General features: G+C 39.1%; 1 pseudogene; it reads right to left on the bottom strand.

The window, feature by feature from the left end:
* Nucleotides 1–17499: 17499 nt before the first annotated feature.
* Nucleotides 17500–60495, bottom strand: LOC147341591 (pyridoxal kinase-like; annotated as a pseudogene).
* Nucleotides 60496–72089: the final 11594 nt, after the last annotated feature.

The following is a 72089-nucleotide window of genomic DNA, read 5'->3' as shown; positions in this document are numbered from 1 at the left end:
GTGGTAAAGGATACGCTTGCCAATGTAGAAGACACAGGAGGTATGGGTTGGGAAGATCTCCTGGAGAAGGAAATGGCAACCCACTCCAGTATTCTTGCCTGGAAAATCCCATGGGCAGAGGAGCCTGGCAGGCTAGAGTCCACAGGGTTGCAAAGTGTACTTGAGAGTGAAGAAACCTATCAGAGTGGTTTCTAGGAGCAGAGGATAGCAGGGTGGGGGAAAATGAGTAAAAATGGTCAAAAGGTACAAATATCCTGTTATAAGATGAACACATTCTGGGAATGTAATGTGTGGTATGGTGACTATGGTTATTTGAAAGCTGATAAGAAAGTAGATTTTTAAACTTCTTACCACAAAAAAATCTAGGAAAAAAAATATTGGTTGTTTAAAAAGTAAGTTAAAATGACTCCAAGTATACCTAAATGTATTTAGCAGAAAAATATCTTAAAGTATTATTAATATCATTCTAACAATTCTAAGACTAATGCTGTGTCTAAAATACACTAAACAGAATTTGGTAGAAGTTTAAAAAGACAATCTATGACTAGAAGCAGAATTTTAACATCCATATCTCAATAACTTACAGAACACAGTAGATAGAAAATCAGTAAGGCTATAGAGGACCTGAACATTATAACCAACCAACATGATCTGATGTCTATAAATCACACCCAACAACACCCCAATACACATACTTTTCAAGTGCACCTGGAACATTTTCCAAGATAGACCATATTCTAAAACAAGAATCAAAATTTCTTAAATAATTTGAATCACACAAAATTAATTATATGACCACAAATGAATGAAAATAGAAGCAAGTGACAGCAACTTTTTTTTTTTTTGTGGTTTTGTTGTTGTTGTGGCTGCTGAGGTGCATGCACAGTTCAGTCCACAACAGATGGATAATAACAAAATAAAAATGAATGAGAGAATGGCACCAAAAAGGGCACAGTAGGGGCATGTCCTACTCCAGAGCTTCATCATTACCAAGACAACAGCAATAGCTAAAATGATAGTAAAAACTGTCAAAACCAACTTTTACAGAATCTGTAATCTAGTCTAATGCTTACAACCACCAAGGGAAACCTTAGTGAAGAAAGAATCTGCTGCACTGTGGTAAGAAAGTGTCGTGACATTTTAAGTAGCCTACCTAAAATGCTAAGGCCATAAAGATGGGAACCTGCATGCCTGGGGCAGATTGTTGGTGCAGTGGCAATGAGGACCACATTCTCAAATAATTGTGGTTGGGTGTCTCTATCTCATGGCTCTTTGAGGACCCAGAACATGGACTTGCCTTTTTCTTTTTTTCTTCTCTCATCTCTCTCTTTTGTCTTTAAACAAATAAACAGGATTCCTAGGACTGGGGTGGCTTCCCAGGTGGTGTTTGCTGTCAGGTGATGTCTGCTAAAAGCATTTAAAGCAAAATATTGACCATGACAACTTGGAGCAAGGGAATAAAATCCAGGCTAAGCAAGAGAGACTAGAAGGTCTGAGAGGAAAGAGTCAGCAAGAAGATACATGGGGGAATAAGGTTGTTAAAAGGTCTCACATATATTGCGGGGGATAGAGAAGGTCAACAGCATGCCCAGTACTGGATGCATGCACAGAAAAGCCTGAGAAGATCCTGAGTTTTCACCTCCAGCTGACCTCTAGCATCCAACAGCATAAAGTGAAGGCCAAGGCAGAGTTATAAACAGCCTGATTAACCACTGAAGGAGCACCCTCAAGCACAGCCAATCAACAATGCTTGGAAAAATACTTCCATTTATTTTGTTTCTCGTTTATCCTTTATGGTTCTTTTCAGTTGCTTTGTGTTTTGTTTGATCCAGGAACTTAAGAAAACTTTGTTAAAATGCTCGCTGACCAATAGGTAATATAAAGTAGACTCCAATGACATATAGGACAAACAATGAAGATTTTACAAAAATGATTTAAGAAAGTCATTAAGCAAATAACAGAAACCTTCAACAAAGATAGGGAATTGCAAATGACCCCAAATAACCAAAACAATCTTGAAAAAGTTGTAGGACTCACAGTTTCATATTTTCAAACTTATTACAAGCCTACTATATAGTACTAGCATACAGATAGATATGTAGATAAGTGGAATAGAACTGAGTCCAGAAATAAACTCATACATCTATGGTCAACTGATTTTTTACAAAGGTTCCAAAACCAATTAATGGGGGAAAGGATAGACTCTTCAACAATGATGCTGGATATCCACATGCAAAAGTATGAGAGGCTGGGCCATACCATATACCATATACAAAAATTAACTCAAAATGAATCAAATACCTAAACTGAAGAGCTAATCTATATAAACCTCTTAGAAAGAAACATACCAAGAAATCTTTATGCTGTTAGACTTAGCAACCATTAAATATGACCAAAAAAGAACAAGAAAAATATAAATGAACTGCACTTCATCAAAACTTTTATGTATCAAAAGATGCTATCAAGGCGTGAAAATATTCACTAATTATATATCTGGTAAGGACCAGTACCCAAAATGTTAATACATACTGAACTCTTACAAGTCAATAACTCTTACAAGTCAATAACACAAAAGCAAACATCCCAACTGTAAAAATGAACAATAAATTTGAATATACATTTGTCCAAAGGAGATATGCAAGTGATCAATGATATATGAAAAGATATTCAAAACATCATTAGGCATTAAAGACACACAGATCATTAGAGACACAAGATATTGCCTCTTACCCACTAAGATGGCTATAATAATATTTTTTTAGTGGAAAACAACAAAGATTAACAAAGGTGGTGCAGATACTGGACTCATATTAGTGACAGGAATATAAAATGTACGTAATTAGTGGTGGAAATGTAAAACAGAACAGCAAATGTGAAAAAGAGTTTGACTGTTCCTAAAAAAGTTAAAGAGAATTCTATGACCCAGAAATTCCATTCCTAGTATATACCAAAAAAAAAAAAATTGAAAATGAGTATTCAAAATTTGTACACGAATGTTAATAGCAGCACTAGTCATGGTAGCCAATAGATGGATGGGAACCAAATGTTCACGAATGAATGGATAGACAGTTTATATTATATCTGTGGGAGGAGGCAATGGCACCCCACTCCAGTACTCTAGCCTGGAAAATCCCATGGACTGAGGAGCCTGGTGGGCTGCAGTCCATGGGGTCACTAGAGTAGGACACGACTGAGCGACTTCACTTTCACTTTTCACTTTCATGCTTTGGAGAAGGAAATGGCAACCCACTCCAGTGTTCTTGCCTGGAGAATCCCAGGGACGGTGGAGCCTGGTGGGCTGCCGTCTATGGGGTCGCACAGAGTCAGACACGACTGAAGTGACTTAGCAGCGGCAGCAGTGGAATGGAATATTTTTCTGTTATAAAAAAGAATAAAATACTGATACATGCTACAATATGGAGGCAGCTGGAAAACATTATGCTAAGAGAAGAAGCCAAACACAAAGTCACAGATTGCATAATTATACCTGCATGAAATTTCCATAATAGGCAAAACCATAGAAACAGAAAGATTAGTGGTTTTCAGGGGCTGGGGCAGGGTAAAACAGGGAATGACTGCTTCATGGGTATGGGAATTCCCTTTGGGGTGATGAAAATGATTTGGAATCATTTAGAGGTGATGGTTGCTCAACACTGCAAATGTACAGAATGCCACTAAACTGTGCATTTTATTATTTTTTTTAATTTATTTATTTTTAAAGGATAATTGCTTTATAGAATTTTGTTTTCTGTCAAAACTCAACATGAATTAGCCATAGGTATCCATATGTCCTCTCCCTCTCGAACGTCCCTCCCATCTCCCTCCCCATCCCACACCTCTAGGTTGATACAGAGCCCCTGTTTGAGTTCCCTGAGACATAAAGCAAATTTCCATGGCTATCTATTTTACATACAGTAATGTAAGTTTCCATGTTACTCTCTCCATACATCTCACCCTCTCTTCCCATCTCCCAGTGTCCTCTAGTCTGTTGTCTATGTCTGTTTCTTCATTACTGCCCTACAAATAAATTCTTCAGTACCATCTTTCTAGACTCCATATATATGCATCAGTATATGATATCTATCTTTCTCTTTCTGACTTACTTCACTCTGTATAATAGGCTCTAGTTTCAGCCACCTCAATAGAACTGACTCAAATACGTTCCTTTTAAGGCTAATATTCTATTGTGTATATGTACCACAACTTCTTTATCTATTCATCTGTCAATGGACATCTAGGTTCCTTCCATGTTCTGGCTATTGTAAGTAGTGTTGCAATGAACATTGGGGTACATGTCTCTTTTTCAATTTTGGTTTCCTCAGGGTATATGCCTAGGAGTGGGATTTCTGGGTCATATGGTGGTTTTATTCCTAGTTTTTAAAGGAATCTCCATACTGTCTTCCATAGTGGTTGTATCATCAATTTATAGTCCTACCAACACTGCAAGAGGGTTCCCTTTTCTCCACATCCTCTCCAGAATTTATTGTTTGTAGACTTTTTGATGATGGCCATTCTGATCGGTGTGCGGTGATATCTCATCGTAGTTTTGATTTGCATTTCTCTAATAATGAGCAATATTGAGTATCTTTTCGTGTGTTTGTTAGCCATCTGTATGTCTTCTTTGGAGAAATATCTGCTTAGGTCTTTTCCCCACTTTTTGATTGGGTTGTTTGTTTTTCCGGTATTGAGTTGTATGAGCTACTTGTATATTTTGGAAATTAATCCTTTGTCATTTGTTTCATTAGCTATTATTTTCTCCCATTCTGAGGGTTGTCTTTTCACCTTGTTCATAGTTTCCTTTACTGTGCAAAGCTTTTAAGTTTAATCAGGTCCCACTTGTTTACCTTTGTTTTTAATTCCATTACTCTAGGAGGTGGGTCATAGAGGATCTTGCTTTGATTTGTGTCATTGAGTGTTCTGCCTATGTCTTCCTCTAAGAGTTTTATAGTTTCTAGTCTTACATTTAGGTCTTTAATCCATTTTGAGTTTATCTTTGTGTATGGTGGTAGGAAGTGTTCTAATTTCATTTGTTTACATGTAGCTGTCCAGTTTTCCCAGCACTACTCATTGAAGAGGCTGTCTTTGCCCCCATTGTATATTCTTGCCTCCTTTGTCAAAACTAAGGTACCCATAGGTGTGTGGGTTCATTTCTGGGCTTTCTATCTTGTTCCATTGGTCTGTGTTTCTGTTTTTGTGCCAGTACCATACTGTCTAGTTGGCTGTAGCTTTGTAGTGTAATCTGAAGACCGGAAGGTTGATTTCTCCAGCTCCATTCTTCTTTCTCAAGACTCCTTTGGCTATTCAGGGTCTTTTGTGCTTCCATATGAATTGTGAAATTTTTTAATCTTAGTTCTGTGAAAAATGCCATTGGTAATTTGATAGGGATCACAATGAATCTGTATATTGCATTTGGTAGTATAGTCATTTACACAATATTGATTCTTCCTACCCAGGAACATGAAATATCTCTCCATCTGTTTATGTTATCTTTGATTTCTTTCATCAGTGTCTTGTAATTTTCTGTACAGTCCTTTCATCTCCTTAGGTAGATTTATTCCTAGATATTAAAAATGAACTCACTATTTCTCCAAAATAGTGCAACCACTTTATAGGGCCATTTAACTCTTTACCTGTTTCAAAGCTAAGCATATACTTGTCCTGTGATCTATCAATTTCACCCCTATGTATTTATCCAAAGGAAAGTAAAACATAAGCACTCTAAAAAATTTGAACAATATATTTCATTGTGTCTTTAGTCATAAAAGCAAGATATTGAAAGCATTGCACATGTCTATCAATAGGAGAACCATTTTAAAATGGTGTTATATTCATATAACAAGCAACAACAGCATCCATTTCATAGATATAATGAGCAAAATAAACCAGTCATAAAGGAGTATAGACTGTATTATTCTAAGTATGTTGTTGTTGTCTAATCACTCAGTATGTCTGACTCTTTGCAACCCTGTGTACTGTAGCCTGTCAGGCTCTGTGCATGGGATTTCCCAGGCAAGAACCAACCCAAGAGTGGGTTGTCATTTCCTACTCCAAGGGATCTTTCAGACCCAGGGATTGAACTCATGTCTCCTGCACTGTCAGCCAAATTCTTTCCCACTGAGCCACCTGGGAAGTTTAACATAAGTCTCTTAGAATTCAGGTATATAATGCAAAGTTGGATATAGAAACGGCAGACAAACCAGAGATCAAATTGCCAACATCCGTTGGATCATCGAAAAAGCAAGAGAGTTCCAGAAAAACATCTACTTCTGCTTTATTGACTATGCCAAAGCCTTTGACTGTGTGGATCACAATAAACTGTGGAAAATTCTGAAAGAGGTGGGAGTACCAGACCACCTGAACTGCTTCCTGAGAAATCTGTATGCAAGTCAGGAAGCAACAGTTAGAACTGGATATGGAACAACAGACTGGTTCCAAATCGGGAAAGAAGTACATCGAGGCTGTATATTGTCACCCTGCTTATTTAACTTATATGCAGAGTACATCATGAGAAACGCTGGGCTGGAAGAAGCACAAGCTGGTATTAAGATTGCTGGGAGAAATATCAAGAACCTCAGATATGCAGATGACACCACCCTTATGGCAGAAAGTGAAGAACTAAAGAGCCTATTGATGAAAGTGAAAGAGGAGAATGAAAAAGTTGGCTTAAAACTCAACATTCAGAAAACTAAGATCATGGCAACTGGTCCCATCACTTCATGACAAATAAAAGGGGAAACAATGCAAAATGTCAGACTTTCTTTTCTTGGGCTCCAAAATAACTGCAGATGGTGACTGCAGCCATGAAATTAAGATGCTTACTCCTTTGAAGGAAAGTTATGAACAACCTAGACAGCATATTAAAACGCAGAAACATTACTTTGTCTGTCTAGTCAAAGCTATGGTTTTTCCAGTAGTCACGTATGGATGTGAGAGTTGGACTATAAAGAAAACTGAGTGCTAAAGAACTGATGCTTTTGAACTGCGGTGTTGGAGAAGACTCTTGAGAGTCCCTTGGACTGCAAGGACATCCAATCAGTCCATTCTAAAGAAAATCAGTCCTGAATATCCATTGGAAGGACTGATGCTGAAGCTGAAATGCCAATACCTTGGCCACCTGGTGCCAAGAACTCATTAGAAAAGACCCTGATGCTGAGAAAGATTGAAGGTGGGAGGAGAAGGGGATGACAGAGGATGAGATGGTTAGATGGCATCCCCAACTCATTGGACTTGAGTTTGAGTAAACTCTGGGGGTTGATGATGGACAGAGAAGTCTGGCGTGCTGCAGTCCATGGGGTCACAAAGAGTTGGACGCGACTGAGAAACTGAACTGAACTGAACAGAAAGTAAGGAAAATTGCTCTTTGAAATAAGAAAAATAATTCCTTTATCTCCCCATCACCACAAAAATGTTAAGGATATTTCATGTGTTGAAACCATATTTGTACCTACATGTACTCTCTACTGAGGATTTCCAGTCTATACTGGATACAAACACCAACACTGGTGAAAAAAGATTAAAGAGAACTTAACATTTTATTGTTACTGAATTAGATGAGCAGCACCCCTCTTTGGGCCCTAGCTGAAATGAAGCTCTGGGCTCTGTCATTGGGTTCTTTCCCTTTTACGTTCTTGTTGCCAATAAGGAAAATGAATTGGGTGCAAGAAAGACAGGGTTGGGCTTCCCTGGTGGCTCAGTGATAAAGAATCCACCTGCCAATGCAGAAGACAAGAATTCAATCCCTGACCCGAGAAGATCCCACATGCTGCAGAGCAACTAAGCCCATAAGCTACAACTACTGAGCCTGTGCCTGGGAACCGCAACTACTGAGCTCATGTGCCCCAACTACTGAAGCCTGCACACCCTAAAGCCTGTGATCAGCAACAAGAGAAACCACCATAATGAGAAACCAGTGCATCCCAACTAGAGAGTAAGCCCCGCTCGCTGCAAGTAGAGGAAAGCCCACGCAGCAACGAAGACCCAGCACAGCCAAAAATAAATTAAAAAATTTAAAAAATAAGAATTCAGAGAACTTACTTCTTAAAAGAAAGACAGGCTTTTATTCAATGGCCAGAGAATTGAGAAGGGGAGCGCTTGCTCTGAAAGCATCTTCTCCCTGGCCTAAAGTCAGGAGAAAGTTTCTACAGGGAAGGGGCAAAGGGGAGGGATCTGAGTGAAGTCCAACATCTTCTAAATTCTTATAAAAGGCAGAGAGTTTCAAGAATTGAGTCCACACTGTCTATCTCTCCTTGTGTGGTCAAGACCATCCAGTACTGGTGCATGTGGAGAGGAGATCTTAGCATGATAATGTATTCTAATGTGTATATAACGAGAAAAGCCTACTTTGTCAACCATTTTGGATCTAGCCAGTTTAGTCCAGTTTTCCCCATTTGTGGCTTCCTGTTTTCCTGTTGATAAAGCACATCTCAGTTCAGTTCAGTCGCTCAGTCATGTCCAACTCTTTGCGAACCCATGAATCGCAGCACGCCAGGACTCCCTGTCCATCATCAACTCCCGGAGTTCACTCAGACTCACGTCCATTGAGTCAGTGATGCCATCAAGGCATCTCATCCTCTGTCATCCCCTTCTGCTCCTGCACCCAGTCCCTCCCAGCATTAGAGTCTTTTCCAAAGAGTCAACTCTTCGCATGAGGTGGCCAAAGTACAGGAGTTTCAGCTTTAGCATCATTCCTTCCAAAGGAATCCCAGGGCTGATCTTCAGAATGGACTGGTTGGATCTCCTTGCAGTCCAAGGGACTCTCAAGAGTCTTCTCCAACACCACAGTTCAAAAGCATCAATTCTTCAGTGCTCAGCTTTCTTCACACTCCAACTCTCACATCCGTACATGACCACTGGAAAGACCATAGCCTTGAATAGACGGACCTTTGTTGGTAAAGTAATGTCTTTGCTTTTCAATGTGCTATGTAGGTTTGTCATAACTTTCCTTCCAAGGAGTAAGCGTCTTTTAATTTCATGGCTGCAGTCACCATCTGCAGTAATTTTGAAGCCCCCCAAAATACAGTCTGACACTGTTTCCACTGTTTCCCTATCTATTTCCCATGAAGTGATGGGACCAGATGCCATGATCTTCGTTTTCTGAATGTTGAGTTTTAAGCCAACTGTTTCACTCTCCTCTTTCACCTTCATCAAGAAGCTTTTTAGTTCCTCTTCACTTTCTGCCATAAGGGTGGTGTCATCTGTATATCTGAGGTGAGGTTATTGATATTTCTCCCGGCAATTTTTATTTCAGCTTGTGCTTCTTCCAGCACAGCGTTTCTCATGATGTACTCTGCATAGAAGTTAAATAAGCAAGGTGACAATACACAGCCTTCACGTACTCCTTTTCCTATTTGGAGCCAGTCTGCTGTTCCATGTCCAGTTCTAACTGTTGCTTCCTGACCTGCATACAGGTTTTTCAAGAGGCAGGTCAAGTGGTCTGGTATTCCCATCTCTTTCAGAATTTTCCACAATTTATTGTTATCCACACAGTTAAAGGCTTTGGCATAGTCAATAAAGCAGAAATAGATGTTTGTTTGTTTGTTTGTTTGTTTGTTTCTGGAATTCTCTTGCTTTTTCCATGATCCAGTGGATGTTGGCAATTTGATCTCTGGTTCCTCTGCCTTTTCTAAAACCAGCTTGAACATCAGAAGTTCACGGTTCACATATTGCTGAAGCCTGGCTTGGAGAATTTTGAGCATTACTTTACTAGCATGTGAGATGAGTGCAATTGTGTGGTAGTCTGAGCATTCTTTGGAATTGCCTTTCTTTGGGATTGGAATGAAAACAGACCTTTTCCAGTCCTGTGGCCACTGCTGAGTTTTCCAAATTTGCTGGCATATTGAGTGTAGCACTTTCACAGCATCATCTTTCAGGATTTGAAATAGCTCAACTGGAATTCCATCACCTCCACCAGCTTTGTTCGTAGTGATGCTAAGGCCCACTTGACTTCACATTCCAGGATATCTGGCTCTAGGTGAGTGATCACACCATCGTGATTATCTGGTTCGTGAAGATTTTTTTTGTACAGTTCTTCTGTGTATTCTTGCCACCTCTTCTTAATATCTTCTGCTTCTGTTAGGTCCATACCATTTCTGTCCTTTATCGAGCCCACCTTTGCAGGAAATATTCCCTTCGTATCTCTAATTTTCTTGAAGAGATCTCTAGTCTTTACCATTCTGTTGTTTGCCTCTGTTTCTTTGCATTGATCTCTGAGGAAGGCTTTCTTATCTCTTCTTGCTATTCTGTGGAACTCTGCATTCAGATGCTTATATCTTTCCTTTTCTCCTTTGCTTTTGGCTTCTCTTCTTTTCACAGCTATTTGTAAGGCCACCCCAGACAGCCATTTTGCTCTTTTGCATTTCTTTTCCATGGGGATGGTCTTGATCCCTGTCTCCTGTACAATGTCATTAACCTCAGTCCATAGTTCATCAGGCACTCTATCTATCAGATCTAGTCCCTTAAATCAATTTCTCACTTCTACTGTATAATCATAAGGGATTTGATTTAGGTCATACCTGAATGGTCTAGTGGTTTTCTCTACTTTCTTCAAATTCAGTCTGAATTTGGCAATAAGGAGTTCATGATTGGAGTCACAGTCAGCTCCTGGTCTTGTTTTTGTTGACTGTATAGACCTTCTCCATCCTTGGCTGCAAAGAATACAATCAATCTGATTTCAGTGTTGATCATCTGCTGATGTCCATGTGTAGAGTCTTCTCTTGTGTTGGTGGAAGAGGGTGTTTGCTACGACCAGTGCATTTTCTTGACAAAACTCTATTAGTCTTTGCCCTGCTTCATTTTGTATTCCAAGGCCAAATTTGCCTGTTACTCCAGGTGTTTCTTGACTTCTTACTTTTGCACTCCAATCCCCTATAATGAAAAGGATATCTTTTTTGGGTGTTAGTTCTAGAAGGTCTTGAAGGTCTTCATAGAACCATTCAACTTCAGCTTCTTCAGTGTTACTGGTTGGGGATAGACTTGGATCACTGTGATATTGAATGGTTTGCCTTGGAAACGAACAGAGATCATTCCTTCGTTTTTGAGATTGCATCCAAGTACTGCATTTCAGACTCTTTTGTTGACCATGATGGCTACTCCATTTCTTCTGAGGGATTCCTGCCCACAGTCATAGATATAACAGTCATCTGAGTTAAATTCACCCATTCCAGTCCATTTCAGTTCGCTGATTCCTAGAATGTCGACATTCACTCTTGTCATCTCTTGTTTGACCACTTCCAATTTGCCTTGATTCATGGACCTGACATTCCAGGTTCCTATGCAATATTGCTCTTTACAGCATCAGACCTTGCTTCTATCACCAGTCACATCCACAGCTGGGTATTCTTTTTGCTTTGGCTCCATCCCTTCATTCTTTCTGGAGTTATTTCTGCACTGATCCCCAGTAGCATATTGGGCACCTGATATGGGTACTGACCTGGGGAGTTCCTCTTTCAGTATCCTATCATTTTGCCTTTTCATACTGTTCATGGGGTTCTCAAGGCAAGAATACTGAAGTGGTTTGCCATTCCCTTCTCCAGTGGACCACATTCTGTCAGACCTCTCCACCATGACCCGCCCGTCTTAGGTTCCCCCACGGGCATGGCTTAGTTTCATTGAATTAGACAAGGCTGTGGTCCTAGTGTAATTAGATTGCCTAGTTTTCTGTGAGTACGGTTTCAGTGTGTCTGTCCTCGGATGCCCTCTTGCAACACCTACCGTCTTACTTGGGTTTCTCTTACCTTGGACATGGGGTATCTTTTCACGGCTGCTCCAGCAAAGTGCATCTAGGTTATACCATTAAAGATACTTTCTGCATCTGGGCCAGGGGCTGTATAGCATGGGTGACTTTATGAATTTGGATGCTTTGGGTAAAAAATGACAAAATCATAAAGGTCAGGATGTATATTTTCAAATGGTTGTTGAAGGTGCAGTTAAAACTAGTTGATCAATCCATTCTGTTAAGCAATAGACTTAAATAATTTTTATTTAATGCATATTGTTTAGTTTGTGTATATGTGAGTACAAGCTTAGGTTATTTTAAATGAATGAACTGATTATTATGGTGTTATGCTAGACATGCATTTATTTCCATGATTAAAGACATAATAAAACACTGTAGTTGTATTCTGCAACAGAAGATGTGTTAGTTAATAAAAATATTCACTTGAGTAGGTTTTCACTTGATTAACAATGGATGTTTAAGGATCAATCGTTTTCTTTTTTATGTTGTCTTCTTGAAATGATTTGAAACAACAAGCAGACTATAACATATTCCCTCAGAGATCCTTTGTCCTCCAGCCAGACTGCTAAGGAACACACCTATAGATCAACAAGTTGTATTCACTACTCACTGTACTGATGGGGGATGCACACCCTGGGGAATCATGGTGCATCTCAGTAAGAGAGTGTTAGAAAGAACTTACTATGGGATTTCAGTTTTGATTAGGTGATTTGGAAGACTGTGTGTGCTCAGTCGCTCTGTCGTGTCTGATTCTTTGCAACCCTGTAGACTGTAGCCAGCCAGGGTCCTCTGTCCATGCGATTCCCCAGGCAAGAATACTGGAGTGGGTTGCCATGCCCTCCTCCAGGATATGTTCCTGACCCAGGGACTGAATCCACATCTCTTGCGTCTCCTGCATTGGCAGGCGGACTCTTTACTGCTGAGCCACCTGGGAAGCCTGATTTGGGAAATTGGGTGTTATCAAAAATCAGGGGCAATCTTATGATTGTGTGTCCCAATAAATTTTCTTTAAAGGGAGAGCAAGGATAAAACTTCTCTTCCCAGGTGGCACAGTGGTAAAAAATCTGCCTGCAGTGCAGGAGACATGGGTTCAATCCCTGGATCGGGAAGATCCCCTGGAGAAGGAAATGGCAACCCACTCCTACTCTTGCCTGGAGAATCTCATGGACAGAGGAACCTGGCGGGATACAGTCCATGGAGTCGCAAAGAGTCGGACATGACTGACTAAGCACAGCACAGCATATATATTTATGTACATATATATGTGTGTGTGTGTGTGTATATATATATATATATATATATATATATATATATATATTTGTGTATAATAAACAGAAACCTAAATTAAATAGATGCAAGAGACCAGAAGGGGGAGCTCTCATGCCCTGTGATGGTAGCAGATCCCAACAAAAAGACTCATCATCTTGTCTTCTTTCCTGGCAAGGACTCAGCCAGTGAAAAGCCATGAACTCTTTGTTTACTATAGCCCTCCCAACTTCCTTTTCCCCTCTAAAAGTGTTCTTCACTTGCTGTGCAGGGACTTGCATATGGCTCACCATGGTTGCAGACCCTGAATTGCAATCTTCTGCTGATCTGAAATAACCTCATCTTTGCTGGAGAAATATCTGGTAGTCTATTTTTTTTTAGGTCAAAAATATACAAATATATTTAGTACATTTATTATAAGGAACTGGCTCATGGGATTGTGAAGGCTGCTGAATACAAAGTCTGCAGTGTAGGCTAGTGGGCTGGAGACCCAGAAGAGCTGATAGTGCAGATAAAGTCTGAAGGCAGTCTACTAGATGATTCACAAATTGGAAATATTAAGCTAGTTGTATGTTCTTCTATGGTTGTATTTAACCTGACAGAAGGAGAAATACTGAGAAACAGCAGGCTAGGAATAAAAGACAAAATTAGGCTTAAAATTAAAAATAAAAATTAGTAAACTCATATCTATCATTTGGAATCTATTTAAGTTTCTTTGACCACTGTGTTTTTTCTCCTCTCACTGATAGGTGAAGAGGAGCAAAATATACTACCCCCATGTATTCCTCTTTGACATAAAGATTATCTCAAGCTGGTTATTGTTAAGAAACATCAGACACAAGAGAAGCTCTGAAAACTGAACAGAAGTTTCCTTTTTGCAAGGCACATTTACATTTATAAGGGAAATTTCCATTTTAAGGGTGTCTCCCTCTGTGTACCAGGCAGAGGAAGATGACAAAACCTCTAGAAAATTTGTACCAATGGAAAATGCAAAAACTTAAATCTGTGTAACAGTTGTACTCTAGTTTTAACTGTGTGTTTCTTGATAACCTCCCATAAGTGGCCCCACATCCACCTCCAAATCTTTTGTCTTCAGCTGGAGATGGTATTTAAGGTGATGCTTGGGATATTTCATAGATTTACTCAGTTTTTCCTGAGTATCTTCCATGTATACAGGAGATATGCCTGTGTTGACTGAAAGGAAAATGAAAAGTGTAGGAGCTGTGTGTTTATTCAGGGTCTTACTGAGGACCATAAACAGGGAGACAGCCCCTCAGCTGCTCTGAGAAACCTCTCTGAAGAAATAGAGGGAGAAGCCAGTTTATATATGATTTTGGGTAGGGAATATGTGCAGTTGAGCATACATCTCAGCAAAAGGTTAGTCACAAGGATGTAGTATCTTTGTGCTTTTTGATGTATGGAAAAATGCAAGAATGTGGGTTCATAAACATTTTCTCCAGAGGTATATCTAACTATTTAAGGGTCTATGTTTCCAAAGCACAGAGTGCTTTACCCAGTTTTCTTCACCCTGAATTCCTTTCAGAATGCACTGTTGGTCAGTGACTGCAGTGGCTAATAACTTAATCCTTGTAGAACCAGATGGTGGGCAATATTCTTTGTTTTAAACATGTTGTTGAGCTTATGTTTGTTTTTCTCCTGTTAATGTCTTTTCTTATAGAGGGGGGTCTCAGCTAAGATGGTAGAGGGAAAATTATTTTTCCACCCCTACATTTGGATGACATAAAACTACCCAAGGTCCTAAGACTTGCCTTAAGTATCCTCGTTGGCAAACCCAAATAGATGAATGTGAATGTGCAGTACCTATGTGTCCTCTCCAAGTTTCTAAATTTATTCTCTCAGATTTTACCAAATCACTTTTCTCAAGATAAACCAATGTAAACTCACAGCTGTTTGCACACTTAATTTGGAGTCAAACAGATCTAGTTTCAAATTCCAGTCTTACCCAAAAATGGGCAAATTACTCAATCACAATGAGCCTCAGTTCTTTTGTCTACAAAAAGGGAAGTATGTTAATAATTCATAGATACATTTCAAGTTCTGCATGAGATAAAAAATGCAAAACATGCTGAACATAGCCCAAGAGATGACAGATGCTGTTATTGTTACTGTTCCTATTATTGTTAGTATTATTAAATTGTTGTGCCCACATCTACATTCTGATTATACAATACAGTTGGTATGCTTCATGTCCTTCAGATAATAACACACAGTTCTCTAAAAGTCATGTGGGCAAGGACTGTATGTTGCTAAATATAGATAGATTTCATAAACTTTAAACACTAAAGTTGTAACTTTATTCTTTTGCTATGTATGGTACAAATACATATTCACTCTTTTTTAGCTTCTTTTCCCATATAGGTTATTACAAAATATTGAGTAGAGTTCTCTGTGCTATACAGTAGGACATTATTAGTTACCTATTTTATATATAGTAGTGTGTCTGTCAATCCCAGTCTTCCAGTTTATCCGACCTCCTTTTACTCCCCAGTAACCATAAGTTTGTTTTCTACATCTGTAAATCTATTTCAGTTTCATAGATAAGTTCATTTGTAGTCTTTTTTTTAGATTCCACATATAAGCAATATTATATGATACATGTCTTTGTCTGACTCATTTCACTCAGTATGAGAGGTTCATCCATGTTGCTGCAAATGGCATTATTCTGTTCTTTTTTATGGCTGAGTAATATTCCTACATATATATATATATATATATATATATATATATATATATATATACCACATCTTCTTTATTCATTCCTCTGTTGATGGACATTTAGATTGTTTCCATGTCCTGGATGTTGTAAATAGTGCTGCAGTGAACACTGAGGTGCATGCATCTTTTCCAAGTATGGTTTTCTCCAAGTATATTCCCAGGAGTGGGATTGCTGGATCATATAGTAGATTTATTTTCAGTTTTTTAAGGAACCTCTACACTGTTTTCCATAGTGGTTGTACCAGTTTGCATTCTGGTCAATAATGTAGGAGCATTCCCTTTTCTCCACACACTCTCCACCATTTATTGTTTATAGACTTTTTTTTTTTTTTTTTGCCAAGTGTATTTTTCTTCAAGTTCACAGTGTACACAGAACAAGCTACTACCCCCAACACCATATTCTCAGGGCAGGTTTTCACCATCTCATTGAGAGAGCCCATCAGTTTTTTGCCCTAATCTTACACTTACTCTCTGTAAGTTGAAAAAAAAAAAAAGGAAACAGAAAGAAAAGATTTCCACTGGTTGGCAATGTGGCCTCACCCCCCACTCTAGTTGGCAGTGACAATTTTCCATGAAAGACTCTGTGGAGGCCCAGGGCCCTGGGGGACTATGGTTTGCCCTGGCCACTTTGCTGGAGGACTGTACTCCCCCCCACCCAGGGTTTCCTCCTTCTCCTCCCTGGCCAGTGGGGCCATGCAGGGACAAGGAAACATGACAGGGACACAAGCCCTGACCTATTGCCCACTGCAAGGAGCTGAGGACCCCTGACCCTGTATGCAGGAACTAGTGCCAGAGAGTTAAATTATAATATTCAGAACATGAGCAGGGTTGGGAAGAAAGACAACAGAGAGTGCAGGAGTCCAGTGGGAATCTTCCTGCCTTCATTTGGGGGCATTTTCAACACAGGGTTGAAGGCAGCACTGAGGAGGTGAGAGTCCTTGAAATGTGGGCCTGGCCTCAGGAGGGTGTCTGTGGGCCCAGGACTGGGGAGAGTGTGGTGGTGGGAAGGGCTACCCTAGGACAGCCTATTTCCCCAGGGATCCTCATCTGGGCCCCCGCATCCAGCTATCTCCCTGCTTTCCTCCAGGCTGTGACTTTCAAGAGATGTGAACCCCTGCAGCCTCCAGAGTTGGGGGTGGGCAATAAGCAGGGGCAATCCTGCCTGTATCTACGCCTAGTGGGGGTCCTCAAAATTCTGGGCAAAGTGGGGCCAGGAAAGTCACCCCAGCAATGGACACCTGGACTGGTGTCAAGGTCTCTGCCGTGTCCTCCACCCACTGTGGGGATGGTCAAAGCTGTGGAGGCTTTGGGACGCCCCACCTGGCTGGCACAGGACACAGAGCTGCAGGGCAGGGGGGTGAGATAACTGGTGGATGGAGTTAAAGACACTAGCGAGAGGTGCGGGGTTGGGGTGCAGGAGGACCCTGCCTCTGAGCACTGTACCTGCACACTGACCTAGTGACTTGACACATTTGTCACCAGGAGTGGGCGGCAAACACACAGCGCATGACCCATTCTACCATAAACCTGATGAGTTTTCCAAAAGAAGCCAGCTGTGGTGGTTTTCCCACAGGTGCCCTTGGCCATGCAGCAACCTGTGTCCCATGGCCCGGGAAATTACAAGGCAGCCCCCCAACACACTGAGATGTGCAGATTTTGGGGGTTCTGGGAAGGTCCCCACCAAAATGACTGTGGAGCATCAAGTTTCGGTCACAGCTCGAAGGCAGATGTTACATTTTTCACAAGGACAGAAACGGAGACACCTAACACCAGGTGTTATGGAGGTGGGTCCACTGCAGAACATGGTGCGTAGCTGACAGGGTCTTCTCACAGGCCACCTTGAGGTTGTTGGGGTGCTTGTGCATCCACGCCAAGAGCATGGCGGCGAAGCCATCCCCAGTGCCAACGAAGATGGTGTCCACCTTGTGTGTCTCCCTGGGGATGCACTACATCACCGTGGAGCTGTCAGGGGTCCATGTCCTCTGGCTCCCCAGTGCCGTCAGGTAGTCAGTGCCGCTCGAGGACAGCAGGTCAGAGCTGGTGATGACCACCGTGTTGGGCCCCGTGGAGTATAACTTGTCCATAACCTCTAAAGACTTCTTCCTGGCTGTGGATCTTTCTCCTGGTCAGCAACTCAGCCTCAAACTGGTTGGGGGTGATGATGTCTGCAACTGGCACCACCTTCTCTCTGTAAACGGGAAGGAGGTCCTCTGGGGATGTACATGGTGCCTTCTCCATTATGCTGGTCTCCCATCTCAGGGTCACACATGTACATGAGCCTGGAGTTCTGCTGTTAAAGCTCCCTCAGGATGTTCACCACCATGGCCAGGAAGGACTTGTCTCACCTATAGCCCCTGAGAATGTAATCATCCTGATTGGAATTGTTCAGCTTCAGTTCCTAGACCGATCATGGAGCTGGTCTGGGTTTGGCACTTGGCCCTTCCAATGTGAGTAGCCTGTGTGGTTTGAAAACTGGACAGAGTTTACCGCATCAGCCTCAAGCCCCAAAACCTGTAGGGAATGTGGCCAACTGATTGCTCAGGTAGCTGGGATCATGTCACCATGCCGCTGGGCAGCTGGCTGCCCCCCACAGCCCCCGCAGGTTTTGGGCTCCAATCTGCTGCTGTCCTGCTCCGGCACAGGTGCTCCATTTGGAGGACAGGCTGCCTCCCTCTCTGTAGACTTTTTGATGATGGCCATTCTGACTGGTGTGAAGTGATAACTCATTATAGTTTTGATTTGCATTTCTCTAGTAATTAGTGATGTTGAACATCTTTTCATGTGCTTTTTAACCATCTGTATGTCTTCTTTGGAGAAATGTCTTTATATCTTCTGCCCATTTTTTTATTGTGTTGTTTGCTCTTTCTATTTTGAGCTACATGGGTTGTTTGTATATATTGGAGATCAGTCCCTTGTTAGTTGCTTCATTTGCAAATATCTTCTCCCATTCTGAGTTTTCTTTTCATTGTGCTTATAGTTTCCTTTGCTGTGCAACATTGTAAATCAATTTTACCCCAATAAAATGTTTAAAGAATGTACATTGAGAGATGAGCGGATAAAAAAGAAGTCATACATATATAAAATGGAATATTATTCAGCCATAAAATGAATGAAATAATGCCGAGGTCCAGCGCTGGCTGATCCAGAGTATTCGAAGGGGAGATGGCTTCGGTGATTACACTGGATACAATAGCTTTATTTAAATATTAATTAGAGATATGAGTAATAGAATGAGGATAGCTTAGTAGGAAAATTCAGCGGAGAAAAGAGGCTGAGTAGCTTGGTTTACACGGAAAATCAATATCACCTGTGACATCAGGTTAGCTCTGACCACGGAGGCCACAGGCGCCCTCTCGAATAGCGGAAGGTGCCCCACCTTAGGCACCTTCTCGAGTGGGTCTTAGAAGCCCAGGCAAATAAATGGTGGCAGAGGACCTCCACGCTCCAGATGGAAACTTCAGCCAGAAATTGAGAAAAAGAATGACATGGTGAGACCAAGCTTCGGTGAGCAAGGCCCATAGCTTTATTTTCAACAGGGGCTTTTATACCATAAGTTGTACATAGAGGATAATAGGGGGCGTGAAATCATGCAAAGTCAGCAGTCTTTGATCCTTATTGAAACCAGGCTTTCTTTCCTGCAAATTTATCGTATACAAATGGTTTAGGTGATTTACATCATCTTCTGGCCAGAAGGCCTATTAACATTTTATGACTCTTGACAAAGGTTTGTCAACGGTAAGACTTATTTTCTCTAAGAGTAATTATTTTAAGGTTTGGCGCCATCCTCCGAAGGTGTTAGATTAAGTTGCATTCCTATAGGGCAGAGGTGCAGTGGGTTTACAACAAAGGAAAGAATTTATTACCTTAAGGGTCTAAAGTTGCTAACACCAAGGCCACTACTTATTTTTTTCTACATACCAACAATATTAATTAATACAGTTCCAAGGATACAATACAGGGGATGTGGAAACTTGGCAGCAAGCATTGGCTCATCAATGAAATCTTTTACTAGTTTTATTTTGACAGTTTCTAACTCTCTGAGAGGCTGTAAGCTATTTGAATATCTTAAGCTTCCCATGGCTCTCGAGACTGGGAGACTGTAAACAATCATATGCATAGATGTAGTAGTCCGGGTAAACTTGTCAGGCAAGTTAGAGAGCTATCTAAGGGGTTTGGATTTAAACACTCCTAATGCCCAGGAACTTTATTAACTGGAGCTGTAAGTTAACTCTTTATCAGAGAGAGCGAGATGGTGGTGGGGGACAGCCCCCAGTAAAGTAAGAGGTAAGAGCACAAAGCAGTAAAGTAGGCAGACTCTGGTTTTGGGGGGTAGATGCTCGAGAATATCCAGGGGGACTCCTGAGGCTCGATCCCGCCTTTGCATATGCTGAGCCTCCTTCCTCATGACCTTTGCCACGGGTGGAGTTCCTCACGCCGGCTCCCGGCAAAATAATGCCTTTTGCAGCAACATGGATGGGCCTAGAGATTAACATATTAACTGAAGTAAGTCAGACAGAGAAAGACAAATATCATATGATACTGCTTGTATGTGGAATCTTAAAAAACAATGGTACAAATGAACTTATTTACAAAACACTAGTAGAGTCACAGATGTAGAAAACAAACTTATGGTTACCAGAAGCTAAAGAAGAGGGAGGGATAAGTTAGGAGACTGGAATCAACATATACACACTCAGATCAGATCAGTTCAGTCACTCATTCGTGTCCAACTCTTTGCGACCCCATGAATCCCAGCATGCCAGGCCTCCCTGTCCATCACCAACTCCTGGAGTTCACTCAGACTCACATCCATCGAGTCAGTGACGCCATCCAGCCATCTCATCTTCTGTCGTCCCCTTCTCCTCTTACCCCCAATCCCTCCCAGCATCAGAGTCTTTTCCAATGAGTCAACTCTTCACATGAGGTGGCCAAAGTACTGGAGTTTCAGCTTTAGCATCATTCCTTCCAAATAAATCCCAGGGCTGATCTCCTTCAGAATGGACTGGTTGGATCTCCTTGCAGTCCAAGGGACTCTCAAGAGTCTTCTCCAACACCACACTTCAAAAGCATCAATTCTTCGGCACTCAGCCTTCTTCACAGTTCAACTCTCACATCCATACATGACCACTGGAAAAACCATAGCCTTGACTAGACAGACTTTTGTTGGCAAAGTAATGTCTCTGCTTTTGAATATGCTATCTAGGTTGGTCATAACTTTCCTTCCAAGGAGTAAGCGTCTTTTAATTTCATGGCTGCAGTCACCATCTGCAGTGATAGATAACTAATAAAGACCTACTGTATAGCACAGGGGGCTCTACTCAATATTCTGTAATCACCTATATGGAAAAATAATCTAAAAAAGAGTAGATATATGTATGTATATATAAATGAGTCATTTTGTTATACACTTAAAACTAACACAAGATTGTAAATCAACTATACTCCAATAAAAATTTTCAAAATAAATAAATAAAATAATAAGACTATCAACAGGGGGCGGTCCTAAGATGACAGAGATGGCAGAGGAATAGGATGGGGAGACAAATTTCTCCCTACAAATTCATCAAAAGAACATTTGAACGCTGAGTAAATTCCACAAAACAACTTCTGAATGCCGGCAGAAGACATCAGGCACCCAGAAAAGCAGCCCATTGTCTTTGAAAGGAGGTAGGAAAAAATATAAAAGATAAAAAGAGAGACAAAAGAGTCAGGGATGGAGATCCATCCCAGGAAGGGAGTCTTAAAAAAGAGAGAAGTTTCCAAACAGCAGGAAACACTCTCACTGGCGAGTCTGTGGTGAGCCTTGGAACCTCAGAGGGCAACATAACCGGGAGGAAAAATAAATAAATAATTTAAACCCACAGATTACGTGCCCAATGGTAACTCCTAGTGGAGAAGCAGCGCAGACGCCTGGATCTGCCATTAACAAGCAGGGGCTGGCAGGGAGGCTCCGGTTGCATTGCTTAGAGTAAGGACCAGTCCTGAATGCCCCAAGGGCAATCTGAGGGAACTAACTTGAGATAACAAACCAGACTGTGGGATAACCTAAGACACCTTCAGGCCCGCTCACAGAACAAGGGACTGAGCAGAGCTAGACTTCTGTGGACCAGCCCATCCCTCACCAGAGACAGGCAGGCAAGGGCAGCCAGAGCTGGAAGGGGGCAAGCACAGCCCCAAAGAGGCATCACCTACCTTACTGCAAGCAGGCTTCATTACTAACCAAGACTTCTTGTGATTCTGGATGGTCAGCATCTGCCTGAGAAGGTCTGCCACTTGTACACCCAGGAAACCGAGCAGCAGGGACGGGGGAGGCGATAAGTCACAGCTACTGTGCTCACCAAACACGTGGTCACCTGAGCTGCTCGGACCTGGGAAGGGCACAAAACGCAGGTCCAACCGAGTCTGTGCCTTTGTAGAGTACCTGAGTACCTGAACCTGAGCGGCTTAGATCTGGGAAGAGCATACAACCCAGGGCTGGCCTCAGACAGTTCCCAGCAGAGCAACCTATAGCCTTGAGGCAACCTAGTAACCTTGAGGCTACTGTAAGAATACGACTGAAAACCAGTGGCAGGAGGCTTAAGTCCAAATCCTGAGAACACCAGAGAACTCCTGACTCCAGGGAACATTAATCAACAGGAGCTCATCAAACACCTCCATACCTACACTGAAACCAAGCACCACCCAAGGGCCAACAAGTTCCAGAGCAAGACATACCACGCAAATTCCCCAGCAACACAGGAACATAGCCTCAAGCTTCAATATACAGGATGACCAAAGTCACTGCAAACCCATTGACATCTCATAACACATTACTGGACACTTCATTGCACTCCAGAGAGAAGAAATCCAGCTCCACCCACCAGAATACCGACACAAGCTTCCCTAACCAGGAAACCTTGACAAGCCACCTGTTCAAATCCACCGACAGCAAGGAACCGACGCAATAAAGAGAACTCCACGACCTGCCAGAATATGGAAAGGCCAAACAAACACAGCAATCTAAACAAGATGAAAGACAAAGAAATACACAGCAGGTAAAGGAACAGGATAGATGCCCACCAAACCAAACAAAAGAGGAAGATATAGGGTATCTAACTAATAAAAAGTTCTGAATAATGATAGTGAAAATGATCCAAAATCTTGAAAATAAAATGGAGTTACAGATAAATAGTCTTCAGAAAATGATTGAGAAGATGGAAAAATGGTTTAACAAGGACTTAGAAGAAAAAAAAAAAGAGTCAATCAGTTCAGTTCAGTCGCTCAGTCATGTCCGACTCTTTGCGATCCCGTGAATCGCAGCACACCAGGCCTCCTTCTCCATCACCAACTCCCGGAGTTCACTCAGACTCACGTCCATCAGGTCAGTGATGCTATCCAGCCATCTCATCCTCTGTTGTCCCCTTCTCCTCCTGTCCCCAATCCCTCCCAGCATCAGAGTCTTTTTCAATGAGTCAACTCTTTGCATGAGGTTACCAAAGTACTGGAGTTTCAGCTTTAGCATCATTCCTTCCAAAGAAATCCCAGGGCTGATCTCCTTCAGAATGGACTGGTTGGATGTCCTTGCAGTCCAAGGGACTCTCAAGAGTCTTCTCCAACACCACAGTTCAAAAGCATCAATTCTTCGGTGCTCAGCTTTCTTCACAGTCCAACTCTCACATCCATACATGACCACTGGAAAAACCATAGCCTTGGCTAGATGGACCTTTGTTGGCAAAGTAATGTCTCTGCTTTTGAATATGCTATCTAGGTAGTCATAACTTTCCTTCCAAGGAGTAAGCATCTTTTAATTTCATGGCTGCAGTCACCATCTGCAATGATTTTGGAGCCCCCCAAAAATACAGTCTGACACTGTTTCCACTGTTTCCCCATCTATTTCTCATGAAGTGATGAGACCAGTTACCATGATCTTTGTTTTCTGAATTTTGAGCTTTAAGTCAACTTTTTCACTCTCCACTTTCACCTTCATCAAGAGGCTTTTTAGTTCCTCTTCACTTTCTGCCATAGGGGTGGTGTCATCTGCATATCTGAGGTTACTGATATTTCTCCCAGCAATTTTGATTCCAGTTTGTGCTTCTTTCAGCCCAGCGTTTCTCATGATGTACTCTGCATAGAAGTTAAATAAGCAGGGTGACAATATACAGCCTTGACGTACTCCTTTTCCTATTTGGAACCAGTCTGTTGTTCCATGTCCAGTTCTAACTTGCTTCCTGACCTGCATACAGTTTTCTCAAGAGGCAGGTCAGGTGGTCTGGTATTCCTATCTCTTTCAGAATTTTCCACAGTTTATTGTGATCCACACAGTCAAAGGCTTTGGCATAGTCAATAAAGCAGAAATAGATGTTTTTCTGGAGCTCTCTTGCTTTTTCAATAATCCAGTGGATGATGGCAATTTGATCTCTGGTTCCTCTGCCTTTTCTAAAACCAGCTTGAACATCTGGAAGTTCTTGGTTCACATATTGCTGAAGCCTGGCTTGGAGAATTTTGAGCATTACTTTACTAGTGTGTGAGATGAGTGCAATTGTGAGGTAGTCTGAGCATTCTTTGGCCTTACCTTTCTTTGGGATTGGAATGAAAACTGACCTTTTCCAGTCCTGTGGCCACTGCTGAGTTTTCCAAATTTTCTGGCATATTGAGTGCAGCACTTTCACAGCATCATCTTTCAGGATTTGAAATAGCTCAACAGGAATTCCATCACCTCCACTAGCTTTGTTTTAGTGATGCTTTCTAAGGCCCACTTGACTTCACACTCCAGGATATCTGGCTCTAGGTGAGTAATCACACCATCGTGATTATCTGGGTCATGAAGATCCTTTTTGTACAGTTCTTCTGTGTATTCTTGCCACCTCTTCTTAATATCTCCTGCTTCTTTTAGGTGCATAACATTTCTGTCCTTTATCGAGCCCATCTTTGCATGAAATGTTCCCTTGGTATCTCTAATTTTCTTGAAGAGATCTCTAGTCTTTCCCATTCTGTTGTTTGCCTCTATTTCTTTGCATTGATTGCTGAGGAAGTCTTTCTTATCTCTTCTTGCTATTCTGTGGAACTCTGCATTCAGATGCTTATATCTTTCCTTTTCTCTTTTGCTTTTTTCTTCTCTTCTTTTCACAGCTATTTGTAAAACCTCCCCAGACAGCCATTTTGCCTTTTTGCATTTCTTTTCCGTGGGGATGGTCTTGATCCCTGTCTCCTGTACAATGTCATGAATCTCAGTCCATAGTTCATCAGGCAGAGTATCTATCAGATCTAGTCGCTTAAATCAATTTCTCACTTCCACTGTATAATCATAAGGCATTTGATTTAGGTCATACCTGAATGGTCTAGTGGCTTTCCCTACTTTCTTCAAATTCAGTCTGAATTTGGCAATAAGGAGTTCATGATCTGAGCCACAGTCAGCTCCTGGTCTTATTTTTGTTGACTGTATAGAGCTTCTCCATCTATAGATAATGAATAATGCAATAAATGATATCAAAAACACCTCTGGAGGGAACCAACAGTAGAATAATAGAGGCAGAAGGTAGGATTAGTGAGGTAGAAGATAGAATGATAGAAATAAATGAATCAGAGAGGAAAAAAGAAAAATGAATTAAAAGAAATGAAGACAATCTCAGAGACCTCTGGGACAATGTTAAATGCCCCAACATTCAAATCATAGGAGTCCCAGAAAAAGAAGAAAAAAGAAAGACCATGAGAAAATACTTGAGCAGATAATAGTTGAAAACTTCCCTAAAATGGAGAAGGAAATAATCACCCAAGTCCAAGAAACCCAGAGAATCCCAAACCCAAGCAAAACACCCCAAGACACATATTAATCAAATTAACAAAGATCAAACACAAAGAATGAATATTAAGAGCAGCAAGGGAAAAACAACAAATAACACACAAGGGGATTCCCATAAGGATAACAGCTGATCTTTCAATAGAAACTCTTCAGGCCAGGAGGGAATGGAAGGACATACTTAAAGTGATGAAAGAAAATAACCTACTGTCCAGATTACTGTACCCAGCAAGGATCTCATTCAAATATGAAGGACAAATCAAAAGCTTTACAGACAAGCAAAAGCTGAGAGAATTCAGCACCACCAAACCAGCTCTCCAACAAATGCTAAAGGATCTTCTCTAGACAGGAAACACACAAAGGGTGTATAAACTCAAACCCAAAACAACAAAGTAAAGGGCAACGGGATCATAGTTATCAATAATTACTTTAAACATAAATGGGTTGAATGCCCCAACCAAAAGACAAAGACTGGGTAAATGGATACAAAAACAAGACCCCTATATATGTTGTCTACAAGAGACCCACCTCGAAACAAGGGACACACAAAGACTGAAAGTGAAAGGCTGGAAAAAGTTATTCCATGCAAATAGAGACCAAAAGAAAGCAGGAGTAGCAATACTCATATCAGAGAAAGTAGACTTTAAAACAAAGGCTGTGAAAAGAGACAAAGAAGGACACTACATAATGATCAAAGGATCAATCCGAGAAGAAGATATAACAATTATAAATATATATGCACCCAATATAGGAGCACCACAATATGTAAGACAAATACTAACAAGTATGAAAGGGGAAATTAACAATAACACAATATAGTGGGAGACTTTAATACCCCACTCACACCTATGGATAGATCAACTAAACAGAAAAATAACAAGGAAACACAAACTTTAAATGATACCATAGACCAGTTAGACCTAATTGATATCTATAAGACATTTCACCCCAAAACAAAGAATTTCACCTTTTTCTCAAGCGCACATGGAACCTTCTCCAGAAGATATGACTTCCTGGGCCATAAATCTAGCCTTGGTAAATTCAAAAAAATTGAAATCATTCCAAGCATCTTTTCTGACCACAATGCAGTAAGATTAGATCTCAATTACAGCAGAAAAGCTGTTAAAAATTCCAACATATGGAGGCTGAACAACACGCTGTTGAATAACCAACGAATCACAGAAGAAATCAAAAAAGAGATCAAAATATGCATAGAAACAACTGAAAATGAAAACACAACAACTCCAAACCTGTGGGGCATTGTAAAAATAATGCTAAGGGGAAGGATCATAGCAATATAGGCATACCTCAAGAAACAAGAAAGAAGGCAAATAAATAACCTAACTCTACACCTAAAGCAACTAGAAAAGGAAGAAATGAAGAACCCCAAGGTAAGTAGAAGGAAAGAAATCTTAAAAATTAGGGCAGAAATAAATGCAAAAGAACAAAAGAGACCATAGCAAAAATCAACAAAGCCAGAAGCTGGTTCCTTGAGAGGATAAATAAAATTGGCAAACCATTAGCCAGACTCATCAATAAACAATGGGAGAAAAATCAAATCAATAAAATTAGAAATGAAAATGGAGAGATCACAACAGACAACACAGAAATACAAAGAAATACATAAGAGACTGCTATCATCAATTGTATGTGAATAAAATGGACAACGTGGAAGAAATGGACAAATTCTTAGAAAAGTACAACTTTCCAAAACTGAACCAGGAAGAAATAGAAAATCTTAACAGACCTATCTCAAACACGGATATTGAAACTGTAATCAGAAATCTTCCAGCAAACAAAAGCCCAAGTCCAGACGGCTTCACAGCTGAATTCTCCCAAATATTTAGGGAAGAGCCAACATCTATCCTACTCAAACTCTTCCATAAAATTGCAGAGGAAGGTCAACTTCCAAACTCATTCTATGAGGCCACCATAACCCTAATACCAAAACCTGACAAGGGTGCCACAAAAAATGAAAACTACAGGCCAATATCACTGATGAACATAGATGCAAATATCCTTAACAAAGTTCTAGCAATCAGAATCCAACAACACATTAAAAAGATCATACACCATGACCAAGTGGGCTTTACCCAGGGATGCAAGGATTCTTCAATATCCTCAAATCAATCAGTGTAATACACCATATTAACAAATTGAAAAATAAAAGCCGTATGATTATCTCAATAGATGCAGAGAAAGCTTTTGGCAAAATTCAACATTCATTTATGAGAGAAACCCTCCAGAGAGCAGAAATAGAAGGAACATACCTCAATATAATAAAAGCTATATATGACAAACCCACAGCAAACATTATCCTCAATAGTGAAAAACTGAAAGCATTTCCCCTAAAGTCAGGAAGAAGACAAAGGTGCCCACTCTCACCACTACTATTCAACATAGTTTTGGAAGTTTTGTCCACAGCAATCAGAGCAGAGAAAGAAATAAAAGGAATCCAGATTAGAAAAGAAGAAGTAAAACTCTCACTGTTTGCAGATGACATGATCCTCTACATAGAAAACCGTTAAGACTCCACCAGAAAATTACTAGAGGTAATCAATGAATATATTAAAGTTGCAGGATGTAAAATCAACACCCAGAAGTCCCCTGCATTCCTATACACTAATAATGAGAAAACAGAAAGAGTAATTAAGGAAACAGTTCCATTCACCATTGCAACGAAAAGAATAAAATACTTAGGAGTATATCTACCTAAAGAAAGAAAACACCTATATATAGAAAACTATAAAACACTGTGAAAGAAATCAAAGAGAACACTAATAGATGGAGAAATATACCGTGTTCACTGATCAGAAGAATCAACATAGTCAAAATGAGTATGCTTTCCAAAGCAATCTATAGATTCAATGCAATCCCTATCAATTTACCAATGGTATTTTTCACAGAGCTGGAACAAATAATTTCAAAATTTGTATGGAAATACAAAAAACCTTGAATAGCCAAAGCAATCTTGAGAAAGAAGAATGGAACTGGAGGAATCAATCTGCCTGACTTCAGGCTCTACTACAAAGCCACAGTCATAAAGACGGTATGGTACTGGCACATAGACAGAAATGTAGATCAATGGAACAAAATAAAAAGCCCAGAGATAAATCCATGAACCTATGGACACCTTATCTTTGACAAAGGAGGCAAGAATATACAATGGAAAAAAGACAACCTCCTTAACAAGTGGTGCTGGGAAAACTGGTCAACCACTTGTAAAAGAATGAAACTAGAACACTCTTCTAACAGCATACACAAAAATAAACTCAAAATGGATTAAAGATCTAAACATAAGACCAAAAACTATAAAACTCCTAGAGGAGAACATAGGCAAAACACTCTCCGACATAAATTACAGCAGGATCTTCTATGACCCACCTCCCAGAATATTGGAAATAAAAGCAAAAATAAACAAATGGGACCTAATTAAAATTAAAAGCTTCTGTACAACAAAGGAAACTATAAGCAAGGTGAAAAGACAGACTTTAGAATGGGAGAAAATAATAGTAAATGAAGCAACTGACAAAAAATTAATCTCAAAAATATGCAAGCAACTCCTGCAGCTCAATTTCAGAAAAATAAACTACCCAATCAAAAAATGGGCCATAGAACTAAACAGACATTTCTCCAAAGAAGACATACAGATGGCTAACAAACACATGAAAAGATGCTCAACATCACTCATTGTCAGAGAAATGCAAATCAAAACCACAATGAGGTACCATTTCACGCCAGTCAGAATGGCTGCAATCCAATCGTCTACAAGCAGTAAATGCGGGAGAGGATGTGGAGAAAAGGGAACCCTCTTACACTGTTGGTGGGAAAACAAACTAGTACAGCCACTATGGAGAACAGTGTGGAGATTCCTTAAAAAACTGGAAATAGAACTGCCATACGATCCAGAAATCCCTCTGCTGGGCATACACACCGAGGAAACCAGAATTGAAAGAGACACGTGTACCCCAATGTTCATTGCAGCACTGTTTACAATAGCCATGACATGGTAGCAACTTAGATGTCCATCAGCAGACAATGGATAAGAAAGCTGTGGTACATATACACAATGGAGTTTTACTCAGCCATTAAAAAGAATACATTTGAATCAGTTCTAATGAGGTGGATGAAACTGGAGCCTATTATACAGAATGAAGTAAGCCAGAAAGAAAACCACCAATACAGTATACTAATGCATATATATGGAATTTAGAAAGATGGTAATGATAACCCTGTATGCGAGACAGCAAAAGAGACACAGATGTATAGAACAATCTTTTGCATTCTGTGGGAGAGGGTGAGGGTGGGTTGATTTGGGAGAATGACACTGAAACATGTATATTATCATATGTGAAATGAATCACCAGTCCAGGTTTGATGCATAACACACGATGCTCGGGGCTGGTTCACTAGAATGACCCAGACGGATGATATGGGGAGGGAGGTGGGAGGGGGGTTCAGGATAGGGAACACATGTACACCTGTGGTGGATTCATGTCAGTGTATGGCAAAACCAATACAATATTGTAAACTAAAAATAAATAAATGAAGACAAATTGGAGGAAAAAAAAGACTATCAACAAATTATAATGGTTTATGACTCTGGTTCGATCCCTGGGTTGCAAAGACCCCTAGGAGAATGGAATGGCTACCCTCTCCAGTATTCTTGCCTAGGAAATCCTATGAACAGAAGAGCCTGGTGGGCCACAGCACATGGGGTTGCAAACAGTTGGATACGACTGAGCGACTAACACTACTACACACTACACGCATTTTTAAAAAAGGAGAACAAAAGGAACTTAGGGAAATGAAAATTGTAACAGGAAGGATGAAATTATTCTCAAATTATGGCTCAGTTGTGAATCTAATATAATGACTAGATTTATACCCCAAATATCATCTAATCATTCCAATAAACAATATTGGTAGAAAATTTTATAATTAGCCTTGTAGTAGTATTTACTTTTTAATTATGACTTAATAATTAATAAAAATGTAAAGTGTCATCCAAAGAGTTTAGTCCATAATTTCTGCATTCTTACTGATAAGAGTCAAATAGATTTGCAGTAGAGGTCAAAAACTCAGAATCTTCTGGTCGTTCTGGCTCATGGGTATTCTGCCTTTTTAACTAAATACATCCCATATCATTTCTATACAGTAAACAGATTTATTTGTTCTCTAATCTGCTTAAGGAAGCAGAAATTCATTTTAGGGAAGTTACTGTCTTCTACCAGGGCCACTTGGTTTTGCCTTTGTTCCATCTTTTCTATATATTTGATCCAGTTTCATGTAGAGTGTGCTATGTGATTATTTTTACTTTTGGATTCTAAAAGGCATCAGTGGAATTGTTATATGTAAACAGAAAATTCATTTGCATGTTTAAGCATCACAAAACCAGGATGCACAAACACAAATTCTTTTGTTAATAGCAACTTGCATAAAACTAGACACAGATAAGCTGATTATTTAGAAGCACAACTGTTAATCCTGAGGACGCGTTGAGTGTTTGCCTTTTGGTACAAGTAAAGAAATTAGTAAAAAGGCTCACACTTGAGGTCTCATGATTTTTTACATTGAAAGAGTAAAGTTTATCCATGGATAAATTTCATATTCTAGGATTAGCATAGGAGATAAAGAACAGGGAAATGTTATTTGCATGATAGAACAAGTCACAACTCTGAATTTGCATGAAGAGGGCTCTCCTCAAAGGTAGATAGAGTCAATAATTAATTACATACATGGTGTGATTCATGTAATTCACCCAAAATAGTCTCCACCTAGCAGTGCAGAAAAAAAAATTCACACTAGCAATTCAGTATTGAATGTTATCCTGTCATTTACATAAAAAGCTTTCTAGAAATGAAAGAGATGAGTGAAAATCACTCAGTCGTATCTAACTCTTTGCAACCCCGTGTACTATACAGTCCACAGAATTCTCCAGGCCAGAATACTACAGCAGATAGCCGTTCCCTTCTACAGGGTATCTTCCCAGCCCAGGGATCGAACCCAGGTCTCCCACATTGCAGGCAGATTCTTTACCAGCTGAGCCACCAGGAAAGCCCATAATTATTCCTAGTTGTGAGTGGTCTAATACGTTTTATTTCCTCTCTGACATGAAATATGGGTTGGGCAACATGAAAATTGGAGAAGGAAATGGCAACCCTCTCCAGTATTCTTGCCTGGGAAATCCCATGGACAGAGGTGCCTGGAGGGCTACAGTCCATGGGGCTGCAAGAGTCAGACACGACTTTGTGATTAAACCACCACCACCACCACCAACGTGAGAGTACCAGGAAGAGGTTATGGTATGTAAGGTGGAGTAAGGGGATTGACGAAGTGGATGAAAGAAAAGACTGGGGCATTAACAATATATATTTCTCTAATTTTATAATCTTATTTCCAGTTATGCTAAAAAATAATCCAAGAATAAGATGGTAGCATAAGTCATCCCAAGATAGATCATAGGGCGGGTTGCATTATGATACAGATCGCAGATCTACATTAAAAAAGAAAAGAAAAGAAGACATCTAGAGTCTAAATAGTTGCAAAGCAGCTGCAAATAGTGTTAACCATCAGGAAAAATTTTAGTTGGGTAGTATTTTCGAGCCATGTCCCTCTATTCTGCCTCCCCTTGTAATACACATCCTACAAACATTTTCTGAGTTCTATTTCACACACCCTGAATTTAGTACTCTGCAGAACTAAACTAATCCCTTAAAATGCATTGTTTCTTCTTCCTTTTCTTCCTCATTCAAATCTTACACATTCTTTGAAGTTCAGGTCAGTTTCATCTTTCTTTGAGACAGGAAATGTTTATTCCAGAGATTTAAACACTGTCTTTTATTGTACATGGCTAATTTCATTTGTGTCAATTTTGTAGAAGGGAAAAGTTTGCCTAAATTATTCAACATTCTTTTAGGCAGTTAGGGGGAAGGCCAAAGGTTTTTCCAGATCTTTTGGACCTTGATTGTTTTCAGCTCAAAATAATCCACCTGCCAAAGAAATGTTGGGGTGGCAAATTTTGCTCCCCTACACAGATAACGTAACTTGATTTAAACCCAAGCTTTTAGATGGCTTGTGGAGTGGTAAAATTAACTTATTGATTGAATTTATTAGAATATGATTGCTGATATAAATCAAAAACAATAACTGCATGGTGCATGTGTGTGTGCTCAGTCAATAAGTCATATCTGAATCTTCGTGACCCCATGGACTGTAGCCCTCTGCCCATGGGATTTTCCAGGCAAGAATACTGGAGTCAGTTGCCATTTCCTTCTCCAGGGAGTCTTCCCAAAACAGGGATCAAATCTGAGTCTCCTACATTGGCATCTGGATTCTTTACCACTGACCCACCTGGGAAGCCTAATTGCATGGTACAAAATGGTGTAATCTTCATGAAATGAATACAATCTTTTGTTTTTCAACTAAAATATCAGATGTCTATATATTTTCAACTTGAAGATACTATCCTAAATTTGGGATTATATAATTAAATAGAAGTTAGAAAGATAGCTAATTGAAGTATTAATAATAACACAATTCACTTCCCATTACAGTTTGCAAAGTTCAAAAGAGTAGTTTAATTAAAACTAAATTTAATTTATTTTTAAGAAAATTACATTATGACTGTTTCAGTGATGTTTAACAGATGAGAGAAAATTATATTAATATACTTAAGAAACTAATACCATTTGAATAATTATGTTTAAATAAATGAATAAGCACTATCTATATGCCTGAAAAATTTGATCAAAACTCAAATTATTCTGAATGTCCTAGAACTATGGCTCATTGTCTCTCTGCAGTCCTCCTTACAGATGCATTCTATTGGAAATTCTCACTTCATAAAAAAAAAGGTCCCCTAAATCCTCCTGAATTTCATAGAATTTTAAAGAAATGTCTGTCCTAGTTTGGGATCCCTAGAAGTAGTCTCATGGATTAGTGTGCCAGTAGTTTATTAGAGAAGTGATGCCAGGAAGTAAGAGTAAAGGAGAAGAGACAGGAGAAAGAAGAAAGTCAATAGACTGTTTTAATTAGCAGGTCAGGGTGTGAGTAACTGGTGCTTAGTCTTGCTAGGGATCTCTGGGAACAAACCAGAGATGTTCCACTCAAAGGAGAGGAAGCTGGGCTCTTCATCTTCCAGTTCCTGTCCACTACTGGCTTAGGGCTTTTTTAGCTTTCCATGGCTAATTTAATAATCACCACAGATTTAGCAGTTTAAAACAATACAAATTTATTATTGCTATTATTATTAATATTATTTTGTGGTTGTTATTAATCATCTTACAATTCTATAGCTCAGAAGCCCACAGCGGGTTTCAGTGAGCTAAAAGCAGAATGTTAGCTTTGCTGAATTTCCTTCTGGAGCTCTGGAGAACATTTCCTTTCATTGCTTTTCATTTTTCAGATCTAAAGGTTTTCCATACCTCAGAGTGCACTTTCAGTCATTTCAATTCAGTCACTCAGTCGTGTCCAACTCTTTGCGACCCCATGGACTGCATCACACCAGGCCTCCCTGTCCATCACTAACTCCCGGAATTTACTCAAACTCACGTCCATTGAGTCTGTGATGCCATCCAACCATCTCATCCTCTGTTGATCCCTTCTCCTCCTGCCTTCAATCTTTCCCAGCATCAGTGTCTTCAAATGAGTCAGTTCTTTGCATCAGGTGGCCAAAGTATTGGAGTTTCATCTTCAACATCAGTCCTTCCAATGAATATTCAGGGCTGATCTCCTCTATGATGGACTGGTTGGATCTCCTTGCAGTCCAGTCTCCTCCAAGAGTGCACTTTTTCCACCTTCAAAACCATCAATGTTGGGCTAAGTACTTTTCAGGCCTCCATGTCTTTGTTTCTCTCTCTTCTGACTCGCTGTTCCATTTATAAGAACTCTTATGTGGTTACTTTACCCAGATAATCCAGGGTAATCGTCACACCTCAAAGTTAGTCTTATTTTTCCTTCTTTGTGTTACCTAATACATTCACAGTTTCCAAGAATTAAGACATGGGCATCTTTAGTTGGCAGGGAGTATTATCTGGCTTCCCAAAAGGTTTGTTCCTAGCCATGGAAAGTCCTAATGCCAAGTTACAGCTACTTGCAGAAACAGTCTCTTGGCGTATAAGGGAATGGTGAGTACCCAATGGAAACTTTTCTCTGATCCAAATTCCTTGCCTTCATTGAAACAGAGATCTTTTCGAAGAACACAATTTTACTTTCAGCTTTCTCAAATAGCTATTAATCTCGTGGCCCACAGGCTTCAAGTCTTATATTGTTAGTAACCTATTTATTCCACCTCTGTCTTTATCCAATGTCCATATACCATGGTGTGGTAGTAAAGAATATGGACTCTGGAACCAAACCGTTCTTCAATCCCAGTTCTTTTACCTATTTTAACAGTGCAGTTTGGCAAGTTACTTAATATCCCTGTGTCTCAGTTTTCTCATCTGTAAAGTATCAATAATATCTTCCTAAAAGTGAGGTTGTGCAAATTATATAGCATAATATATGTCAAGTAGTGTGAACAGCCCTGTATCAATAAGAGCTACATTAATGTTTGCCAGACTATAATGATGATCTGTCAATCTAATGAATATTCTTCCTCATTTATGAACTTCCTTTTCCATTATTAATCCTTTTATTTACTTGGATGACTTTAAAATTCATAAAATAACTTATATATTCTTGACTCTTCAAACATTTACATGTACTGGGTTTCATTCCCATGGCTACATTAACACTTCTGATCCTACCTAACTGACCACAACCTTCTATTTTTCCAGCTCATTTTCTTCTATTACACCTGCTCTTTGAAACTATTGTGATTTTCTGTCAAATTATTCTTCCACCTTCTCCTAGTTCATCAGCTCTTAACTCAATGTATATACTCTTTCCCAGCCTGCGTCCAATGGTCAATCACTGAAGTATTTTCTGACTTGCACTTTTAGTTCTTTATTATCTTTTCCTTTTTTATCATGCCTACATTACAGATCACTAAATTTGGAACAGTTTTAGAAATAGTCCTCTTTGCTCCTACATCGAAGCTTGCTTGTTGATGGCTGTGCAAATGTCTAAATTAGTTATGCTGAAAAATATTATTGTCAATAATAGCTGAGACATCAGAGGTGCTTATCAATCTCTTTCCATGCATGTGTGCTAAGTTGCTTCAGTCGTGTCCTACTCTTTGAGACCCTTTGGACTGTACCCCACCAGGTTCCTCTGTCTGTGGCATTCTCCAGGCAAGAATACTGGGGTGGGTTCCCATGCCCTCCTCCAGGGGATCTTCTCCATACAGGGATCAAACCCACAGTCCCTTATGTCTCCTGTGTTGGCAGGCAGATTCTTTACCACTAGCACCACGTAGGAAGCCCCATCAAGCTCCTTATGTTTATTTAATCAGTTTCTCTTTTAGTTAACCTACACAATTAGTATAACCTTTGTCACTTTCTTTCATCTTCCTATCCACTATCCCTTCTCCTCTCAGTAGAGGACTTTAACTCTGACCTATCATAGAAAAATATTCATTAAGGAAGAGTTTCGATTTCCAACAGAGGTCTGGATGCCACTTTTTATGCCCTGTATATTCTATTGTGCTTCCTTCAAACTGTAGAGGGATCACTGTCTCTTCTCTAATCCAAAGCTAGCCTTCCCAGTACCATGCTATGTCCCATCTCCTTCCACAGCTTTTTTTTGGGACAACTTTGCCTGATTATTTTCCCTGACTCTTTGTGTTGGTGTCTGCACAGTAGTTAAGTAGACTTTGCACCTGGACTCACAGAGGAGAAATTCCTCACCAGTCAGCCCAGTTAGGGATTCTGGGAATCTTTGCCAATTCTTCCCTACCCCTCCACTACAGGGAGAGGCAGGCAATTGCCCAATCTGAGTTAAGGGGTGTATTACATGTGATTTTTTTTATTGTATCTTGGATATTTTGTGTATTATATTATGAGACACTTGACCTTTTTTATTTGATTTTATATCCCTTTTAGCAGGTAATTACTTTGTTGAGGTGTAGCTGAGGGCCAAGTGAATGTGTATGTTCAGTTTCCTACTTGGCCCTGCAATACCACCTTGGGAAAAGTAGATCACTGATTCACATTTCTGGATTGAAAACAAGTGGAAACTCAGCTTCCCTCTAAACCCTAGGAAAGTGGACCATCAATTTACACTGTCCTTGCCTCAGAGTGAAGGTATAAGCTCAGTTTCCCATGGGACCTTGCTGAAAACGGGGGTTGTGACATGGAGGTAGGGAAGTAGGGACAGAGTTTCAACTCTCCTGCCTCGAACCACTTCATTGTGCCTTGGTGATATCTGGTGGGTATGGAGGCTTAGTTCCTCCCTGGGCTTGGTTGACATGGGAATGGTGAGGGGATTGAGATCTCTATTAATGTCTCCTTTCTTTTTTGGTCTTACTGATTCCAGTTGGGGGTAGAGGCTCAGCTTGCTACTGTGCCCCACTGATATGAGAGAGGATGGGGTGAAGTACAGTGGTGGTTACCCCACTTCACATTTCCTTATTAAGTCTTTTTTTTTTGCCTATTGAGAGTGAAGGCTCTTCTCACTGCTGTACCCTGTTGAAACTTATGTGACTTGGCAATTAGAGCACTGCTATCTTCTGCCAGGTAGGAGACGGAAGTTTAACTCCATGGCTGTTTCTGCAATTACACTGGTTGGAAAATGAAAAGGATGCTACCTACTTCTGTCAGGGTTGGGAATAGGGTGGAAAATCATGACTGCTCACTCAACCCTGGTGAAATCACTGGGGAGTAGTGTGTGAGTTTTCTGCTGGTGTTTGGCTGGAGAACTGTGAGCATTCCAAAACTTTTCTGTTATCAGTCCATACGTTTTCTGGTCCTTTTGCTAAGAGAAACAGGTGTTTCTTGGAACGTTTTCTGTCTCTGCCTGGTGACAGTTCCAGGTTGGAAGATTCTATAGCACCTTTTCCTCAATATATGGTAGTCAATAAGGAAACCCTGAGAAGTAACAACCATATCATTCCTTAAACCTCAATACCCCTAAGCAGCCCATCCACTTTTCCACCTTTCAGGATCTCCCTATGATATTTATTGTGTTACATCCAGAGTTTTTAATAGAAAGATGGATGACATGGGAGGAAAAGGGGTACTCCATTTTAGCAGAAACAGAAGTTCCATTCCGTATTATTTTAATTAACAAACTTATCTACTGAGTAACTACTGAATGCAAAGTGTCATGCTAGGTGATATGAAGAAACTCAGGAATGCAGTCTTACCCAATCCCTCTGGAGGTTTACAATATATTTAGCTAGATTGAACATAGTGGCATAAAATGAAGTGCAAGCTTTATATCACTACACAGTAGAAAGTTTTAAAACTATCGAAGTAGAAAGAGTTCAGTGTGTGCTGAAGCAGACAGGAGGGAAAGTGTAATTTACGCTAATGATCATTACATTAAAAGCAATTCCATGACACAAAGTTACTGATGTTAAAACAGAATGATAGTTTGCCACTATCTGTTCATTGTGTTCTTTGATTACGTTTGCCTGTTTGTTGAATGACAAAAATGGCAGAAGTGGGAGACCAAAAAAAGTCCAGAAAATGAAATAATTTCATCTTACATCTTTAATGTATGCTTTTATTTGGAGAACATTCATATTATATAAAGCATTCTATTTCCATATGGGGATCACTGCCATTTCCTTGCATAGCCTTCCTGCCTACATTCCACCTTCTCTTTCTGCATCCTTTTTTTTTTCATTTTCTTTTTTTGCTTTCTTCCTTCTCTATATATTCATTGAACACTTCCTGAATTTAGTTTTTTGTGCTGAACAATGTTGTAGGTACAATGTACAAGATCCCTTTTTCTTGGACTTTGTTGACTGGTAGAGAGATTAGCAAAGTACACAACTGTAGCTACAATATCAAACAATATATTTTAAAAATACCAAATATGTCATATTAAAATACATGCAGTAGGAATTTGAGGGACAATTTTCTATCATCTTTCTGAAAGATCATATATTTTACCCAGAATATATTCTACTGCCCTTTTCTCCCTGCCATCCCTCCTAACTTCTTGGCCCCAGGTGTCATATCCATACTTAAATTTGCATTCCAAATAGAGATTAACAATCAAGCAAGGCCCATAAATTTAACCTCACATTTCAGTAGCCAAGCTAAACATTTTTGGGAATGCTAAAGAAAGAGGACTATGGAATACTGAAGGCAAGGTGATTAAAGCTTTTTTCCCAGAAAAGATGGGAGAAATGAAGTGATACATTTTAGCATCATCCCAAATTAATTTAGAATTTCTCATTTTATAGTCTAATCATTCAAGTATTAAAACATCCTTCTATAAAAATTTGGTATGAAATGTTCCATTCAGCCCAGGAGTGAAATTATTCCTGTATTTGAGAAAAAGTGAAAAGAAAAACAACAGATGTTGAATTAGAGGAATAAGAATTTCAGATGGTTTATTTTCTTTGGAATTCATGTAACTTTAGGACAGATCCATTTATTTAAATTACATTTTACAGATGGATTGTCTGAGAAGAGATTCCTCCTGGGAGTGGAACAAAATGAAAAAAAGAAAGGAAAGAAAGAATAAAGAAAACCTGAGTTATTTTCTGCTATGATTCTTTATGTTTTTTGGCAAGATCCCCCTTACGAATAGATTGTTTTCTTTCACCCATCCTTCTACAAAACATAGAAGAACCTTACCTCCAATTTAAAAGCACATGGCCTCTCTAACTCCCAGCAGAATCAAATCACTGTACTCTTGGCAATCAGGGTTCCTTCTAGACAGTTGCATGCAATGTCAATTTCTGTACAAGTTGCTCCTTCCATGAGAGTCAAGTTCATTTTAGGAGGAAAATACCCTGTGTGCCTTCTATACCAAAGAAACCTTCTCTAATCCTTTTTTTTTCCCCAAGCAAATAATTTTGTGAATGAGCCTACTTTCAAGATGAAATTTGCTGGAGACAACTGTATAAATTCCGACCATAGTTCCTTATGCTTGTTCCCTCCAACTCTTATTTTTCTTGTGTGTTCTGGTATTCTTATTTGTCTTCTTTGTCTGGTATTCTTATTTGTCTTCTTTGATCTATCTCCTCACTCTCCTGCTGTTCTCTCTGTGTCTCTGTTCCCTCACCCCCCTATCCTCTCTCTCTCTTTTAGTTCTACTTTCTGATTCTCATTCCTTTCTACCAACATACTTCTCTCTGTGGACTTAGACTTCTGTGTGATACATACTTCCACTTAATAACTGAGATTTTTAGATTCAACATTCCCAAAAAATGCTTTGGTCTTTTTCTACAATTTGAAAGGACTAGGGAGCCCCTTTGGAGAAGGCAATGGCACCCCATTCCTGTACTCTTGCCTGGAAAATCCCATGGATGGAGGAGCCTGGTAGGCTGCAGTCCATGGGGTGGCGAAGAGTCGGACATGACTGAGCGACTTCTCTTTCACTTTTCACTTTCATGTATCAGAGAAGGAAATGGCAACCCACTCCAGTGTTCTTGCCTGGAGAATCCCAGGGATGGGGGAGCCTGGTGGGCTGCTGTCTATGGGGTTGCACAGAGTCGGACACAACTGATATGACTTAGCAACAGCAGCAGCAGCAGGGAGCCCCTTTCAGGAATCTCTGACCTTAGCTACAAAACTGTCTTTTAATTAATCTGTCTCTGTCTTTAAAAGCTCATTCAGGCTCAAGGATTTGCTTATTTTCTCTACATGCATGCGTGTGCATGCTCAGTAGATAAGGGTGCATATATGTGTGTATGTGCATGCTCAATTGTGTCCGACTCTTTTCGACTCCATGGACTATAGCCCTTCAGGTTTCTCTGTCCATGAGATTTCCCAGGCAAGAATACTGGAGTGGGTTGCCATTTCCTCCTCCAGGGGATCTTCCTGACCCAGGGATCAAACCATGTCTCCTGCATCTCCTGCACTGCAGGCAGATTCTTTACCACTGAGCCACCTGTGAAGCTGCATAGTATAACCTCAAGTTATACTTTTAACTAGTAATTGTTCCTTAATTTCATTCTTATCCCCCCCACTTCTTTAAGTGCATTACATGTTTAGTTACAAAATATTAAACATTTACAAAATATTAAGACTTTTCACTAAAATATGATAGCCTGACTATACAGATGGACAACAGCCAGACAATGTTTAAAAATAGAATTCTCATCCACAGTTGCAGCAACAAGCCTAGGAAACCAACCCATCATCTACACTAATCAGCCCAGAAGCCAGCACACTATCTAAATGTCATACCTGTGGGAAGTCAGGCCACAATCTCTAGCTACCAGTTCAATAAGCCAAATAATGGCTCCTGTAATAATTGGGCCCAAACAGCCAGGATTTGATTAATAACTGATAGTTCCTCTAATTTTTGCCTCCACTTTCAAGTTAGAACCTACCAGAAAAAGCCAAGTAAGCACTCCTAAGCAATCACATATGATGCCCAGCCTCCAGCTGTTCCATTTCAACAGCCTTCAATCAGGGCATTACTGGAGCCTTCCTTTTTTTCTACTCTAAAGCTGTCCCACTTCTCTGTCTGACTTTGAATTTCTATCAAAATACAAGTGATGGTAGCTGACTCTGTTGCTATAATAAGCTTTGAATAAACAGTATTTACTTGGCAGGGCCTCAAGGTCATCCAGAGGTGAGGGCTTAGGGTCTTCTCAGAGCTTTCTAAGACAGGTGTCCAAACCTGGACATGTATGCAGCCTTTTAGCTTTCCAAGAATGCATCTAAGATTTTCAAAAGTCTTTATGGATGTTTCATTCTTCAGATTCCTTTTGAGGGCTCTGGTCAGTCTTTTCCTTGTCCCAGGTGCAGTGTTACATAATTGCCCATGGTTGTTTTCACCAAACCCCAATGATAAGGCTTTTCCCAAGAAGTGATCACTGAGTCAGCTCAAATACTGACAAGGCCCTGTGATTGGGACTTTTCCAAGGAGATGTAAAGTGAAAAGTATGAAAGTGTCAGTCACTCAGTTTTGTCCAACTCTTTGCCACTCCATGGACTGTAGCCTCTGTCCATGGAATTCTCCAGGTAAGAATACTGGAGCGGGTGGCCATTCCCTTCTTGGGGGATCTTCCAGACCCAGGGATTGAACCCAGGTCTCCTGCTGCTAAGTCGCTTCAGTCGTGTCCGACTCTGTGTGACCCCATAGACGGCAGCCCACGAGGCTCCCCCGTCCCTGGGATTCTCCAGGCAAGAACACTGGAGTGGGTTGCCATTTCCTTCTCCAATGCATGAAAGTGAAAAGTGAAAGTGAAGTCGCTCAGTCATGTCTGACTCTTAGCAACCCCATGGACTGCAGCCTACCAAGCTCCTCCATCCATGGGATTTTCCAGGCAAGAATACTGGAGTGGGTTGCCCCTGCCTTCTCTGAGGTCTCCTGCATTGCAGGCTAATTCTTTACCATCTGAACAACCAGGGAAACCCAGGCAAGGAGATGTGAGACAGCCAGTTCTCTATGGATGAGGCTTTTCAAGGGACTCCAAATCAAGTCAGCCCCCTTCATGGTTACAAGGCTGCTGGATTTCATAGCAACAATGGGGCTATGAATGGGAGGCTGCTCTTTTCAAGGTTGCCATTGATCTGGTGAGAGATGTTTGGTGTAGCCTAAGTCTACTCTATGGATGGTAACCTGCCAGACTCTCTGTCCATGGGATTCTCCAGGCAAGAATACTGGAGTGGGTTGCCATTCCCTTCTACAGGGGATCTTCCCAACCCAGGGATTGAACTTGCGTCTCTTACATCTTCTGCATTGGCAGGTGGGTTATTTGCCATTAGTGCCACCTGGGAAGCCCAGTCTAAGTCAAAAAATCTCAAATTTTACTGTTCCTTCAGAGGTTCATCCAGTCCCATCACTTCATGGCAAATAGATGGGGAAACAGTGGAAACAGTGGCAGACATTATTTTGCTGCTGCTGCTACTGCTAAGTCGCTTCAGTCATGTCTGACTCTGTGCGACCCCAGAGACAGCAGCCCACCAGGCTCCCCAGTCCCTGGGATTCTTCACACAAGAACACTGGAGTGGGTTGCCATTTCCTTCTCCAATGCATGAAAATGAAAAGTGAAAGTGAAGTTGCTCAGTCATGTCTGACTCTTAGCGACCCCATGGACTGCAGCCTACCAGGCTCCTCCGTCCATGGGATTTTCCAGGCAAGAGTACTGGAGCGGGTTGTCATTGCCTTCTCTAACTTTATTTTGGAGGGGCTCCAAAATAACTGCAGATGGTGACTGCAGCCGTGAAATTAAAAGACACATACTCCTTGGGAGGAAAGTTATGACCAACCTAGACAGCATATTAAAAAGCAGACACATTATTTTGTCAACAAAGGTCCATCTAGTCAAGGCTATGGTTTTACCAGTAGTCCTGTATGGATGTGAGAGTTGGACTATAAAGAAAGCTGAGCGCTGAAGAGTCGATGCTTTTGAACTGTGGTGTTGGAGAAAACTCTTGAGAGTCCCTTGGACTGCAAGGAAGTCCAACCAGTCCATCCTAAAGGAGATCAGTCCTGAATGTTCATTGGAGGGACTGATGTTGAAGCTGAAGCTCCAACACTTTGGCCACCTGATGCGAAGAGCTGACTCATTTGAAAAGACCCTGATGCTGGGAAAGATTGAGGGCAGGCAGAGAAGGTGATGACAGAAGATGAGATGGTTGGATGGCATTACAGACTCAATGGACATGAGTTTGGGTAAACTCCAGCAGTTGGTGATGGACAGAGAGGCCTGGCATGATGCAGTCCATGGGGTTACAAAGAGTTGGACATGACCAAGCAACTGAAATGAACTGAACTGAATTGAACCAAAGGTTCAGGAGTTTTCCTGAATAAATGGTTATTGGATTTTTGAGAGCTTTTTGTTAATTTCTAGAAATCTGAAAAAGTTGATCTAGACCATTTGTGTCAGTGTTTTTATTGCTTTTAAAAATAAAGAAAAACAAATTTACAGAGGTCCTCACTCTACCATCCCAAATATCCGCACATTGTTTCTCCTGTACACTGATAGAACTCATTTGTTTTTACTTTTCTGTTGCTGGAATTTTGTATTTGTATTTGAGTGAGATTGACCTCTGATTTTCTTTTCCCTAAAACTGTCCATATCCAATTTTGAAATTAAATTTTATATGGAAAATTTTTCATCAGGCAGGATTTTCTTTAGGTTCTAGCAAGCGGTTAGAAAAGGCTCAACTTATCTTCATTCAATAATAAATTTAGGTATTTTGAGGGGAAGTTCTGTTATAAAGCCTGATATATTTCCCATCAACCCCATTCCTCTATGTTTAACCCTCTTGGGTTCCAGTTGATAACCTTGGGTGTTTCCCAAAGTCCATGAACTTTGTGGTTCTTCATCAGCATTTTGTTTTCTCTTAAGCCTTGTGAAGATTGTCAACAGTTCTGCTTAGCTTCTCAGTTTGTCAGCAGCTGCTTTCTGGTTGACCCTTCTTTTCCTTGTCCTAAGCCACTTATAAATTGTTGAATGCCTAGAAAAGAAAAGCAACTCAGAGACATGAGGAGCAGGCTCACTTCATTGTTTACTTTTTCTCTTCTTGATTTTGTTCTTACAAATCCTAATATTTGAAAACCTGAAACTCCTATTTTTGTCTCCCTAGCTCTGTTTGAGTGCTTTTTGCCACTCCTCTGCCCCTATTGTTTATGAATCAACAAATGAACAGGGGAAATGCAGCACAAGATGTTGGGTTAAAAACAAAGAGAGAAAAGGAAAACAAGATGTCTGGGTCTCTTTTTATAAGGGCACTAATCCCATGACAAGAGCCCCACCTTCTTGACCTCAACCAAATTTTGTACTATCACATTGGGCCTATATATGAATTTTGCAGGGACAAAGTTCAGTTCATACTCCCATGCTTCCCTCCCACAACCAGTCATCACCCATTCTGGCCTGAGGCTTTCTGTTATAATACTTTAATCTGCATTTTAAATAATTTATATAAACTTATTGTATGACATATACTCTTTTTTTTACTCAGTATAATCATTTTGAGACTAACCCATGTTGTTGTATCAATAGTTCATTATTTTGTATTGCTTACTTGTATCACTACTTGTATCACTTTGTAGTATTCTATTATGTGACCATACCATGGATTGTTTATTGATTCACCAACAGATGAATATTTGGATTATTTCCAATTTGGGGCTATTATAATTGAACCTGGGCTTCCCAGGTGGTGCTAGTGGTAAAGAATTAGCCTGCCAATGCAGGAGACATGAGAGATGCAGGTTTAACCCCTGAGTCAGGAAGAACCCCTGCAGGAGAACATAGCAACCCACTCTAGTATTCTTACCTGGAGAATCCCATGGACATAAGAGCCTAGTGGACTACAGTCCATAGAGTTGCAAAGAGTTAGACATGACTGAAGCAACTTAGCACATACACATGCATAAATGAACCTGCTATAAACATTTATGTATCAGCTCTTGTGTGGACATATGCCTTTATTTCTCTTGGGCAAATATCGAGAATCTGGATATATAGTAGGTATAAATCTAACTGAAAACAACTCTGCAAAACTTTCTAATGTGTCTGTATCACTTTTCATTCCTACCTGTAGTGTATAAAACTAAGTATGGTCAGTCATTTCAATTTTAGCAGTTATAATATGGCATCCAGTCCCATCACTTCATGGCAAATAGATGGAGAAATGGTGTAAACAGTGGCAGACTTAATTTCTTTGGGCTCCAAAATCACTGCAGATGGTGACTGTAGCCATGAAATTAAAAGATGCTTACTCCTTGGAAGGAAAGTTATGACCAACCTAGACAGCATATTAAAAAGCAGAGACAATACTTTGCCAACAAAGGTCCATCTAGTCAAGGCTATGGTTTTGCCAGTAGTCATGTATGGATTTGAGTCGGACCATAAAGAAAGCTGAGCACCAAAGAATTGATGCTTTTGAACTGTGGTGTTGGAGAAAACTCTTGAGAGTCCCTTGGACTGCAAGGAGATTCAACCAGTCCACCCTAAAGGAAATCAATCCTGAATATTCATTGGAGGGACTGATGTTGAAACTGAAACTCCAATACTTTGGCCACCTGATGTGAAGAGCTGACTCATTTGAAAAGACTCTGATGCTGGGAGGGATTCAGGGCAGGAGGAGAAGGGGACGACAGAGGATGAGATGGCTGGATGACATCACCGACTCAATGAACATGAGTTTGGGTAAACTCCAGGAGTTGGTGATGAACAGGGAGGCCTGGCATGCTGCAGTTCATGGGGTCTCAAAGAGTCAGACACGACTGAGTGACTGAACTGAACTGAATATGTTTGTAATGGTATTGCATAGTGGTTGCTTTTAATGCATTCCTAAATGACTACTGACATTGATCAATTTTCATGCATCTGTTATTCAAAGAAGTTTTTTGTGTGAAGTGTCTGTAAAATATTTTACCTATTTTTAAATTGTTTTCTCGGGAAATCCCTGGTGGTCCAGTGGCTAAGACTCTGTGCTCCTGATACGGGGGGGCTGGGTTCAATCCCTGGTCAGGGAACTAGATCCCACATGCCACAACTAAGACTCTATGCAGCCAAATAAATAAAAATAAATATTTAAAATAAATAAATAAATTGTTTTCTCATTATTGAGTTTTAAAAGTACACAATGTAGTCTGAATATAAGTCCTGTATCAAATACATGATTCATAAATATTTTATCTTAGTCCATATTTTGTGTTTTCATTTTCTTAACAGTGTTTTTTTGAGACAAGAGTTTTTAATTTTGATGAAGTAAAATGTATCAATGGTTTTGGGCATGGATGCATTATTGGTGTTGAATCTAAAACAAAAATCTTTGTGTTAATACACACACAAAACTTCCCCTACGCATTCTTCTGTAATTTGTATAGTTTTAGAGTTTACATTAAGGTCTATGATCCTTAATGGATTAATTTGCTTTGAGGTATGAATTGAAGTTCTTTTTATTAAATAAATGGCTATCTAATTTTCCAATGGTGTTTGTCAAACTGTTCTTTATTGAAGAACCTCTGCACCTGTGAAAAAAATCAGCTGTCAATATACATGGGAATCTATTTCTGGACAATTAGTTATCTTCTATTGGCCTGTTTGTCTACATTTGTATCAGCACCACATTGCTTTGATTAATGTCTTGAAATTATGTACAATATATTTTGGAATTATGTAGTATAGTTTTCAAAATTTTTTCTTTTCCAAAGTTGTTTGGCTATTTCAGCTTCTTTGCACTTTCATATAAATTTTAATATGTTCATCACTTTTCAGGAAAAAAGAATGAGATTTTGATTGGGATTATGTTAAATATATAATTTGAGAATTGATATTGAATACTAAGTTTTCCAATGAACAAACTATATCTCTGCATTTATTTATGCCTTCCTTAATTTCCCTCAGCAACATTTTATAGTTTATAATGTAAAGGCTTTCCAAGTCTTTTGTCAAGTTTATCACTAAGCATTTCATATTCTTGATGCTATTTTAAATGATATTGGCTTTTATTTCAACTTATATTGAGCTTATTTCCATCAGCTTTGTTGATCCTATAAAATAATCTACATAGATGATTATTATGGACATTATTTCTTGAAATTTTTTTTTCTATGCCTCCCTTCCTTTGGAGACTCCAATTACATCTATATTATGTTGCTCAAAGTTATTCCTAATCTTGCTGAGGCCATTTTCATTACATGGAATTCTTTTTTCTGTGTTTTGTTTTGAATATGTCTTCTAGTTTACTAATCTATTCTTCTGTAATATCTAATCAATCATTAATCTAGTCCATATATTTTTCATTCATACTTTGTCATTTTTATTTCTGGAAGTTTGATTTGGGTCTTTAAAATATCTTCCATATCTTATTTTTTGAAAATATGAAAAATAGTTAAGATAACTTTTTGCATGTCTATGTTATTTCTAACTTCTGTGTCAGTTCTGAAGTGGTTTTAACTGACTATTTTCCTCATTATCATTAAAATTTCCTTGCCTTTTTGTATGCCTGGTAATCTCTGGTTGAAACCCAGACATTGTAGATTTTGCGTTATCAGGGGCTAGATAATTTGTATTTCTATAAATATTCTTAAGCTTTTTCTGGGACATGGTGAATTTACTGGGAATCTATTTTATCCCTTTGGATCTTACTGTTAGTCTTTGTTAGGTGGAACTACAGAAGTGTTCAGTCCAGGGTTAATTATTCCCAATTACCGAGGCAAGATCTTTATGGATATTCTACCTCAGGTCTCGTGAATCATGAGGTTTTCTCATCTTTTTGGTGGAAACAAACTATTCCTGTCCTTATCTGAATACGAGACACTGTTATCACTAATCCTTTAGGAAAGTTGTTTTCCCAGTCTCAGGTAGTTTCATCTTATGTGTAAACTTACCAACTCTCAGCTACATACTAGTAAGGGATCCCTTGAGATCTTTTGAGTTTTCTCTATATATAGCTCTCTCCACTTTGGTATCCTATCTTGTCTAGCTGCTTTGATCTCCCCACACTCTCAGTTCTATCTCCTTGTCTCAGAGAATCCTCTGGGCTCTGCTTGGATTCTGAAATGGCATGTGGAGGTAAAAGGATTGTGATCTGTAAACACAGTGCATCAAAACAAAACGATTTCTCTTTAGAGTCACCTGGAGACAAAAAGAACTTTCAAAGAAGTTCAATCATGAGCAGGGGATTGGTTTGCAATGCTGTACAGGTGTGAGTCAGGGCAGAACATTCTAAGATAATTGTTGCAGTTTCCCATTTGATTAATACACAATTTTTAGGACAATGGTTAATATATTCTTTCTCCTTGATTCATAGTTGCACTAAATATCTGCCTTGAATCAATGTGCCAGAGAGCCTGTCAACAGAGCAACCTACTGACAAAAACAAAATGCCTCTGACAAAGACATATGTTTCCTGAACTGAATGTCAGAATTTTGTATTGTGATTTTGATTAAATATAGACTCAATATTTATTTCTGTCAGGACTCATCACTGAAATTACTATGGAAGTAAGAGACACCATTTAATGTACTAAATATTTATTTTCCATGCACCTCATTAAATGGGTATATTCAAATGTGTAAAAAGCTTACAAATTGTTTTCTGGATGGGAGGGTACATAAGTGCTTCAGGTGTAATAAATGCATCTGCTCCATCCCCATTGTCAGATAAAGGAGTGTTAAAAGATTACTCAGAGTCTACAGAATCTAATCCAAATAATTGAAATAGTACCATCATTTAAGTAAATCTTAAAGTTTAGTACTAGGGAAATAGAAATCTTAGGGGAAATAGGATGGCTGCTTTCAGATATTGAATGGCTGCCATGTGAAAGAGATTAAAATTATTCTGTTTGGCTCAGGAGAGTACAGTTCATATCAATGGTTCAAAGTTTTAATGTGTTAAACTTGATTTAGCTGGAGAGAGAATTTTCTAACAAGATTCTTCCATCTTATAATAAGTTTCTTTATGTAATAATTGTCATATTTTTGTTTCACAGATACTTTACATTTTCAAAGCATTTTTTTCACTTCAATCCTTAAAACAATTAAGTGAAGCAGGTAAGGGGAATGATACCAGTGCACTGATTTACATCAACTTGCAGGAGCCAATTTTGTGCATTTTTTCCCAAATTGGTATTCAGAGATGTTGTGTTATTAGCTTGAAATTGGTCATAATAGGAGTATTAATATTAACACCATGCAAAACAACAAATGCTACAAATTCTTAACAACCTCCCAATCAGTTGTTAAATATTTCTTAATCCATCATTCAGTTCAGTTCAGTTCAGTCGCTCAGTTGTGTCCGACTCTTTGCGACCCCATGAATTGCAGCAAGCCAGGCCTCCCTGTCCATCACCAACTCCTGGAGTTCACTCAGACTCACGTCCATGACTTCTCCAATATCGAACAGCAAGTAGGAGACTAAGCAACTGAATCAGCTATACCTTAGGGTAGGGATCAGAAATTTATTGACTGTGAGCTTACATCCTGTGTTTGTGTGACCCTCAAACTAAGAATGTTTGTCACATTTTAAAAGATTGTAAAAAAAAAAAAAAAAGAAAGAAATAGAGAGAGGATATGTGTCATAGGAAAATTTGTCACAGGCAAGCAGACTAAAATATTTATTATTTCACCCACTACAGAAAATGTTTGTTGGTCTAGAGCCTCAGCTCTATAATATTCCCTGTGCAAAGACTGCTCCTTGTCCATCAAATTCCATTTTCTACATTTACAGTAATTGACCCGTAGCTGGAGACATGATCGCCCAGCTAAGCTATATTACTCAGCATCCCTCATGGCTAGGTATGACTAAATGACTAAGCTCTCCCCAAAGGGATGGGCATGGAAGTGATCTGTGCAATTTGAGTGTCATTTGTAAAAAGTGAAGATTGCTCTTGGGATTACTACCCAGTTTCCTGCCTGCTAACTGGAAAATTTGAAGGTTGGAGTAATAATATCAAAAAACACTTATTGAGGATGACAAAACTTCCCTGCTGATCTGCACTACTAGAATCAATTTGTGAAGCAGAGTCCATTTATCCACCCAGGAATTTTTTCATGAGAAAAAATTGTTATGTAAGAAAGATTATGATTTAAATAAGTATGTGTGCACTGGAACTTAAATAAAAGGCCCACTATTTTCCTGGAGAGGAAAACATGGACAATAACTTAAGCTAGACTTTGATGTGGTACTTTCTTGATATCTGTGTTAATGAGTAGAAAGGGCATGCTCATACATTATTCTTTACTGCTATATTGGGTTTTCTCTGACAAAATGTGTAATTAAGCTAGTTCCTGTGAGTTATCCTAAAAGCCAATTCAGTGTACAAAGGTTCCAATTTTTCCACATCCTCACCAACACTTATTAATATTTCTTGTGTTTTTGATGATAGCTTTCCTAACAGGTGTGAGATGATATCTCATTGTGGTTTTGATTGGCATTTCCCTGATGATCTGTGATGGTCAGAACTTTTTCATGTACATATTAGCATTTGCATGCCTTCTTTAGAACTGTCTATTCAGATCCTTTCCCCTTTTAAAAATTTAAGTCATTTTGGTTTTAATTAATCGCTATTGAGTTGAATGAGGTCTTTGTATATTGTGGATGCATGTGTGTGCATGCTTAGTCCCTTCACTTGTGTCTGACTGTTGGCAACCGTATGGACTTGTAGCTCATCAGGCTCCTCTATCCATGGTATTCTCCAGGCAAGAATACTGGAGCAGTTTGCCATTTCTTCCTCTAGGGGATCTTCCTGACCCATGGGTCAAACCCACATCTCTTACGTCTCTTGCATTGGCAGACAGGTTCTTTACCACTAGCACCACCCAGGAAGCTCCTTGATTGAATACGTAGCTTGAAAATATTTTCTTTCATTCTATAGTTTGCTTTGTATACCACTGGTGAGAATATAAACTGGTACAGCCATTATGGGAAACAGTATGGGAGTTACTCAAGAGATTACAAAAAAGAACTGCCACAAGATCCAGCAATCTCTCTTCTGGCTATATATCCAAAGAGAATGAAACCATTCTCTCAAAGAGATATCTGGACTACCACGATAATTGCAGCATTATTTACAAAAGCCAGTCATGTCTGACTCTTTGCGACCCCATAGACTGTAGCCCACCAGGCTCCTCTGTCCAAGGAATTCTCCAGGCAAGAATACTGGAGTGAGTTGCCATTTCCTTCCCCAGGGGATCTGAATTTGAGCAAACTCCAGGAGATAGTGGAGGACAGAGGAACTTGGCATGCTGCACTCCATAGGGTCACAAAGAGTTGGATACAACTTACCAGCTGAAAAACAACAACAACAACAACAAAAATTTATAATAGCCAATGTATAGAAACAGCCTAATTGTCTGTCAATGAAAAAAAAAAAGGATCAACAAAATGTGAGATATATAAATATACACATATACTTATATACACACATACACAAACACTGGAATATTATTCAGCCTTTAAAAAGAAAGAAATCCTGCCATTTCCAACAACATAGATGAAAATGGAGGACACTATTCTAAGTGAAATAAGTCAGACAATGACAAAAACTGTATGGTATTACTTATATGTGGAATCTAAAAAATTTTTCTAAAAGTCAAATAATGAAATGGAAAGAGGGTTCCAGGGGCTGGAGGATAGGGAAATACTGGTAAAATGATACAAACTTTCAGCCATAAAATGAATATGGTCTGAAGAGCTAATGTATGACATGGAGACTACAGCTGATAACAATGTATTGTTTAATTGAAATATGCTAAGAGAGTAGAACTTCAATGTTCTCAACAAAAGGGAGTTTAAATATGTGAGTGTCAGGGAACGTTTAACTTTAGGATTCCTGTATGTTGTTTTCTGTTTCTCATGAACCCTCTGTTCCTTATCAGTTCCTGGTAGACAGGAACGAGTGGAGCAGCACGCTGTTTCCAGGACTGAGGTCATGGGATGTAACACATGTATGGATTTTTTTCGGTAACCTTTTTAACCTAAGGTAAAACTGTTTATTCATGACCCTCTTACACAAGATATGGATTGTCTTCTGGCCTTGTGATGATTGTTATTTTTTGTTATTTTTTTGGTAATGGTTGTTACATGTCTTTTTTTTTTTTTTTTTTGTCTAAGTTTATTTTTTACCTAAAGCTTTTTTGTATAACAATATATAAGCTCATGTAAACATGAATAAAACACTCTTGTTCTACTAGAGACTTGGGTCCCCCATGTCCTGTTTTTTTTGTTTTGTTTTTTTTTTTCTGGCTAGTTTTTTGGAGTGTGGAGGCTTGTCAAGCTCACTTTTTTGTCTGGGCTTTTAAGACCTCCTCCAGAGGACGCCCTGTGTCTTTGAGAATAGTACAAGCCCTATTCTAGGGCTTTGTTGGTTTTCCACGTAACCCAGGGAATATTAGTCTCTTTCTCTTTTGCTTTCTTTTCGTTGACTCTGATCCACGAGGCCCTGGTCTGTAAAAAAAGACAGCAACAAGTGGCGCCCGAACAGGGACCTGGAATTCACAGGTATTCTGGATGGAGTGACTGGGACCTACTGAGGTCGGTAAGTATGGGGTTATGGGACAAATGGCTGGAAAGCTCCACCATTTTTCTACTTTACTTCATCATTTATTTAAGGTTCAAGGACTTTCAGTTTCATGTCAATGCATAGAGGCTTGCCTTCAAACAGTGGTTGAATATAATCCTTGGTTCCCTGATGAAGACCGTTTTGATTTAGAAATTTGGCACCAGGTCAAAGAAAATGTTGTATGAGCCACCAGATGGGGAAAAAAAATATTCCAATTGATTTCTGGCCCCAGTGGGTTCTCATTAAAGCTGTTACTCTACCATTTCAAGGTAATTCTGGCCCTGCTGATATTTGGCAACAGACAGAATACTTGTTACATGAATATGAATTAGATGATAAAACTTTACAAAAGGCCCCACTAAAACAACATAAAATATTTCAAAATTTTCCTACAAGTCCTGCTCCAGCTGCTCCAAACGCTTGTCCTCTACCAACAGGCACAAAACCAAAAGTCTTTCCAAATATAGGACAAAATGACTTTGATGATGGCTCTCCTGAGTTTCTCTTTGACACCAAAGCTGACAATACCTTTTTCGATGACAATGATAAGTCTTTAACACATATTCATATTTGTAAAGAATTTGCTACCTACTCACTCTCTTTCACGGCAGGGGCTTTCTGAATTTCTGGCTTTGCAGTCACAAGTCTCTGAAGCCAATATTTTGTCCACCTTTTTGGTTTTAAGAAATGCTGATGCTCAAGGAAACATAATACCTAAATATGAAGGTATTAACCTTTTTCACATACAACAAATGAAAAAGGCTGTAATTATGTATGGCCCAAATTCACCTTTTACTAAAGAACTCCTAAAGGCTATGGCATCTTATATTGAAAATTTTATTCCCTATGATTGGTGAAATATCTTCAATGGACAATGTGATTTCAAGATATAGCCAGAGATCATGCTAACATGAATGCTCAAGCCAGCACTCCCCATACCAAATTACTTTTAAAATGTTAACTTGCACAGAACGATTTGATGCAGTAGAAGCTCAAATACAATGCCCTCCTTTGCTGCATAAACAATTAAAAGCAATGGCCCTTGAAGCTTGAAATCAAATTACTCCTCAAGGGAAACCTACAGGTAGCTACACCAAAATATTACAAGGACCTAATGAAACTTATGCTGATTTTTAGCTAGATTAGAACCTGCTATTTCCCGTACTGTAATCAGAGAAGAAGCCAAAAAACAGCCAGACAAACTACTTGCTTATAAAAATGCAAATCAAAAATGTCAAAAAGCTATCACTCCTATTCATGAAACTGGAACTATTATTGATTATTTGAAGGCTTGCCACAATTTAGGGTCAGAAACACAAAAAATACAAATGTTAGCTGAAACAATGGTTGCTGCTTTTAAAAAGAGAAATACAGGATGTTTTACATGTGGAGATAAAACCCATTTTAAAAAAGATTGCCCTAATACAAAAAAAAATTAAAACTAATAAAAGACATCCAAAAATCTTCCCTTGCTGCTGTAAGGAGATACATTGGACTAAAGATGGTAAATCTATATATGATATTGAAGGAAAACTTATTTCGAGAAACTCCAAGCTGGGGACTCCCCAGGTCTCCATCAACAAAAACCAGGGACAAACTCCACCTTTTCCCTCAAACCCTCAACATCTGGCAGTGCTGCCATCAATATACCAGCCCTAAATGATTTTCTTCTTTTCCCTCAAACAGTTCTTTCTAGAATATCTACTGGATTTTTTGGACCCATATCCCCACAAACTTTCAGCCTTTTACTTGGCCAATCTAATCTTATTTCTAAGAGAATTACTATTCACCCTGAAATAACTGATTCAAATTATAAGAGAAAAATCCAAATTATGATGTCATCTCAGATACTGTGACAATTCAAAAAAGGAGAAAAAATTGCCCAATTACTTCTTTTACCTTACATTTCTATTAATTCCTCCAATGATATACAGACAGATAGATTAAGTAATACAATTCAAAAACAATCCTTATGGACATTATTGGTGTCTGAAAATGCCCGGCCAAATATACATATCAAAATTAATGGTAAAAGATTTTCTGGTCTCCTTGACTCTGATATTACTATTATTTCCAAACATTTATGGTCCAAATCTTGGCCTATAAAATAAAAATATCTTACCAAATTACAAAAATTTCTCAAACCCAAGTACAAGGAGTTTATCAAAGTGTTCAAATCTATCCATGTTAGGGACCAGAAGGCCAACCTACAACATTAAGACATTATGTGATAGATACACCCCTTAATCTAATAAGAAGAGATTTACTTATACAATGACAAACTCAGATATACATTTCACATATTTCCTAGTGCCCACTGCTCATTTAACAAACAATGCAATTATTAAAATAACTTGAAAGAATGACAAGCCTATTTAGACAGAATAATGGCCCCTTACAAAAGAGAAATTACAGGCTACTAAAGAACTTAGAAATACACAATTAAAATTAAAACATACTGAGAAATCTTGTTCTCCTGAGAACTCTCCTATTTCTGTTATAAAAAAAAAAAATCTAACAAATGGAGTCTCTTAACAGACCTTAAAAAAGTTAATGCATCTAAAAAACCTATGGATACATTACAACCAGAAATCTCATCACCTACCACTATTCCTCAAAATTTACACATTATTATTATTATTGATTTACAAGATTAATTTTTAAAAATATCTTTAGACCAAAAGAGATTCACTTACTCTCTCCCTTATCCTAATTACATTGGACCTCATAAACGATACCAATGGACTGTACTTCCTCAAAAAATGATGAATTCTCCCACAATGTGTCAATACTATGTAGCTAAAGCCCTTAAACCTATATATAAAAAAAAAATTTCCTAACTTTCTTGTTATTCATTATATAGATGATATATTGTTTTCAGCTCCATCTATTTTAAAAACTCAACACATGTTTGACATAGCTTAACAATGCTTAAAATACTCTGGATTAATCATTGCCCCTGAAAAAAATCAAACCTCTACACCTTAACATTACTTAGGATTTGTTGTTAATAGACAATGTATTATGCCACAACTAACACAGATTCATACTGATAAATTATCAACCTTAAATAATTTTCAAATCTTTTAAGTGATATAAATTGAATTAGACCCTCTTTAAACATTGCTAATTGTCTGAGCCACAGTCAGCTCCCAGTCTTGTTTTTGCTGACTGTATAGAGCTTCTCCATCTTTGGCTACAAAGGATATAATCAATCTGATTTTGGTGTTGACCATTTGGTGACGTCCATGTGTAGAGTCTTCTCTTGTGTTGTTGGAACAGGGTGTTTGCTATGACCAGTCGTTCTCTTAGCAAAACTATTATTTTTGCCCTGCTTCATTCCATATTCCAAGGCCAAATTTGCCTGTTACCCCAGGTGTTTCTTGACTTCTTACTTTTGCATTCCAGTCCCCTATAATGAAAAGGACATCTCTTTTGGATGTTAGTTCTAAAAGGTCTTATAGGCCTTCATAGAACCATTCAACTTCAGCTTCTTCAGCATTACTGATTGGGGCATAGGCTTGGCTTACTGTGATATTGAATGTTTTGCCTTAGAAACAAACAGAGATCATTCTGTCGTTTTTCAGATTGCATCCAAGTACTGCATTTCGGACTCTTTTGTTGACCATGATGGCTACTCCATTTCTAATAAGGGATTCCTGCCCACAATAGTAGATATAATGGTCATCTGAGTTAAATTCACCCATTCCAGTCCATTTTAGTTCACTGATTTCTAGAATGTCAATGTTAACTCTTGCCATCTCCTGTTTGACCACTTCCAATTTGCCTTGATTCATGGACCTAATATTCCAGGTTCCTATGCAATATTGCTCTTTACAGCATCAGACCTTGCTTCTGACTATGCCAAAGCCTTTAACTGTGTGGATCACAGTAAACTTTGGAAAATTCTGAAAGAGATGGGAATACCAGACCACCCAACTTGCCTCTTGAGAAACCTGTATGCAGGTTAGGAAGCAACCGTTAGAACTGGACATGGAAAAACAGACTGGTTACAAATAGGAAAAGGAATACGTCAAGGCTGTATATTGTCACCCTGCTTATTTAACTTCTATGCAGAGTACATCATGAGAAACGCTGGGCTGGAAGAAGCACAAGCTGGAATCAAGATTGCCAGGAGAAATATCAATAACCTCAGATATGCAGATGACACCACCCTTGTGGCAGAAAGTGAAGAGGAGCTAAAAATCCTCTTGATGAAAGTGAAAGAGGAGAGTGAAAAAGTTGGCTTAAAGCTCAACATTCAGAAAACGAAGATCATGGCATCTGGTCCCATCACTTCATGGGAAATAGATGAGGAAACAGTGGAAACAGTGTAAGACTTTATTTTGGGGGGCTCCAAAATCATTGCAGATGGTGATTGCAGCCATGAAATTAAAAGACACTTACTCCTTGGAAGGAAGGTTATGACCAACCTAGCTTCTGCTACTGCTGATAAGTCACTTCAGTTATGTCTGACTCTGTGTGACCCCATAGACGGCAGCCCATCAGGCTTCCCCGTCCCTGGGATTCTCCAGGCAAGAACACTGGAGTGGGTGGCCATTTCCTTCTCCAATGCATGAAAGTAAAAAGTGAAAGTGTAATCGCTTAGTCATGTCTGACTTTTAGCGACCCCATGGACTGCAGTCTACCAGGCTCCTCCGTCCATGGATTTTCCAGGCAAGAGTACTGGAGTGGGGTGCCATTGCAACTAACCCAGATAGCATATTAAAAAGCAGAGATATTACTCTGCCAACAAAGGTCCGTCTAGTCAAGGCTATGGTTTTTCCAGTGGTCATGTATGGATGTGAGAGTTGGACTGTGAAGAAAGCTGAGCGCCAAAGAATTGATGCTTTTGAACTGTGGCTGGAGAAGACTCTTGAGAGTCCCTTTGACTGCAAGGAGATCCAACCAGTCCATTCTGAAGAAGATCAGCCTTGGGATTTCTTTGGAAGGAATGATGCTAAAGCTGAAACTCCAGTACTTTGGCCATGTCATTCAAAGAGTTGACTCATTGGAAAAGACTCTGATGCTGGGAGGGATTGGGGGCAGGAGGAAAAGGGGACAACAGAGGATGAGATTGCTGGATGGCATCACCAACTCGATGGACGTGAGTTTGAGTGACCTCCGGGAGTTGGTGATGGACAGGGAGGCCTGGCGTGCTGCAGTTCATGGGGTCGAAAAGAGTCGGACACGACTGAGCAACTGAATTGAACTGAACTGAATTATCAACTGACTAATCTATTTAATACTTTAAAAAGAGATCCTGATTTAAATAGCCCTCATTCACTTTCTCAAGAGACCCGAAAGAAAGTCTATTTGTACAAAATGAATTACAACAGTTTCTTACTCACATTAGACTAGATTTACCTCTAAAATTATTTATACTTCCCTCTCTTCATTCTCCCACAGGACTTCTTGCTCAACAAGAATACCCAATAAAATAAATCTATACTCATTTTTAAAAAAACAAAGTCACTTACACCCTACCTTAATTTAATCGCTCTAATCACTATCAATGATAGAAATAAAATGAAAACATTAATTAGCTCTGATCCTCATAAAATTGTGATAGCTATATAATAAATGTCAATTCAAAAACACATTACAAACTTCCACCGATTTCCAAATAGCTTTTCTAAAATATTTTGGAGAAATTTCATTTCATTATCCTTCTAACAAGCTATGAAATTTCTTCAAAACACATCATCAACTCACAGGCTATACCTCAAGCTGATGTTTTCTATATAGATGGGACTAAAAACACCAAAGCCTCATTCTGGTCTCTCAAAAAATATAACGTCTTTTATACAAAATTTCATTCTCCTCAACAAAACAAATTATATGCTCTTATTTAAGTTATTTACCTATACCTTTACCCCATTAATATAGTCTTTGATTCCTTAAAAACCTCCACTATAAACGCCAATCAACCTATTATTCAACAACTTTTTTTCAAACTACAATCTGTTATTAAAAACCACGCTTCTCCCATTTATATTACCCATATTTGAACACATTCCTGCTTTCCCAGTCCCATGACTCATGATAATAAACGGGCTGATAAACTTGTTTCTTTTGCTACTCCAGAGAAACAACATGCTCTATTACATAACAATGCTGGCTCCCTACACCAGGTATGAAAAATCCCATACTGGTCAGGCTAAAAATATTATTAATAATTTCTCTACTTGTAGACCCCTACATCTTCGACCCATTACACAACCCTCGAGGATTACAACCCAATAAATTATGACAAATAGATATAACTCACTGCCCTAAACTTTCTCTATCTTCTTTCTTACATGTCTGTATCAACACTAATTCTTTTATATGGGCCACACCTCTTCACAGTGAAGCTACAGAACACGTTATAACTCACCTATTACCTTGTTTTGCTATAATGAAAACTCTTAGTTCTATAAAAACAGACAATGGCCCTTCCTATCACTTCAAACAATTTTTACAATCATTTTCTATTAAACATATCATAGATATTCCTTATAATCCACAGACACAAGACATAGTCAAACAGACACATCACACACTAAAATTACAAATAAAAAATTAAAAAGGGGGAAATACACAGGAACATTATTATCTTCCTTATCTAAAGCAGACTTTGCTAGACTCCAACATAAGATATTCTCTAAACCTATAACTATTGTTAATACAGCTTTATTTGTCTTAAGTTTTTTAAACTTACCACAAGGAGATATCTTAACAAGAGCAGAAAGACATTTTGAGGGATCACAGGATGCCTCTCTTCCTCTGCCCATTTGGTACCAAAACGGGCTAACGAAACAATGGAAATCTGGGAAATTAATCTTACAGGGAAAGGGGTTTGCTTGTATTTCTCCAGATGGATCCAATGAACTTACTTGGCTTCCTCTTTGGAAGATCTGACCCAAGGGGGCCCCCAACATTCAAAATAGAGACAAAACAACAAAAAACCCAGGGGGAAGAAATTCCAATACAGCCATGGCTGTCTGAAGATCTCCAGGAAGCACCGCCTTCGACGACATCAACCTTATGATCTCCCTTCTTGGGGACAAATAAAAACCCTTAATAATCAAGCTGAAAATCTGGTTTCTCAGCAGGGAATGCCTCGGAGTCCTGAAAATATTTTTGTTGTTATGCTTGCTTTGCTTGCTTTTGCTTCCCCCGCTCAAGCTGAACTAATTAATCATACTTACTGGGCTTACATACCCAACCCCCCTTTACTACAGGTTGTAGAATGGACAGAAAATGGACCAATTGTATCCACCAATGACTCAATACATATGCCTCCTCCATGGAGCCTGGAGGGACCCTCACACCTTGAGCAAGAAGGGAGATTAATTAATATTTCTCTAGGTTATGAAGTCCTTCCTTTGTGCACGGGCCCAGCAGAATTATGTATAAACGTTAGTCGACAAGCTTGGGCTTTTGTCCTGCCTCCAAAAAGGACTTTTGGACATTGCTTGGATTATTTACTTCCCTTTCTTTTTATGAGAACCATGTCAATACTACTGAAACTCTAGGGAAAGGACAAAGAATATTATGCAAAGGGTTTACTTTTAAAAACTTTAAATATACTTCTGTTCGTTGGGAAAAATGTCAAGCCAAATCAGGAAAATTAATGTTTGTGGCTAATTAATCGACCATTGTCGATTGGGGACCCCATGGTATGTGGTTATATAACTGCTCAGATGATATTAACAGCACTGCCTGTGATTATGCTACTCAAGTAGCCTGAAAGGTTACCCAAACTATGATGGAACATTACCATGACAAAGGACTTCTTGGCTGGCTTGACGGTGGAATGGCATCCCCTTGTCCTCGAATCATCCTTGATAAACGGGTTGGGCCTGAACAATGGGAAATTTGGAAACTTGCTGCAAGTACAGAAGAGCTTGGAACTTGGACTGTATATTTCACAGGAACTATTTATAGTTCTAGTCATTATTCCTTTCATTATAATCAATCATATTTCATACAAGCTTATGTTCCCCTTCCTTTTGTTATAGCTATAGGAAACTTACAATTTAATAAGACTTTACATTCTGTAACTTGTATAAATTGCAAATTATATACTTGTCTCAACTCTTACATTTCCTTAAGAAATGAATCCGTTTTGATTCTTCAATCTTGACATAATCTATGGTTACTGATAAATCTCCAACAGCCCTGTGAATAATTACTCCAATGATCTAAACATTGGCATTTTGGGGTTAATAGCTATTTGCACCACTGCTGCCGTCGCCAGCATTGCTTTACAAACCTCAATTCCAACATATAATTTTATTCAAAATTGGACTAAAGATGCTCATACTATGTGGGCCACTCAGGCTCAGATAAATGAGGAAGTTCAAGATGAAATACAGGAACTAAGAACAGCCATCCAATGGGTCGGAGATCAATTAACAGATATGCAAAAACAAGTGATACTAAAATGTGATTGGAATTCTCAATTTTGTGTTACACCTGTTCAATTCAACCATAGTGCCTACAACTGGGAACAAATCAAATTTCATTTACAAAATATACATGATAATGCCTCACTGAATGTACAATTATTGCAAAAAGAAATTTTTGAAACCTTTTCTAGAAGTCTGCCCTCTTCCAATAATTTGGAAACTTTAGCTGAACAACTAGCTTATCAATTATCTGGGCTAGACCCTCAAGGAGGGTTTCAGAGCATTAGTCATAGCAATGGGTCTGGAATTATAACTTTGGTAATTGTCCTGATAATTATATTTGTTGTATACCATTGCCTTTCTACAAAAAAAATTGTTAAGATTAAACAAACTCAAATGGTCAGTGTCTTTTTTGCATATATAATAAAATAGGGCGAATTTTCAGGGAACATTTAACTTTAGGATTCCTGTATGTTATTTTCTGTTTCTCATGAACCCTCTGTTGCTTATCAGTTTCTGGTAGACAGGAACGAGTGGAGCGGCACGCTGTTCCCAGGACTGAGGTCATGGGATGGAACACATGCATGGATTTCCTTCAGTAACCTTTTACCCTAAGGTAAAACTATTTAATCACGACCCTCTTACTCAAGATATGGACTGTCTTCTGGCCTTGTGACTATTGTTATTTCTTTCCCTTGGTAACGGTTGTTATACATCTGGTTTTTTGTTCTTTGCCTAACTTTATTTTTTCCTAAAGCTTCCTTGTATAACAATATATAACTCATGCAAACATGAATAAAACACCCTTGTTCCACTAGAAACTTGGATCCTCCATGTCCTTCTTTCCCTTTCTGGCTAGTTTTTTGGAGCATGGAGGCCTGCCGAGCTCACTTTCCTGCCCGGGCTTTCAAGACCTCCTTGAGAGGACACCCTGTACCTTCGTGAGCAGTACAAGCCCTATTCTAGGGCTTTATTGGTTTTCCATGTAACCCAGGGAATATTAGTCTCTCTCTCTTTTGCTTTCTTTTCGTTGACTCTGATACACCAGGCCCTGGTCTGTAAAAATGACCACAACATGTGAGGTGATGGATATGCTAATTAACTGGTTGGGGGATTCTTTCACAGTATATATAAATATCAAATCTTGTACACTTTAAATATCTTACAATTTTATTTGTGAATTATACCTCAATAAAGCTGGGGCAGGGGGAGAAAAGCCAATTCAGTAGATACTCTGAATTGCTTCTCTAATGATGTGTATGAAAAGTATTTTGGTCTCAAATGAAATATTCAAATACTTTAAAATACTTCATCATTCCAATCCTGCTCTCTGAGACCAATCTGTAAATTACATTACACCAACCTATAATGGATAAAACATATTTAAAGTCATGCTTGTTTGGACAAATGGAAAAAGACTTTTTGAAATGAGAAATGCAATTTCAATTTAATTTATTGAGACACTAAATCAATAAATTGTCCAAGTTGAAAGTGCACTTAGGCCAAACTTATAAATTCAAATCTTCTAATATTTCTAAGCCTTGTTCTATATCTTCTCTCTCATGCTGGAAAATTGTTTTGCTCCCTAAGTCTCTAGTTTGGTGGGGATTTTCTGTCTCCTGTGTGTTTTGTTTAGGTGTCTAATAGCACATAGGATAGAATCAATGACTCTCTCTCTCTTTCTATCTCACACACATGCACACACACACACACACACACACACTTTTTTAAAAGGCTTGGACTGGTCACTAAAGCATAAGAAATCCTTTTATTTTGTATGTTTCTCCCACACACTGATTATTAAAAGGCACAGTTTCTGTCATCTGGTGGAAGATTTCCTTATTTAATCCTGGACCAGGGCTGTTGTCAGTAGATTATTTAAGAATACAAGACCAACTCCTTAGAATGTGTCCTCTGGTGGTATTACCATCAAATAAAGCTTATCTGGACAGCAAAGAGCTAAATGTCAGACTGGCTTTAAACCAAAATCACTAAGAAAATTAGGGATAAGATACACATTTATCCCTTTATTTTAAAAAAATTCTCTGAGGCTTACTCAGTGACATAGATCAAGCAGAAGTGAAAAAAAAAAAAAACAGACATGGTTTCTGCCCTCATAGAACTTACTACCATATACTGCAGAAAATAACAGTGAACAAATAATGACAAGTGAGTTGAGTATTATGAAAAGCAAAGCACAAGAAGCAGTGGGATGCAAAGCAGAAATGTCTTCCTTTCCTTAGGTTGCCTCTTTAAAAGTGAAAATATCTCTAGGATAGCTGACTACTAGTTGGTTGTAAATTATTCATTTCTTAAATTTCTAGAAACAGTTGTATTTTCTCATGAGAGTAGGACTCAAGAGAAAATGAACATGTGAGTGTTTTGGGGTCAAGGAGCCTGAAAATGAGGAAAATGTTTTATATGCTAACTTTCTTATTAGAAGTTGTGGCCACCAGCTCAAATGCCAACAGTGAAGAAACGGTTACAATAAGTGAAGGAAACTGGTTGAATGTAAGACAAGATCGTGAATGTGGTCAATGTTATTAGATCTTCCAACTTAAAGATTCAGAAGTCCAGATTTTTGTGTAAATTTTCCCAGTTTTAAAATGTTGGCAGCTAATTCACAACATGATTAGCACTTAAAAAAGAACAAAATAACGCCATTTGCAGCAACATGGATGGACCTAGAGATCATCTTTCTAGTGAAGTAAGTCAGAGAAAGACAAATATCATATGATATTACTTATATGTGAAATAAAAAAAAGGCTACAAATGAACTTATCTACAAAACCGAAATAGTTAAAAGATGTACGAAATAAACTTATGGTTACCAGGGAAAAAGGAGGGAGAGATAAATTGGGAGATTGAAATTGACACATATACACTAATACAGACAAAACAGATAACTAATAAGTACCTACTGTATAGCACAGGGACCTCTAGTCAATATTTTGTAATAACCTAAGTGGGAAAAGAATCTAAAGAAGAGTGGATATACATATACATATACATATATATATATATATACATATATATATATATAAAACAGATTCACTTTGCTGTATACTTGAAACTTATACAGCATTGTAAATCAGTTATACCCAAATAAAAATTTAAAAAATACTTGCATAAGCAAAATATATCTGTAGCCAGGATGTGAACCAGGGTCACCACTTTGCAACTTCTGTTCTATATTATAGTTGAGAGATTTTTGAAATGAAAGAGGTAAGCAAAGGGAATAAAAGGACAGTTTTGAAGATAGCAAGGAAAGGAAAGTGATGAGTCAGCAATGGTCTATGATGCTTGCAAGATCACATACAAGAATATTAACTGAACAGCTTTCTTGAGCAATGAACTCTCAGGAAATTCAGATTTGCTAAAGAGATGCTAAAGGAAATATTCTCTCCCATAGTAACTGCTATTCTTATTTGTGTGTTTACAATTTCATTTCCTCTTACTATAGTGTTATTAAATGTGAAGATATATCAGGAAAACAGGAACATCACCAGTATTATGGTTGTTATAGACTGAACTGTTAAGAAAACATCTCAGTTGTTGAAGCAACCCAGTGTTTGGTATTTTTTTATGGGAACTCCAGCAAAGTAATACAATAACAAAAAGCCATTTGTGATAGTGATCAGATCTTATATACACCTGAACTAATGAGGGTGAACAAGTCAGAGAATGTGGTAAAATCTGAGAAACTAAACAAAAGTGACTGCCAAGGTGGTACCAGGAGCTATTTAATGGTGATTGCTGTGGAAATGGCCATCTCTGCAAAAACTGTTGCCTTACGGGGAAACTGCAGCCAAGCACTTGGTCATGGGCTTCAGCCTGCTCTTGATTGGTAAGGGCATTAGTCAGAAAGATGAATTAGGAACAGAACAGAAAAGCAGGGACAAGCCAGAGCTCTCTAAACTTCTCTATATCTCTTCACTACTATATCTCACTTTGACAAATTTTCTAGTGTTTCACTTCTGCCTTCCAAATATCATACAGCCAACTCAAATACAGACCTATGTAGGGAAGAGGATTCCTGAGAACATGGCTTCCAATTTTATTTGGAAGGATTAGTGCTAAGTGGCTTATACAATTGCACGCACAGAATGTATCATTAACAACATATTGCTTCGTTTCATTTTTGAACTTATTTGTTGTTGTTCTCAGTTGCCAAGTTGTGTCTGATTCTTTGCGACCCCATGGACTGCAGCATGCCAGGCTTCTTTGTCCTTCACTAAACAGCAACATACTGTATGAACTTCTCTGTAACTTGGTCTTTCCACTGAACATTAGGAATCTGAAATCATCCATGTTTATCAGTGTTACCAGAGTTCTTTCTTTTCATTCAGATGTAGTATTCTCCTGCTGATGTGTATTTGGGTTGCTTCTCATCTCTGGCTGTTGGAAACAGTAGTTGAACAAACAATCCTGTATTTGACTCTTGGCACTCATAAACTAGAATATTTCTACGGTATAGACATTAGAATGGGATTCTGAGGTATGTGCGCTTTTAAATTTGCAAGATAATGCCAAATTAATTTTCTAAAGTACCTTTACAATTTTGAGTCATAACCATTCTCATTATTTCACATCTTAAAAAACACTTGGAACACTCAGGTTAAAAAAATTAAAAAAACTTTTAAAATCTGAAAGGCATAAAACTGCATTTCACATGGCTTTAATTTTCAATTACTTGATTACTAATGAAAATTAGTATCTACTAATGTGATTTTTGAATTTTGTCTTCTTTGAAATGTAATTCATATAGTTAGTCCAGTTTTCTATCGACTCATTCATATTTTTCTCTGTATTAAATCATGCATGCATGCATGCTCAGTCATGTCTGACTTTTTGCAACCCCATGGACTATCACCCACCAGGCTCTTCTGTCCATGGGATTCCCTATCAAGAATACTGGAGTGGATTGCCATTTCCTACTCCAGGGGATCTTCCCAACCCAGAAATCAAACCCATGTCTCTGTTATCTCCTGCATTGACAGGCAGATTCTTTACCACTAGTGCCACCTGGGAAGCCCATATTAAATCATAAGGGTTATTTATTATGTCTATGCATCTTTTTGCAGTTATCTTTGTTACAAATATTTTCCTTAAATGCCTGACTTTTCTTTAAAAATTTTGTGTTTCTGATGAATATGTATCTTACATTTAATGCAATCAAATGTATGAGTCTTTCTTTATTGAATTTGCAGTTTGTACATTTGTAGAGAAATTCATTTTTAACTGAGATCATAAAGACCATCTTCCATACATTCTCCTACGAAATAAGAAGTCCCATTCATTTTAGTCCCAACATTTGTTATTCAAAACACTGCCATGTTAGGTTTCTGTTTTATGGAAGCATCCCATATCCATGTTACAAATATCTTTCAGTTAGTATGGCTGGGTAACAAATTAGCCCAATATTTATGATGTAAAACAATCATTTATGATGTAAACCCAATCATGGATTTCATGGGTCAGGAATTCAGACAGGGGAAAACTGGGGCTGTCTTTTCTCTGATCCAGGGTACTTGAGGCTTCAGTTGGAAGACAACACCACTGGATCTAGAATTTTCTGCACTCTGCTCTGAATAACATTAGCTTCTCCTACTGCCCTCATAGTATTTCTACTCATGGAGGTAGGGGAATGCTTGTGATGGGAGTAGCTCTAGATTAACATATCATGAACTTCCACTGTTCTTATTATGATTCAATAAGTTTTCTTGAATAAACACTTCTCAAATTCTTTAAAACCTGAGTCTTTGAATTTTTAAAAATAATTTTGAGCATTTTCATTGATGCTTTTCCAGGGCAGGATCTGCCAAGCTCCCCACTCAGCCATTCTGGAAGTCCCTTTCCTCCCTACTTTCTTCGCCTTCATTATGAAAGATATTTTTGCTGAGAAATGAATTTATTCTCCACTGTGTTCTAGCATCTCTTATTTTCAATAAAAAATCTACTGTCTTCTAATCTTTGTTTGGGTATAGATAATAAGATTTGTCTTTCCTCTAAAAGCTTTTAAGATTTTCTATTTATTGATGCATGCATGCTAAGTCACTTCAGTCATGTCCAACTCTTCTTGACCCCATGGACTGTAGCCCACCAAGTTCCTCTGTCCATGGGATTATCCAGGTAAGCATACTGGAATGGGTTGCCATTGCCTACTCCAGGGGATCTTCCTGACCCATGGATTGAACCCCACATCTCTTCCATCTGCTGCACTGGCAGGCAGGTTCTTTACCACTAGTGCCACCTGGAAAGCTTGCCGCTTATTGATGATTTTAAGTAATTTGATTGTAACCTATCTTGGATTCATTTTCTTCATTTTTCTTGTGCTTAGAGTTCATTTAGTTTCTTAAAACTGTCAAGTGAATTATTTTCATCAAATTTTAGCCACTGCTTTGTCAAATATTCTTTATATTCTCTCACTTTTTCCTCTCCTCAGGGACTCCCCAACATATATTAGGCAGTTTGATTTTCTTTTTTACAGTGTACTCATACCCTATTCATTTTTCCCCTCTGTGCTTCATTTAAGATAGTTTCTACTGTTAACATTCACATTCACTAGTTATTCTGCAATGTCTGTTCTGCTATTAATATCGTTCAGTGTATTTTTTTTTTATCTTAGATGTTGGGATTTTTATCTGTAAAAATTCTATTAGGGCCTACTTATATCTTCCATGTCTCTGTGTAATATAGTATATTTAATTTTTCTTGAAAATATGGAATACTGTAAAAATTACTATCTTAATGTCCTAGACTACTAAATCTATAATATTTCAGCCCAGGGTCATTTATGACTGACAACTGTTTCTTGTCATTATGTTCTGTATTCTTTGCATACTACTTAATTTTGATCAGATAACAAGCATTGTGAATTTTATCCTGTTTGGTGATGGACGTGTTTGCATTATTAAAATACTCTTGATCTTTATTCTGGGACATACTGAATGACATGGAAAAAGTTTTATCCTTTTGGATATTAGTTTTATCTTTGTTAGGTGATACCAAGGCAGTGTGTTTAATCTAGCATTAAATTTTCCTGTTACTCAGATAAAAACAATTTCTGAATATGCTACTTAATACTCTAAATTATGGGATTATTCACTGTGTGCAGTTGGAACAGGAATTATGCCCAGCTTTCTATAAGCCCTAGGAATTGTTTCCTATAATTCTTCTGTGTGACTCTTTCCATAGCCTCAGGTAGACACCTCAGACACATGCACTCATCAGTACTCAGCTAAGAACTCAAGAATGTTGCTTTGCAGATCTCCAATTCTCTCTTTGTGCAGTTCTTTCTTCACCACTATGTTTTACTTTGAACTCTAGCCACTCTGGTTGCCCAGACTTTCAGCTCTGCCTGCTCAATGCAGAGGCTGTGATATTCTACCTGAGCTGCACCCCCACCTTATCCTATGCTGTAGCTTGGGGATTTATTCCAAGCAGTACTTACTTATGTTATAAAACCCAAGCTCTTAATGCTTGCCACATGAAGGCCAAGAAATCAAGAGAGAAGTTGTTGGGGCAAGAAATAGTGACTTTATTTGGAAAGCCAGCTAACCAAGAATATGGTGGACCAATATCTCAAAGAACCATTTTGCCCAAGTTTGGGTGCTACTTTCTCTTATAGAGCAAAGAATGGGGAGGTAAAGTTAAAAAGGTGATAAGTTACTACAAATATTTCCTGGTTTCAGCCAGACTCCATAGGGGATGTGTTAATTTCTTCTTTCCTGTGGCCATTCACAGGTGGGCTTGGTCAGGATGTTTCATGTCAGCTTAAACAAAGGTATTCTAGCTTAACATTTAGACATGGGAGGCAGGCTTCCTGGTAATGGATCATTACGTAAACTTTAAGCTACAGGCAACATCCTTTTAGTGATTAATTTGTGGAAAAAACAATAGAGAGGGGCGGTCCTAAGATGGTGCAGGAATAGGACAGGGAGACCACTTTCTCCCCCACAAATTCATCAAAAGAACATTTAAACACTGAATAAATTCCACAAAACAACTTCTGAATGCTGGCAGAGGACATCAGGCACCCAGAAAAGCAGCCCATTGTCTTCGAAAGGAGGTAGGAAAAAATATAAAACACACAAAAAAAGACAAAAGAGGTAGGGATGGAGCTCTGCTCCAAGAAGGGAGTCTTTAAAAAGAGAGACGTTTCCAAACACCAGGAAACACTCTCACTGCCGAGTCTGTGGTGAGCCTTGGAACCACAGAGGGCAACATAACTGGGAGGAAAAATAAATAAATAATTAAAACCTACAGATTACATGCCCAAAGGTAACTCCCCCAGTAGAGAAGCAGCGGGGACTGGGCCGGGAGGCATGGGCTGCATTGCTTGGAGTAAGGACCGGGCCTGAATGCCCTGAGGGCAATCTGAGGGAACTAACTTGGGCTAGCAAACCAGACTGTGGGATAGCTAACATGTGAAAAGCCCTAACCTAAGACACCATCAGGCCCGCTCAGAGAACAAAGGACTGTATAGAGCTAGTCAGCTGAAGACCATCCCCCTCCAGCGACAGGCAGCCAGAGCCAGAAGGGGACAATTGCAGCCCTAGAGAGACATTATTTACCAAACTGCAAGCAGGCTTATTTGCTAACTAAGACTTCTTGGTATTCTGGACAGTCAACATCTGCCTGAGAAGGTGCACCGGTTGTACACCCAGAAAACCCACTGGCAGGGACAGGGGAGGTGATAAATTGCAGAGACTGCGCTCACCAAACACCTCATCACCTGAGCTACTCAGACCTGGGAAGGGCACAAAACTCAGGCCTAACCGAGTCTGCGCCTCTGAGGACTACCTGAGTGCCTGAACCTGAGCGGCTTAGACCTGGGAGGTACATGCAGCCCAGGGCTGGCCTTGGACAGTTCCCAGCGAAGCAACCTAGAGCCTGAGCAGTGTGGGCAGGAAGGGCACACACACCATGAGCGGGGGCAGGCCCAGTGTGGCTGAGACACTGCGAGCACATGCCAGTGTTATTTGTTTGCAGTGTCCCTCTCGCCCCAGCGCGACTGAACAAGTGAGCCTAAAAAAGTGTCCACCACCGCCCCCTTGTGTCAGGGCGGAAATCAGTCACTGAAGAGACCAGCAAATGGAAGAAGCTAAAACAGAGGGAACCGCCTTGGAAGTGACAGGTGCAATAGATTAAAACCCTGTAGTTAGTACTGACTACGTAGGAAGGGGCCCATAGATCTTGAGAAATATAAGCTGGACCAAGGAACTATCCAAAAATGAACTGACCCCACACTGCCGACAACACCAGAGAAAGTCCTAGATATATTTTTACTATTTTTACTATCATTCTTTTTTTAAATTTTTTAAAAAAATTTAAGTCTTCTATTACTCCTTTAATTCTCATTTTATAACCTACTATTACTTTGCAAAAAAAAAGAGACCCTATTTTTTAAAGCAAACTTCATATATATATGTATATATTATAATTTTTGTGACTTTTTTCTGTTTTTTTTCTTTTCTTTAATATTTTACTTTTGAAAACCCAACCTCCACTCTAGATTTTTAATCTTTGCTTTTTAGTATTTGTTATCAATTTTGTACCTTTAAGAATCCAATCTTCAGTACCCATTTTACTTGGGAGCGAGATTACTGGCTTGACTGCTCTCTCCCCCTTTGGACTCTCCTTTTTCTCCACCAGGCCGCCTCTATCTCCTCCCTCCCCCTTTTCTTCTCTACCCAACTCTGTGAATCTCTTTGTGTGCTCCAGATGGTGGAGAACACTTAGGGAACTGATTACTGGCTGGATGTGTCTCTTTCCTTTTGATACCCGCCTTTATCCTTCTGACCACCTCTGACTCCTTCCTCCCTCTTCTCTTCTCTGTATAACTCTGTGAACATCTCTGAGTGATCCAGACTGTGGAGCACACATAAGGAAGTGATTACTGGCTAGCTTGCTCTCTCCTCTTTTGATTCCTCCTCATCTCATTCAGGTCACCTCTAATTCCCTCCTCCCTCTTCTCTTCTCCATGTAACTCTGTGAACCTCTCTGTGTGTCCCTCACTGTGGAGAAACATTTCATCTTTAACCTAGATGTTTTATCAAAGATGCTGTATAGATGGAGAAGTCTTGAGACTACTGTAAAAATAAGACTGAAAACCAGAAGCAGGAGGCTTAAGTCCAAATCCTGAGAACACCAGAGAACTCCAGACTCCAGGAAACATTAATCGACAGGAGATTATCAAATGCCTTAATACCTACACTGAAACCAAGCACCACAGAAGGGCCAACAAGTTCCAGAGCAAGACATACCACACAAATTCTCCAGCAACACAGGAACACAGGCCTGAATGTTAATATACAGGCAGCCCAAAGTTACTCCAAACCCACTGACATCTCAAAACTCGTTACTGGACACTTCATTGCACTACAGAGAGAAGAAATCCAGCTCCACCCACCAGAACACCAACACAAGCTTCCCTATCCAGGAAACCTTAAAAAGCCACCTGTACAACCCCACCCACAGAGAGGAAATGCCACAATAAAGAGAACTCCACAAACTGCCAGAATACAGAAAGACCACCCCAAACTCAGCAATATAAACAGGATGAAGAGACAGAGGAATACACAGCAAGTAAAGGAACAGGATAAATGCCCACCAAACCAAACAAAAGAGGAAGAGATAGGGAATCTACCTGATAAAGAATTCCAAATAATGATAGTGAAAATGATCCAAAATCTTGAAATCAAAATGGAATCACAGATAAATAGCCTGGAGACAAGGACTTAGAAGATGCAAGAAAGGTTTAACAAGGACCTAAAAGAAATAAAAAAGAGTCAATATATAATGAATAATGTAATAAGTGAGATTAAAAAAACACTCTGGAGGCAACAAATAATAGAATAATGGAGGCAGAAGATAGGATTAGTGAGGTAGAAGAGAGAATAGTAGAAATAAATGAATCAGAGAGGAAAAAAGAAAAATGAATTAAAATAAATGAAGACAATCTCAGAGACCTCCAGGACAATACTAAATGCCCCAACATTCAAATCATAGGAGTCCCAGAAGAAGAACACAAAAAGAAAGACCATGAGAAAATATTTCAGGAGATAATAGTTGAAAACTTCCCTAAAATGGGGAAGGAAATAATCACCCAAGTCCAAGAAACCCAGGGAGTCCCAAA

The sequence above is a fragment of the Bos grunniens genome, chromosome X (assembly GCF_055505025.1).
Source record: "Bos grunniens cultivar Pamir isolate PY7600 chromosome X, Bosgru_T2T1.0, whole genome shotgun sequence".
Classification (NCBI taxonomy): Eukaryota; Metazoa; Chordata; class Mammalia; order Artiodactyla; family Bovidae; genus Bos; species Bos grunniens.
This window is presented reverse-complemented; position numbering and strand designations above follow the sequence as displayed.